Below are 69,199 nucleotides of genomic sequence, written 5' to 3'. Positions count from 1 at the left end.
GCCGATGAGCATCACGGCGTGCCTTCCCATGAGGCACTTTTCGGTTGAATAAAGAATAGTGTTTTTGCTTGTTATGCATTACTTTTAATTATCGCTCCGTGAAACCAGGCCCAGTCTTGACGCCGTCGATATAAGCCATGTGCATGACGTGCTTGTGGTCTTCCTTGCTCCAGCTCTGGCGGCGCTCAAAGACGGGCGTCCAGCTGTTTGTGCGGCGCATGGCGCGGGCGGCGTAGGCTTCGACGTGGGCGCTCATGCGGCGAGGGCGGTCTGATGCAATAGTTAGCTGACGGTATAGAGATGAGATGGAAGATGGGATGCGGACCTTTGGTGCCGAGAGGATCAAAGGGAATTTCGGGTTCGGAGGAGCATTCGTAGGAGGGAGGTTCTTCGGTGGTGGGCTCGTTTGTGATTTCGCCCTTGATTACTTTGTTCGTCATTGCCGATGTGATGATGAGTGTGTTAATTGGTTGATGATAGTGTGTATGTGTATGTTGTAGGTTTAGAGATGAGCTGTCTTGTTCTGTCAGTATCTCGTATTCAGCAGAAAGCAATCTCGACTTACTTGAGCGACGTCAATGGTTGTAAATGACAGCTTCCCTCTTCTGTACAAGGATCCTATATACAATGCTACGATATTCCCCCCTCCATCATGATATTGTACATTAGCAAAAGCACATGCTTGCCATCATTCCCGCTGCAAGTCTCAACTCTGAGTCACCCGACGCGCCCAATTACAGGCCCTACAACCACTTTCGCCACCTTGACCGCTGATGTGCAAACGATTATACTGGTTGAGCCAGGGGGGAGAGAAAAGCAACAGCTCCCCCGGAACCTTCCTTTTTACAGAGAGAGTACATGGCTTTATGCAGCGAGTCTCCTGTTCTTAGCCGTACATTTAAATGGCATGTTCTGGTTTAATCTATGAGAACTTAAAATTGTGCCACACCTCCGTGCGTGCTGTTGGGAGGAGTTGCGTGACGCAAGCGTCATAAGCGGGGGCTGCACGGCGGCGTCTTGCTAGTGCTATTGGATGGCAGAAACCATGTGAGCCAATGGCTTGCTTCTTGGAGGAGGTCGCCGAGCATCGGAAAGGAATGGCATGCATACGGGAGCATCGTGATCAATGTCGTGGGAGCATATCGGTCGGCACTTTACATCCGAGGGTTTCCTTCTTTCATCTTTAATAGTGCAAGATACCAATTGATTGATCAACAGGATTGATTCTATTGACTCCTCTCGACTCCTATATATGATCGCCTGCTGAAAACAGGAAGACCCAGCCTTTGCATCGCCATGAATATGCTCGCCTTTTGGAAAAGGAAAAACACTGCCATTCTAGTGGACAGTCCCAAATGCCACGCTTCACTCAGTCATCCCGCTACTTGACTCTGAGTGGGCGAAAACAGAAAAAGACTCTGGATACGCCCCAACCCCGCCGAATTGAAGAAAAACGAGAAATGAAAATGCGAGAAATCAAATAAATAACGGGCAAAAAAATGACACAAGACACCTCTGGCTATGCAGGGCATTCGTAGGAGAGGGGTTCTTCGGTGGTGGGCTAGTTTGCGATTTCACCCTTGATTACTTTGTCCATTGTGATCGGCTACCGAGGACGTATTGGCATTCTTGTGGCTAATAATGTTAGTACCAGCGAGAAAGACTAGCCCTGCCACAGCGAAGATGCACGCCAAAGTGTACGGAGAGATTGACCGTTGGCGAGCAGGGCGGACAAGTGGGAGAGGGCAAGCGACGGAAAGCGAGAGGCTAGAGTTACACACTCGAATCAAATAATGATGCTTATTGCGGGGAATGGAATATAAGCCCCTCAGATATTATATACCAATAGCCGGATAGCTAATAGGCGTATACTGACGGCGAGGTTTGCCTTGGAGTAAGGGTTATTCTGCCCTGAGCAACTAGGTGCAGTTTCCAGCTTTCTGGTTTTATTAGCGAAAAAGGACCGCAAGATCACTTGGGATGCCCTCAAACGCGAGTCGAGTAGTCCGGTAAGCACCCGTACCTTGCGTCGGGCTGTACACCGGCATTGGGCACGCAAATGGAGGTCTCTCAAGAGGCCGGGTATCACAAAAGGAGTAGCCAAAGCCAGGCGTCAATTTGCGTGTACTTGGTTGCCAAGGGTGCACGAATTGGTGGAGATATGCTGTATTGAAGTTACACCCTGAGACAAGCTTACACTCATCTAGATCATGTTTTCCGACGAGACTTCCGTGCAATCTAAATCAAGCAACCCCAATGAAAGGGTTCGGATATTACTGGGCTGGCTGGTCGGCGGTGTTCGCGCGATATCCGCGTACGATGCCTGCGGGCTGGCCTGCCCCATGTTGGTCTTGATGGTTTCCAGTTGCTCGCGAGCTTGTTTCAGCTCCTCCCTAGTGTCTCGGACTTCTCGTTGTGTCTCTTCGATCTGCTGGTGCAGGTGCCGGATTAAGTCTTGCTGCTTGTTGATCGTGATACTTTGTTCGAGGACAGCATCCTTTAGACTCTTCATCTCGCTGTTGGATCTGTCCAACAACTCCAGAACCCTCTGGAGCATCGCGTTTCCTGTTTCGCCATGGCCGCGGCCTTTCCTGCCCTCCTCCGCCCGTTCGGTTTCCGTTTCTGCAGGCGAAGTCCGTGCATCATTGTTGACGGTTCTTCTTGAGGCTGCAGTAGTGTTTTCGAAAGACCGAAGCGTATCTCGGACCTTCGTGCTGGGCTTCATGGTGCGGCTCAAGGGGCTGTTTTGCCCCACCACAATCGCGGCCACCACCCATCCCGGAGACTCCCCCACACACCTTAGATTGAAAACTAAGGAAAACAGCAGAGTGTACTTTCCTCTCGGACGAAATCTCCGTAGCAGACAACGGTCTCGGTTCCACGGACGAAAAGTGTGTATTACGACGCATTGCGTGGGAAATTGGGCGGACATCACGCGTGCACGGGGCCAATTTGTAGGTATTACGTCGTAATGCTCGCAGCAATCATTGGAGTAGGGATACATGCTTCGATAGTCCGTCTTGCATTATTAATAATAGTCTAGTTACATTGATTCATCATGACAACCTTTGTCCAGGCCCGATTTTGTCCTTTATCGTGTACTCTCACCAGAGATGTGCACTTCAAAAGCAACTATCTTGCTGATGCCAATCCGGTGGGGATCCATATCGTCCATATCGATGTCCGAGGAGTGGGTCGGGTGGCCTTTGCCATCGATGATGTGCTCTTGTGAGCTTGCTCGATCTCGGCTCCTTTTACCTCCTTGCACCTCCACGACGTGTTCTTGATTCGTGGTGAGAACTAGATCGTCTCTACCACTCATGAACTTCTGACGAGGGTAGCTTCTAGGGAGTCCTCGGCTGTGGGAGGATGACCCGTACACCTGGTTCGAAAAGACGAGTTTGGAAGCGAGAATGTCAATTCTGTGGGTTTGTTAGCGGTTGAAGTGGCTGAGAAATAAGTCCAACTCACATCATGATGATAGGAAACATGCATTCCATCGTGTAGGCAAACCGATCGACCTGAGTAGCCACATTCGTGGCACTCTGTGTAGCTGTTTGGAAAGAATATGTGATGGCTCGCATCACACCAAGGACTGCAAGAAGTGCAAGGCGGACCTCAGTGCTTCGGATTAGATAGCGGAATAATCCGGTCTGAAGGGCAGCCTTCAGTGACGTAGACTTAGCCGACCCAAAGACTCTGAGAAGGAAAAAGGCACTGAGGCACTCCAACATGGCTATTGACACAAAGTAGCCGATATGGAGGTGGTTGATGGTTATCTGCTCCCCCGTGGTCTCGTTCAAGATCCGTCTAGCTCTGACAGCCATAATACCCACGCGAAGGGCAGTAATCAGTATGATCATGAGCCAAAACAGACTGGCAAAGATATACCATTGTCGATTGCGCAGGACACGGCTCAGGATGATGTAACTGTAGAACGACAGCCCGGCTTCTTGGATCTGTACATGAAGTCAAGAGTCAGTTTACAGTACTCCGTCGTGCGGAGATTGTTGGCAGAGATTTGGCCAACTTACCAGCCACATTAAATCTGCAAAGATCGAGGCCACAGCCTGGCCCGTGATAGGGTTTGTTTCGTCGTAGAATGCATAGTAGCAAAGTCCGTTGGCTATCGCGCCCGCTGCAGAGGTAACGATCGGGACGATGGCAACCGGGGAGAGGCTGGTTATGCCAGCAACAAGAACACCGAAAATAACATTAGCGATTCCGATGGTGCTGAGAATAGACCAGCTCAGCTCGAAGTATACTGGCACGGTCGCGGTGGTCGACATGAGGATCGTCGGGTGTGCGGAGGTTTGTGGCTGAGTTGTGGATCGTCGGGAACAGACCACACGGCGTCCAAGCTTATTATACCAAATTGAAAACGCCTTGTGGAGCACACCTGGAGCCCCCAGGACCCCAAGTAAAGGCACAGCAGACGAGATTATCACGCCAACAAATCACCCGTTGTTAATCCCCCAAGTGCGGAGCCCTAGTCGCCACTTAGCATTGGAACCAGAGGTATTGACACACTGTAACCTGTTCGCAGCGACTTGTGGCGGCTCTAACATCAGAACTGGACGTGGCGCTGATCATGGTGCGGTTAACAGGTGCGCTAGAGCAGGGGAGGGGTCTCAGTGACCGAGCGAATAGAGCACGGGATCCGAATGGTCTGCTTGGTCCCCAGAAAGAGTCGAGCATCGTCACCTGCTTTAATATCCTGATGTTCTTACTAAATAAGAGAAATTACTTTCGCCTCCATGTCTGGACGGTTCTCTCCGTTACGCCAGTTCTCTCCTTTGTGGACAATGTCTGCATCCTCCTGATTCCATGACGGTTGAGTGCACCAGCCGTTTCAACACTTACTCTTTTTGTAGGGCCTTCGGGTAGGGCCTGAACAAAGCTCAAAGGACAGGGAGGTCTCGGCGTTCCGGAAGTCGGCTAACGTCAGTAGCTTTCATTGGGATGCTAGCCGAAGGCCACCCTTTAACTGTCACAGCCATCAAACCTTGTGCCTCCAAAGTTTCGGCAAATTCCGAATAAGTGTCGCGGAGTTCGCCATGAAGGCTCACCATTCGAGGTTGCTCGAAAGCATTAGGATTATATAGATATCTATATCTGGATCAAGTCATTAGCGATATTTCAGGCCGGCGATTATCTGTATGATCTGCGAAATAGGCGAAGAATTAGAGATGATACCCTGATTGCGTCATGTCGCATTGCCGACTACGGCAAAAGGGAATGATCACTCCGCTAATGCGTAGTGTTAGCTTATACTGAATGTGACACGTGAACTAAAGCTCCGGATTTGAGATTTTTCTTGCACGGTTCCGTAGCCCCGCAAACGGGCCAATCAGAAGTGTCCCCGGCTGTCACGACCCATGCACAGCCTGACACAGGCAGGGTCAACCCTGGCAGAACACGAGGAGACCCACAATTCTTGACCAATCTACGAAGGAGCGACACTTACAGGAGCGACCCTCCAGGACTCCTGAAAACCATCACTTGGCCAAAGATAGATCTTAGCTACCTCAGCTATCAATACAACTTGGTTACATCAAACACCCGTTTAACATATTACCAGACGTGAACTACTCTTGCTTAGTATAGCGCCCTGATCTTACTGCCAACATAAACCAATCACGGCCCGGTCTACTACGTTGGAAACCTCACCGTCACATAGACAGCGAAAATAATAATTGTTAGGGTCCCACATATGGACCAACTGGTAACCCTCTGTCGGAAATTTTGAGCTAATCAGCGACCCGGCCCAGCAGCAACCGATTCTGCAACAACGCACGGACCAGATTCGCCAAATCGTATGGGGGGTTTCTGGCAAACCCATCGACCAACTGCAGGTCCGGATCCCGCAACGACCCATCCTGGCGTAGCGGTGCGTTGGATGGAACGGCTCTCCTGAGCGAGGCCAGAATCCACACAGCACCCCCGTGCTGGCCACACACCCCTTATCTATCTAGGCAGTCCGCATCTAACATAGATATCCTGGCTATATATTTTCCTAGCTATATAATCCTAACTATATTTGCTTCTGATTATATATTTAGATGCCTTAATCTTAGCCTCCTTAGCTATATCTAGAGCTATAGGATAAGTTTCTATTTTATCTATATCTAAAGATATCTAAATTGTTAGATTATTATAAAAAAGCTATATAATAATTATAGAGTTATAAAAGAATTCTTTAGATAGAAAGTCTAGCTTAATATAAGTATTATTAATAGCCTGCTAAATAAGATTAAGTTATAAGTATAATTTAGTAAGTTTTAAATTTTATAGTAAAATATAAATAAATTTAAAGCTATTTTTAAACATAAAAAGTAAATAGTAATAAGCTTAATTTAAATAATATTAGTAGTAATTTAAAAAGAAATATATTAATATTTCTAATAATACTAATTAAATTATATTAATAGATTTAAAGCTTATATTATAAGTTTTATAAGTAGAAATAATAGTAATATTATATTTTTTATTTAATTTAAATTTTACTAAATAATAACTATAATTTTTTTTTTAATATATAATAAATTAATTTAGAGAAATTAAAATAGCTATCATAGGCTGAGAGCCTGGGGTAGTGGACCCAGCGGTGCCGGGTCCTGGGTCCAGCAGATAGGTGCAGCTAGATGACTTAACCCGCGGTTAAGTCATTACTTTCCCTTTTGCCTTAGCGGCGAAGGGAACTGCTGCCCTGCAGGAAGGTCGCTACGCTAGCTGCTGTAGGAGCTCCCGCAGGGGGCCAATCTCTTATAATAGCTAATAAATATATATTTTTATAAAAGATTTTAAATATATTTAAAATAGTTTTAAAAATTAATCTCTTATTTAATATCTTTAAAATATTCTTATAGAATTTCTTAAATTTATTTAAAATCTTATAATAATATTCTTAAATAGTAGTTAAATATATCTTACTATTTAATTCTAATTTCTTAATTAAAAAGATAATCTATAAACTTCTATAGTAGGTACTAATTATATTCTAATATATAATACTAAGAAGATTCTACTTCTTAAAACTAAACTTACTACTAACTTTTATAATCTTATTTATATAAGTAACTATCTTATTATAATATCCAGTCTGCTTATAGAGGTAAGTAAAAAAGACTTACCTATAGCTTTAAAATCAGTCTTAAGATTCTAGTATAGTTACCGATATTAGTTTTATAAATAAACTTCTTACGCTAAGTAGAGATATAAAGTCAGCCAAACAAGCCAGTACCAATTAAAAGCAACCTAGAGAGGGGGAAGAGTAGCAAGACTCCGCTGAGAAATCTAGAAAAGGTGAATAGTGGGACTGTTATGAGATGCAACTTGCATGGCCATTATCGGAGAGTGGGAAAAAGCAAGACAGGCAATAACACAAAGCGATGGCAGAGAGGAAGAGCGCCAACTAATCCTTTAAATATTAAGAGCTCAATTCAACGAAGAGCATCGGCCAGCGTCGCCGACTCCCCTGCGCGAAACCGTGCCGGATCGCTGTGATGAGTCGACGAAGTCTTTTCTGTACTGAAGACAACCAAAAGCGTCTTAGCTCGCTCAAAGCTTAACCTTGCTGCTGGTCGCCGTCCGGGCGTTTACGAATAAGATTGTGACGACCGCTCAAGATGATCATGATATTGCATGGACCCAGCCCCATAGCGCTCCCAATGCTATGTCTCTTTCGGTATGGTGCAACAGAAAACTTGGTTGGAGACCCATGGCTAAAACTTTTTCCGGGCTCTGCCTTTGCTGGGACTAATGTTTGGTTCTGCATTTTGTGATTCTGAACGTTCTCTTGCTGGAGGTGGCCGGAATTTGAGTTTGACCATGACTCCTAAGTCACCAATCTGGATGGCCGAACGAGAAAGGATAATACTTCCCAACCTCCTTTACGCCTTAAAATATCACGGGACGGTTTAGGATGAGCCTATTTTGTTCATAGTGGCGTGATGCTGATGCCCAATCCCTACGACGATCTAGAACTTCGGGTTCGGAGGGGGGAAGTCTCGGTATGTGGGTGGGCTAATCAGCTACACAATGGCCTTCTCTGAACTGTGAACAGGAGCGACTTCAAGTGGCAAGAATAGAAGATGCAACTGATGGTACTGGAACAAGGAGTGCAAGATGAGGCTCCGATGGCTCGGCAGAAAAGGGAGGATGCTGCCGATAGTTCGAGTTAATGCCGCGTGGATAAAGCAGCAAGAAGCAAGTGAATATAAAGAGTCGAATATCGGTACTCGGTACTAATAGTGAAGTAGCGGAATCAATATAGTTTTCCGAAACGTCATCATCTCGTTCTCCGCCAATGCCATCACGAATCCTGGATGTTTCTCAAGTTCTGCTGGTACAGGTGGCGTGATCCTTCACCAGCTGTTTTAAGCCACCGTCGCCTCACTTGGAGACGGGATTTCAGGAGGCTGGCAATATGACGTGACGGTGGGGCGTAACCTGCGCATCCGTGCCTCTGGGATAAGACTGAAGAGAATTTGAACCGTTTGAGGATTGGCCTACCCGACTGTCTTCACTAGCGTTGTCTGTACATTGATGAGCGGCTTCGGTGGAATAGACTTTTTCCGTAGAGTAATACATGCTAGTGTCCGCTGGCAACTATGGGTACAGTAGAATGGCGAGAATGTTAATTCGAGAGGTCTGAAAATTTGACGTCACCATACCGGTATCATGAACCGATTTGATATTCTCTCCCTCCTGCTCCTCGCTGGATACCAAAATAAGCCCTGCAAACTGACGACACTGAGGTACAGGCCGATGGGCCCCACAATCTTGATACACAAGCGCCTGATGCAGACGCGTAGTCATTGACTTGGGAAGCGATCACGAGCTGGACCGTGGTTGCCTGGCTCAAACCTAACCGCACGGCGACGGTAGCATGGCCATACTACCAGCGGCTTTGCGATTAGGGTTTGAGCGGTGCGGCTTTCGTCCAGCACGCCGCCTTTTCCCAGGTCGCTTGTAGATCTTCGAGCTTATTTGGGCTTTTTGGGCTTGTCAACGAATCTCGAGGGCCATGGAATGTCATTGTTGACTTCGCTTTTTGTCAAACAAGACGAAGTCTAGCTAGAAGATTCCCCATCTCGTCGTCCAGTGTAACTTGTCGCTGATCTTCACCCAGGTCTACAGCGTAAAAGTCGCATATGCCCAATTTGCACACATAATGCAAACCACCAGGATTGCCACTTTCTCGACCTGCCACTTGGGCTTTGCTGGAGACACCACAGCCACATGGTGGGTTATTAGGGTTGTTGCCTCTATCATCTGCAAAGCCAAGGAACTTTTTGTAAACTATGCACTTATGGAACGGACGCCCTGCATTTCCGTTGCGATTTGACATGCGATTGATAAACCTCCTGCTGGGCATATGGCATCTGAAACAGTCCGGGGGCTCCACTGGTGCAGGAGCAAGAGGGAGGATAAAAGCGTCCAAAATTGGATGTGCCTGATACAATTAGCTAGACTAACCAAGAAAACAAGGTAATTAAACAACGCCTACTTACCGTCATATCTGTCATGTACCACAATTTTATGGGCTGTGTCATAGGGATAAAAGCTCTTAACTACCGTCCATTCAGTAAGTGATTAGAAGCTCTAATTGTATCCATATCCAATGATTTATTTGCTGACTGACCGACTCAGGGTCTGGCGGTTTCAGTTAGCTGAAGGCATAGTAACTGAATTTCTTCGCCTCATCGTAGGTTTCCGGCAGGTTGGATGTGACGGTATAGATTACGCCTTTTTAGTTGTCCATGATGTAAAATTCCGACGACCGACAATGACCCCAGGACAGTGCTCCTAATAGTGTAACCAGTCCGTGTGAAGGCCTCAAACTCGGAAGAGATGATACTGTGAACCGTCTCAACCGGTATATCGCCACCGTAACAGTAGAAACTAGTAGTACAATCGCCCCATCTTCCTCATTTGCCTCCTCTCTCCTCTGTTCCTGCCCGTCTTTCATCTCAGACCGGGTCCGGCCGGAAGATCCCTCAGCCGGCGGCTAACCTGCCGGGTGATCTTGGAAGTGCCGCGGTCATCGCATTGGACTGTTGTAATCCCTTTGATCCAGGCCCCTGTGACTTTGTTAACTAGCCTTTCTAGGGCTTGAGGCCCCGGATGACCAAGCCGCAGATGCCATCGGCGGGCATCCTGTTTAGTTGCCTTAGGTCGGGTTGATGAGTTGAACCGGCTGTGCCGGGCAGGGAAGGCAGCCTCCTGCTGATCAAGTGGAATGTCTTCAATGACGAATTGGTCATATCGATCAGCTAGATAACAAAGGATCAATCCAGCTGTTGCCCGAAGACAGTTGTTTTCTGGGCGTATGTCCCACCAATAGCCCTGCCGTTGCAGACGTCGTAGGGATACGAGGTTGCAAGGGAAGTCAGGGCAATATGCCACATCAAACAGAGGAATAGCCCTAGGGCCCTTAGTCCCTTTAGTCAGGATATCGACCTGACCGTAGCCTAGGACTAGGACTTCGTGTTCTCCGGCAATAAGGACGTCATCAGCCCCTGCAGGCTGATATCCTTTGAACCGGTTGATCTGGTTGAAGATGTGGATTGTGGCCCCGGAGTCTAGGATAGCTGACCTTCGTAGGGGGTACCGGGCAGCAGGAAAAGCGGCCTTGACTGCAGTTATCAGGTCAGAACAACGCCCTATATCCCGGCATAGTCAATCTGGCTCAGCCAGTCCGGCCGACCCCTTGAGGGCCTTGACTTTATCCTTCAAGTCTTGACAGGAAAGTCGGTATTTGACTGCATCCTTCATCACAGGATTGGGTTCAAACCAGTCAGGAGCCCTTGAAGGAAAGACATAAAAGCAGCTGGCCAAGCGGTGGAAGCCACCGCAGGCCTCGCAGCTAGATCTGCTATTTCCTTGATCCCGGGCTTCCTTAGACTTCGTCTTCTTTGACTGAGAGACCGGTTGGTGGGATTTGCGTTTCTTAGAGGTCCGTTTCGGCTGGGAGGGCCCGGCAGATCCAGAAGATCCAGCCGGCTGTTGACCTTCCTGATCGGGATCCTGTTCCTGATCCGGGTCCTGACCATAGGTCGGGCCAAAGGCCCCTCTTTTGACCCGGGCTGCGGGAGTCCTAGCTGGCTGCTGCAAGCCCTGCTCGATGAATTCCTCTCACAGGGACTTAGCGATCTCTCGGATGGATAGAGACCTCGATTCTAGCTCCTTCCGATAGATACCACGATAGGTAGAGACCCAGCTTCCCATAGCTGGCTGAATAGCTTTGCAGGGGTCACTAAACCAGACATTTGAATCCTCTAGGCCTCCTATCCCTTGTGCTTGGGCTTGATGTGTGGCTTGTTCCCAGTCTGTAAGCCAGCGAGGGAAGCTTAGCCTCTCCCTAGTATAAGAGAATATACCTTAGACTCTAAAGGTGTGTGAGACGCCTTTACTACCATACCATTATCTAGAGACTGCCGCGAGGCGGCTTTAGCTGTCTGGGTCTCCAAGGTCGAGAATGATTATTATATGGGACTATTCAATTAAAAGTAAGCTAGTAAAAGTATATATAAGTAACTAGAATATTATTACTAAAATCCCCTTATAATTAGATTAACCTTAAAAGAAGATTTAGATAGGCCCTCTATACCCTCTATTATTTTAAAGTAAGATTCTCTTATTTTTATAGACTTTTATTTTATATTCTTACTATTATCTTTCTTTTATTTAATATAATATACTATAATTTTTATACTTTTTATAATTCTATTATTTAAGCTTTATTTTTCTATCTTTTTATATTTAATATTATTATACTTACTGCTATAGATATAAACTTAATATATAATATTTCTACTAAATTTATTACTATTAAATATATTTATTTATATAGTTATTATAATATTAATTTTAAAATTTTAACTAAGTAAGCTAGAGGTATTATTATTATATAATATCTTAAAAAGGTAATTTAAAATATTAAATTCTAGCTTAAGCTTGATATTATAAATAAGAGTTATATAAATAGTCTAGAAGTTATAGAAGTTAGTATATTTAAGAATAAAAATTAAAATATTAAAAAGAATAATAATTATATTAACTAATAGTAAGTATTTATATATCTTATAAATTCTATTTCTATATAAAGTAACTTAGATATTAAAAAAGAAAAAATAAATCTTAATATAAATAGTTAAAATAATAAGTTTTTAAAGAAAAAATATAATAATTTATATTTTCTTATAGATTATATAAGAGTAAATATAGAAATTTAAATAAAGATTATTAAAACTATATATAAAAATAATAATAAAATTATATAAGATAATAGTATTAGTAATTATTATAATAAAAATAAGCTTTTAATAAAATAAATTCTAGAAAATAAAATAAAATTATAAATATAAAATAAGTAATTAGCTAGTAATTATTATTATCTAGCTAATTACTATAAAAATAATATATAATATAAAATTATCTAAAAGTAATATATTCTTAAATAAGAATTTAAATAAAATAAGATATAATTTTATTAATAATAATAAGAAAGTTTTAAAAATAACAGCTATTATATTTTTAAAAATTATAAAAATAAAAATATTAAGCTTAATAATATTATATATAAAAATACTTATAAAAGTAATAATAAAATTAGAAATTTAAAGCTTATAGCTAATTAAATTACTAGTTCTAGAGTTTTTTAAATATTTTATTATATTAAATAAATTATAATATAAATTTAATAGCTAATATAATATTAAATCTATACGAGTAGCTTTAGCTTTACTATTAGAAAATAATATAAATTTAAAAGCTTAGAAATATAATAAAGTCCTAAAGTATTAAGTATAAAATAAAGCTAGAATTAAAATAAGAATATATAATATTTTCTAATTTACTTAACTTATAATAAAAAAATAGAAGTAATAACTAAAATAAAATAATAGCTAGAATAAAATAATAACTAGAAATTAAAATAAAAGCTCTTATTTATACAATATAAATATTAAATCTAGAAATTATATAGCTATATTATAAATTGTAGCTTAATTATAGAAGTAATTAAGTTATAATATAATTAAGTTTGCTACTTATATAATAGCTCTAAATAAGTACTAGCAGTTTTATAATAAATTTAAGAATCTTTAAATAATCTAGTAGATATATATATATATTACTATTTATAAATTATATTAATATTAAAGAAACCTTTATTTATAAAGTATAATATTAATTCTAGTAAATATCTAATTTATTTAAGTTAAAGTAGTATTATATCCAGTTTTCTAGCTTAATAATATTATTACTTTATAAAAAAACTAAGCTATAATATTATAGACTAAGCCTAAAGTAAAGGTCTAAATATAAGCTTAGGCTAGAAGTATAATAACTTGGAAATACTACTAGTAAGCAGAGTTTTTACTGTAACTTCTTAATAAGATTTCTTTTCTTTTTTTTCCCTTTTTCTTTAATTTAAGATACTTCTAAATATAAGAATCCTATTATTAAATAAATTCAGAACTTGCCTCTTATATATAATAGTAATAATTTTAAGATATCTTATTAAATATTTCTATACTTATAATTTATAATTTTATAAATAATTTCTAGTTTATAATAACTTAAGATTATTTAAGATTTATTTGCTATATTTTAAACTTAATTTATACTTTTATTTTAATATTAAATTTATTCTAATTTCTTAAGTAATATACTAATAGCTAGCTAATAAAATCTAAAGTAATTACTACTTATTATTTTAAGAATTAGCTTTAAGTAGTTATATTTAAGTAAGTAGCTAGTTAGCTAATTCTTAGATATTAATATTTATATAATAATAATAATATAAATACTTAATATAATAAATATCTTTATAATTAATTAACTAGCTAATTATTTAATCTTCTCTTTTTAATATAACTAGCTATTGCAATATATAATAAAAAAACTCCCTACTTTATAAGTATCTTTTTTATAACTTAACTTTAATTTTATTACTGCTTTTAGTTAATATATATTAAACTTATACTTTATAATTAATAATTTAATATACAACCTAGATATTAATAAAGCATTTAGATTCTACTATTATACTATACTACTTATAAAAGATATTCTCTAGATTATACTTATACTTAAGCTTATACAGCCTTTAAATATAATTACTAAAAGTATCTTTAAGTAATAAAAACTTATATTCTAAGTTAAGATAAAATAGTATAGAATTACCTAGAGCTTACTTATTATAGTAACTATAAGTAGTAATAATATAATTAAATAACTTATACTTAAAAATATAAATTTTAATATTATAAGATATATTATTATATATAAGTTTTATAATAGCTAGATAGTACTTACTGTAATTAGTAAAAGTAGTTATCTTATATAGAGTAACTTAAATAGTAGTTATAAAAAAGAATTTAAAAATAAGAATTAATTTTATTATATTATTATAAGAGGTAATAAAATTAAGAAATTATTACCCAGCCTCAGTAATAATATTAGCATTAAGTAGTATTAATATACTATAGTAATCTATTAGCTTATATCTCAGTTCTTTAAATCTTAAGTTAAAGAGTATATTAGTTATTAAATATAGTATTATACCAGTTAAATTAGTAATAGGGCTGAGTGCTAGCAAGAGTATAAAGAATTGCTCTGCCTCAGCTGCAGGACTGTTATAGAAGACACCTACAATAACGACGGGTATTGTATATTCCGGCGGTGCATATGTGAAGACGATAATGCAGTTGTGGTTAATCTTGCTGCAGTTGTGGAACTTGTTTGCAAAAGCCACGAGTTCTAGCATCTTGTCTAATATGAATAATAGAGGCCCGCCCCAAACATCGCCTTATGGGTGTGCCCGTGATATAAATCATATAACGATGCTAAACTGGGCTCCTACGCCTCGCACTCCCTAAAATAGATCGGGCTTTTAGGTCTCGGACACCTCGGCAATAGACCCGTCGGCTAGAACCATCTCGACTGAGATGAGGTTATTAATAGCAAGCCCGTAACACGCAGACAAGAAGCCATAGCCGCCGCCGAGAACCAATCCGCCCATGCCTGTTTGGTTATAGAGCCCGCCGACAGTGGCAAGTCTATAGACAGCAAGCGCCGAGTCGACATCCCTAAATATACAGCCTCCCTCGTAGATTACTATTCAAGCTTCTGCATCTATACTGATTTTCTATATATATATATCAGGTCTATCACCATCCCGCCAGCCGATAATAAAGCCCCAATAGTCGAATATCCACCGCTACAAGCCGTCAATAGGATCTTGTGGGCAGTCGCAAACCGGATCGCAGCTGATACCTCTTCCGCGCTGGTCACCCTTACTACGACCGCCTGGATATGCTTATCATCAGCGCCCCCTTCTACACCCTGGGCAACTGACATCTGATTCTTACCGCTGGCTTCTCAGAGCTGTCGCTCTATCGCTTCAGACTTTCTTGGTAACCTGCATCGCCTGGCAAGAGCATATTACCCGCTGTGATTTGTTCTTGAAGCTGGCTAAAAATGCCGCTCATTTTGGTCAACCGAGTTTCCTCCCTGTGCATTTATCGACAGGGCTATCAGAGCGTGGAAACGTCGCCTAATGGACACGAAGAAACGACCTCATTTAAAGAGCTGAAATTGCCTTCTGTGGCTAGAGCGCATTTTGGTCCAGTTGTGTCAGGTGGTTGCAGACTTTTGGCCGCTAATTGAACGCGAAATAAGTGGCGTCCCAACTGCATGTCATCATGACCATCCATCAGCTCGTCAATGTCATAATGACCTATTTGTGACATAGGCCGGTCAGCTCAGCTGCAGAGGATCCCTCGCCTGTCATCATATATTTCGATTTTTGAAGGCTGGGTACATCGATTTTCACGGCTGGGTGTGACTGAGCGGGGTTGTATTCGTCAATTACCTTCGCTGGCTTTGCCAACTTAAGCATTATTTTCACATGCAGTTAATCTAAGAATTAGCCTCTTCTCAGCTGCCGAGTTAATGGACAATTCAGCTGTCCTCCCTCTGACCTAGTGTTAGATGGAACAAGACGAGACTGCGTATTGGTAACTCCTCTCCGAGTGAAAACGCCTAAATCGTAGAGCACTTACTATCCGCTGTCTTTGCTACCTTCTCCAGCTGCTCGACATTTCGACTACCATATGGTAGGCTTTATTGAGTGTGAAGAACTGCAACTTCTACCTCCAAGGATCTGGTCTCGGAGCCGCTTTTACTCAGGCAGATGGAAATTCTTTACCATCAAACATGTGAATAAAGTGCCTTCCCGGCGGGCCTCGGGGGATGCCGCTAGGTGGCGTTCGGCGTGGTCTAGCTGAAGTTTGAAGCCAATCTTTAATGCAACATTAGTGAAACGACTCAGGAAGTCCGACACCATTTGTAAGACCAGCCCGATCACCCATACGACTCCGACCCCAGGGCTCCTTAAGGTAATGTAATTTAGGCGCGGAACTTGCCGATATGTTGACAATGTGGCGAACATTTGCTGCGCCATTGCACTACCCATTTGGCAGATATTTAATATGCCGTCTTTCACTGGGTGGGTAATACTACACAACCATCCTCAATCAACTCTATTTCTTCATTTTCAGTAGGATAATGGACACCGAAACAACAACCCAAGACCAGTCTGCTGCCGGCTCATCCTGCCCAACATTCTCCTCTCTCAACATCAATAACGTGAACATCAATAAGCCTCCCTGGGTCACTCTTTCGCCTCACGAAAAGCTCCTCGTAGGCAGCCTTCTCGATGTTTACATTGCGAGTAAATCGGGTGATCTCAGTGGAATGCCTGGGAGGTTTAGGCTTCTGGGCTGGACTGGTTCCCTCACACTTGCCGTGGGTTGGTGGCTTGAGCGAATGATCTACTAATTACGTCGACTATCTTACTTCCTTTTAAGTTTAGCTCTTTGAGTTCACGGGCGCTCTAGGGGATATTTACTAGATGGGCGACGAGAAATGATCTGATCAGAGGCATGTGATCGGTCTCTTTTGTCATATATTGTGCGCATGATCTCACCAATCTCACAAAGTTCTCATTTTCCCGACTCTTCTGCGTTGAGAAATCTATCGCTCAGGAACGAATAAGCTTTCCCTTCCCTATCAGCAGCAAAGCCAGTCCTAGTCGTCGCCATGTCTTACCCAACTAAGCCTTGTTTTGTCGGTTCTTTTAAGGGCTGGGACAACGAGGCCCTGAAACACCCTGCCATGAAATACTTCAGCGACCTCAACATTGACTTCTGCGAGACCAAGGCTGCGCATTCGGTGCCGCATACCAAGTGGAGCACCCAGGACTGGGAGTTCCAAGCCCAAAGCGGGCAGGTTCTTAGAGGAGAGGAGGCTTGGAAGAGGCTCATTCATACGACTCGGTTCTATCATAAGTTTTCAATGGAGCCCCTCTCCGCTTTTATCCAGGATACGGCAGACGGGTATGATGGCATATTGTTCGGGAATCTATACACCAACTTCGTGGAGCCGGGAGAGAAGAAGCATTCGGACAGCAAGGGAATTGAGTGGGAGTTGCGGGTCAGTATATTGCTTCAGATGTGGGAGTCCGCCGGTCAATTACTGAACGTGATTCAGATTCCAAGAGCCTATCGTCTTACCTTGGTGAAGGATTCTAGCGGGCCACACGGCCTGAAACTCAGCAAGCTGACTATCGTCGGGGATATCATGGGCACTATGGCAGCAGCGGTTCGCAAGGGGCTGGTTTCACAAGAGGAGGCGTTTGGATTCTAGGTGAACTGAATGGACCGCCAGTTGGTATCAGATTGTGGTGTATCGATTACACTGGATAGGCCGTCCTAAGAACGATTGAGCCAGGACGACGCAAGCGAGCTGTCATAATTATCTCATCTGCCAAATTGCAGTATATTCCACTTTGCTGACCACGGCTACACCGATACCACCGACCCTTCACGGAGCCATATGATCCTAGAGGATTGGGAGGGACCGGATAACTGTGGCGACTCTTCTGGGGATGGCCGACTACCGAGAGATGTTCTGTGTGACGACGAAGGGACACAGCCATTACACTGGGCTCCCTATATTCAGTTTGGTGTATGATTGATTACCTATTCAACCGTTTCAAACTATTCAGAGATAGCATAGCACACGCATAATTTGATGCACCCCTTTTCTCAGCTCAGGTGGGACCTGTGTTTTCAACTTCCACCGCTCCTCGTCCGTTCCTGTAGATCCTGGGCTATTCCATCGTGGCAGAATAACTTCGCGATTCCCCGCCCAGAATATTTTCGATTTGCCAGGGGACAGGACGTTACAGAGCTCCTCGACCTCGTTTTCTATCTCCATATCCACTGTTCAAGCCCCGCTGGCATCTACTAACATATTCAAGAGGTCCATGTTGAATTCGTTACATAGTCGTGGGGGATAGGGAATAAGACATGGAAATAGAGGTAGAGTTAAGTGTGTTTGGTGGGTTGGAGACGGATGACCCAGGGAATGCTTCTGCCTCAGCAACCATCGACAACGTCTCGAATGCTGTAAAATTTGTATCAATGGAAAGCCCAATAATCCCAGATTCTATATTTATCGTCGAACTTTTCTTGCAGCACTCTCAACAAATTTTATCCTCGCTTTTGATGTTAAGGTGACCAAAAGCACGAAGGAAATGGTCCGTGCTCGAGGACTCCGATAAGCGAGTGGGTTTTGGCTGAGCCCCTCTTTTTTCCCCGCGCCCATCCTCTAAGACCCTTTCGTTCCTCAAGGCTCAAGGCATACATCCAAAGTTAAGACGGCTAGGAAAAGATCTGGCCGGAATACCGGTACTGGTATGGATGGATTAGATGGATACCTGCTGGCTCAGATTCTAGCCTGGAATGCAGGAACTAGCCCACTTTCAGCTACCAGCAGCGGCTCGTACAGGCATGATCTGGCAGAGTGTGCTCCGCCCAAGTTCGAACATGCGTTCAGCTGAAGTGACTCGTCAGCGTCTGGTGATCAAGCCCAACTCATATTGAGTACTGTGGAAGATTAAGAACTTAAAACTGTTCTTATAATTGTATACCTTGCGGCGGCCATTTTGAGAGCGTTCCTCGTTTACTCCTGCTTTGCTCGCTTGACGGTTGAATTACCATACAAGGCAACATCTGGAGCTGTCTTCCGCTTTGATGCCCTGAGGGAAATATTATCAAGGCGCTGAACTCAACAGCCGTCCCCAACTTCTCCTGTTGTCGGGGTCGAGCCAGAACGGATCGAAGTTCATTTTCTCCGACATTGAAGTTCGAAACCTGCTTCAAGATTCCGAGGCATAGACATGGTCGTGGTCACCCATTTGCCATTGCATAAAACCTGTATCTAGCTCGGCTTATATTTCCATCCATCGCTCAAATAATATGAAACCAACGTAGACAAATGCCCCCCAGGAAATCTAGCAACAATTACGACTTATGTAAATACACCTCAAGGCCTGTGCACATCCAGGAATCCCTTCGCAGCAAATGGACGAGGAGAAGGCAGAAACCTCAGGGGAAAAAAACACCCATTGATAAAATTGAGGCTTTGAAGGACATAATCGAATCAGCGGACTCCATGAAATATCTCCGTTGTCAAGGCCCTCGCTTTCTCCAGCCCACATTCCAAATAAAATATGCCATGTCCCTGGCTGTGTTGACGGTGTCAATAAAGCGGCCAAGTATCGCATCCTTCGACGATGATTCTCCCTCCTCATATGGCATAAACATGCCGGAAGGGGTGCGACGCATGCCAGTTGGCTCGGCGGTTATGTTGTCTGTAGAGGCCCGGCAGTACAAACCAGGGTTTTCGAAACTCTTAGCACCGTACCAGGCTGAGTCTCCATCAACATCGACATCCGTCATACCATAATCCTCCTCTTCTTCACAGAACTTGCCCAAGGGTTTCGGGGTTTCGGACACGTCTCTTGTGACAAGGATGGCGAGAGCGTAGGATTGCGGATACTGTTGCTATGCTTCATTGCCTCTTCCGTGGGTTCTAGAATATCTCCTCGGTGATTAAGTGTTGTCGGAAGCATCGTAAGCGTCTTTCCGTCAGAGATAAATGAGTTCTTATCATTCGTTGATTTCCTCCTCACCAATGGAGCCTGGTTTCGTAGCCGAAGCCGCTTCATCCTTAGACCGTCCTCGGAATCACTATGGCTATATGGATCAAAGTTTATGCCATTGTCATCACCACAATAACCATTGAAGATAATACATTGCTAGACTTTGTCATTGAAGCGGACGTATTTTCGCTCGATGCCTGGTGATGAGACCCCAGAGGCTGAAGACGACAGCATACTAGAGGCATTGCGGCTCATTTGTCTCGAAGACATAACATAACCCGTCACTGCTGCTTGATTAAGAGCAGGCCTTGTTAATCCCTGGCCGTTTGTTTCCTATGCTCGGACCACTGGTGCTGTCTGCTTGAGTAACAATGAAGGCGATAACGGCCTCTGCAGCATGATCTCCGGGACCGTTCTCTTTAATATGGACTTCTTGTTAATGCTGACCTGTGAATTGGACTTGGGAGATGGGATACTGGAAAGTTCAGTATCTGTACAACAGATCTTGGTCGGATCTTGCTAAAGGGGCCCATATAGCCAAGTCACATCACAATCCTTGAACCTACACTGGGTTAGCTTGATATTCGCGCGAATTCCACCGTCCCTTACCAGTTGAGCGTCTCGGGAGACACAGTCTTCAGTTTGTATTTGCATTTTATCCATGCTCTCCAAGACGCATTCTCTAGACGAGAATTATTTGGATACTCTCTTCGGCGAGTGGTGATATATTTCCATGATGACCAGATATCTTCCTCCTTCCAGTCGTGAGAAAGGTAGTCGACATGCCTCCACGGGTTGGCCGGCCTTCGTAGTACTGTCGTCTTCGGCGTGCTCAAGGAGCTCTGGTAGCTCTGACTTCTCCGACCTTGATACTTAGATGCTGAGATTATCGCCATTTGTCAGGTTTTACGCTCTTGGTACCGTGCTGGCCTTATCAAGGACCTGGATCAATTGCTTAAGTCACACCTTGAAAGTAAGTTGGATGCCGGTTGTGGGACTCTAAGCGACGACAAGCTGGCGCTTCCTGAGTCAAAATGGCTACGGGAGGGCGAGGACAGCATCAGCGAGGTTGACGATTCATCACAGCAGCAACAGGCTGAAGAGTTAGTATCAACCTCTGAAAGTGAGGCTGAATAGGCATCGATAAGGTTGTAAATAGCCTTAAAAGTCCACTTATTCAGCCCGAAGGGCGTTTTACTCAGTCAGAAAGAATTAAGCATAAAACCTCCTCTGATTGGCTAATTGGCCTGGCCTTGCTCAACTTGTGTGCGAATTGGTCGGCTATTAACGCCACCAAATGAAGGCCTCGCCAGAAACCACCCCCTGAGCGTTGACTAGGTAATAAGAACTAGCTAGCTTGGCAAACTCTCCAAGAGCTTTCAGTTCTTCCTTTCTTCCATGCAATTAATTTGTTGGGTTGCTAAGTACAATCCTAACTAAATAACCCCCGTGCCCCTTACTCCTTCTACTAACCTATATAGTAGCTACTTCCCTTTTCTATTAAATCTATTAAACCCATTAAGTTGCTAATAGTATCTAGGTTGATATATTACCTCTGTAGCCAGCCTACCTCTTAAGATTCCCCGGTTACCCTGCCTCTAGGAAGTAGTATAGTTTCCTTTCTAATTATTTAGATCTAATCTAACTACCTTAAAGATAACCTCTCTATAGTACTAGATATAAGTTGTCACAAAGCCTCCTTGCCCGAGCGATATCTAGTAGTCTAAGTGGGTAAGAAGTGGATATATATACAGCTAGATAGAGGACGATATACCCCAGGCAGTTTGAAACTGCTACACCTATAAGTAAGACCTGCTTGAAGTTGAATTTCAAAGCGTTAAGGACTCTATGAAGTTTATAGGAGACTGTGCTAGCTATAGGACATGCTGAAGGAAATATATAGCTGAATCCCAAGCCGCCGTTGCCGCTATATAGAATATTATCTTGAGGCTATTGCTACGTAGAGCTATGAAAAGGACTGATTCTATAGCTAACCTAATGCCTCTAAGGCAGACTGCACTAACGCCTACATCTATGCATGGCTCACAACCTTCTGCCACGCCTACTTTATTCTGTAGCCTAGCGCCCACACTCCAGGGACTGCCTAGACCTTTGCTAGGGCTATCTACTCTAAGTGTAGTAGAGGGACCTTCCCCTATTCCTGCTACCCTTAGCCTGCTAATAGTAGTTCTGGGCACGCCTATTCCTCAAATGCCTATTCCTCAAATGCCAATTCCTTAAGATACTCTTCCAACGGCTCCTATTGTGCTAGGCATGCCTATACTATAGGAATTATTTCCTATCACACCTTTATTACTACTATAGGGTTATCGCTGCAGCTGCTATATACATTAAGGTACCTTTAACCTATAGTTACAGCTATAGCCTTAAGAGCAACAATTTGATTAAATAGTTAATTTACCTTTAATAGCAGACCTTAACTTGCCTGCCCTTAATAAGGAGGATCGGGCCCTTATATAGAAATTCTATACTGCCCTAAATAATAATAAGATATATAGTTATATTTGCTGCCAGAAGTATTAATTTAATATAAAGCAAAATAGCGTGAAAGTTTACAGCTGCTATATTAGTCGAGATAGAAAGAAAACCCCTAATAAGCCCTACTTCTTTAGCATTATAAATAACCTTAACTTTAGGAAAGTCTCTAATAATCTACCTGACCTAATAATAGTTAAGGAGATGCTAATTGCTAAAGTTTACATATACATAAAGATCCTATAGGTATATAGCTCTTAATATAAATACTGCGGTCATATTGTCTACTTCCTTTACAATATTAATAGGCTATTTAAAGAGCTTCCAGCCCTACCTAAAGAGCTAGATATTATACTCCTACAGCCTCCTGATATAGAGGGCAACTCTCGCTTCTAGTAGTAATTTGCTTGCAATTTCCAGGTATATTACTCATGCCTATTAATTTAGCTCTATTACCTATAGCACTACCATCTAGGCTATTGCAATATTGTTATAAGGTAGGATTGCTTGTAATAGCTTCCTCTTGATAGTAGTATAGTTACTTTTATTGCTAGCTAAGTAGCTAACATACCTAATAGTAAGGTCCCCCAAGGCTCTATTAAGGAGGCTGTAAAAGAGGATCCTAGCAATACCAATATATTAGCAATCCCGAATTTATAGGTTACCAATACCAAATTAAACACCCTACAATTCCAATTTCTTAATAATACCCCTAACTCTAAGTATATAGCTAATCTTAAGTATATACTACCTAGTATATAAACTTAATATTATATACTACTACCTTCTATTTGCAGGACTTCTATTAACAAATTTAACTATTTCTAGCTGCTATTAATACTTACATTCCCTACTCTCTATTTTAATAGTAAGGCAGACTTTGTAGAGCCTTGCCTATAGAGTATTATATACTAGAATTACCTTGCCTATATAATAAGATAGTAAGATAGATATTTTACCCGCTATAAGACATAGCTTTTCGTCGCTCTTAACACACTATTATATATATAGGTTAGAAAGCAAAGTAACTATTTTATTAAGTAATATAAAGGCTACTATTAACCTCTTATACATACTAACCTAGAGGAAGTAATAACTAAGCCTAATAAGCTAGAGGCTTAGGCTCTAATTTAGTTAATTACATATTAAGCTGCTATAATTAAGAGTACTTAGCTATATTAATATAAGTAAAGAAAGAAATTAAAGATATATACCCACAATCTAGGCAGGCCTAGCCTTTTTATTACTATAAGTATAGCTAATTACTACTAGAAGTCCCTATATTATTATATGCCTTAATTCTAAAAGTAGAAAGTAGCTTCTAAGGTACTGTAAATAGCTCTATTCCAGTAATTACTATAAGATAATACCTATATTACTACTTATTACTTCCATAAGTATTATATATTTTTTAGGATTATTATTCTAAAGTAGAAGTTTAACTTAATAGACTTTTAGGGTTGCTACAAGTAGTAAGGCAGGGGGTCTAGTTACTACTATAGCCTATATTAGTTAAGTAGCCACTTAGATTTAGATTCTAATAATAATCAGTTCCAGAAATAATTCGCCTATATTTAGAGATATTATATATCTACAATTAACCCAGAGCCTTAGCAAATATAGGCTTCTAGAGAAGAAAACCCCCTAATTATCAATTTATTATAGCAGCTTCTTACTGTTAGATTCCTATTAATAGTAGTTAACTATATGTAATAATACTGCTATAATAACTATTATATATAGCTTAATAAATATATTAAGTAGGTTAAGTATTACTTTAAATTTCCTTATAAGTAATACCTACTAGCCTCTTTAAATAAGATTCCTCATTCTAAGTATTAGAACTTTAAGAGTAAGTAGAATAATAGCTAGATTAATTACTATAACTACTTACTTATAATTATATAGCTGGCTAATATAGATATCTCCCCCTATATAAGCTTATAGCAGGTAATTAATTATATAGCTAAATATTACTTTAAGTTAGAAAAAAAAAGTAAATTTTTTACTTAGATTAGGAAAGCCCTAATACTCTAGATTAAGAATTATAACTCTTTTATTTTCTTTATATTAAAGCTTCTAAATTAGCTAGTTACTAAATAAAATTACTTAAAGTAAGAAGTTTGCTACTTACTCCTCAGCCTACCATTATAAAAGAGCTTACAAACCTACTTATATATTAACTGCTATTATTCTAATAGGCATTCCCACTTTCTATATATAGATAGCAATAAGGTTAATAAGACTCTTAATATTTATAAAAAGTATAGTTAATATCTAGAAATCCTAGAAAACCTAACTTATATTTCCTTTTTTAAATATTGGAATTTCCACTCTAGAGACTCTTTTAAGTAGAAGTAATAGTAGCTAGAAAATATTAATAATAGGCCTTATATATTAATTTACTTCCCTTACTATTATACTAATCCAAAAGGTTAATAGTAGCTAGATTACTACTATATAAAGCTTATATTAAACTACCTATATTACTAAGTTAATAAGCTTCTAATATTTAACAGTTAACTTTTTAGTTTCTATATTAAGGCTTTCTTATATTATTAGCAATACTATAATTATAATAATAACTATTACAGCTAGCTAAAAGAGGCTTAATTACAGCCTTAAGAGGATTAATATAAGACTCTATCTATAAAGAAAGAATTTAATAATAAAGATTAAATTTATCTTGCTACTCTTTTATTTAATAACCCCCTTATTTAAAAAGATCTTAACCTACTTAGCTGTTATAATATTAATATTAATTACAACTAGATATAGCATATAGATACTTATTTAGAACTTTAAGATAGCTACTAAAAAGACCTTATTACTAGCTACTCTATAGCTAATAATATAAAGATTCTTAATTCTTATTAGTATAATTAGCTAAACCTATAATAATAGCTTATATATAATATCTTTATAAGCTACTTTTAGGTATAAAGTTTTATTTAAATTCTTTTTTATATTAATAACAGTAATAATATAAGCAAGTTCTTTCTTATTAAGATATTATTCTTCTATCTTTAGATAGCTACCTTATTAAATTCTAGCTCTATTTACTATATAATATTAATAGGTATTATAAGTAACTAGATATAAGGCAGTATTATTTATTTGTTACTATATCTTCTAGTAGGTAGTACTTTTACTAACCTTCTTCTAGCTAATATAATTACTTTTTAATTCTGCTTATAGTATATTAAATACCTTATTATTAATAAAAAGAGTATACTAGAGCTTAAGTAGCTAGTGCAAATTAATTTCTATCTATAGCAGGCCTTTTTATAGTATAGCCTTAAGTTCTTTAGTAATATAAGTATCTTACTAGTAGGCAATTTCTTCTAGTTACTACTTATCTAGTAAAAGCTGCTATATTTAACTAGTACTAGTCTATCTTTACTAAAAAAAAGAGGGTAGGTAGCCTACTAGTTATTTAACTATATTATCTTCTTAATTATAATATAGCGCTAAATTAGTAATAATCAGGCCCAGTTCTATTAGGTATTGCAGAAATTACATAAAGTTAAGTTATTTATATTATTATGGAACCTCCTTAGTAATTAGATATAGGCTAAGTTAATACAAAGTAAGATTAATAGCTTTAGGGCTACTTTACGAGTATATTTTATAAAGGCCCGGGTTAATAAGTATAATTATAAGTATATAGTATACCTTAATAACCTGGTAGTATAGATAGAGGTAAAGAATTAAACTAATAGTATAGGGCAGGCACTAAATAATAACGCTAGTAATCTATCTAATAGATTCCCTATTACTAAAAGCATTAAAATAATACTTATAATTAATTTATGGTAGCTAGCTGGCCTAGTTAATAGTGCCTAGGATACTATATATAATATTGCTTGGAATATAAGCACTAACTTATAGGAAGAACCTCTAGTAGTTATTATAGTGGATTTTAATAGCTATAATAGGCTGCTATATCTAATAATAAATAAGAGCAGGAAAATCTTATTTATCCTTCTAGTTACATATAATTTCCTTATAGGCAATAAGATTTATATTTATACGCAGTTTCCCCTAATTATAGTATTTGCTATTACTATTTACAAATACCAGAGCCTAATAAAAGATTAAATAGTTATTAACCTTACTATATAGAACTTCCAGGCTGGCATTAGCTATATTGCTATCTTATAGGTAACCTCACTATAAAGCTTACTCCTTAAGGCGCCTTTTAATTATCAGAGCCTCTATAACTACATGCCCATAGAAGGTTTATATATCTATATTTTCTATATGCTGTATTTACGCTAACTATAAGGCAGGAATAAAGATGCGCCTCGTTAACTAACAACGCCGTCAGGCTCAACAGCTAACCGAGCCACCGTATCCACCACTCTACCTTAACTAGACAACGTCTTCCTATAAGCTACATAGAAAGGGGAGGTTCGATATATAGTATAGAGTTAGATTCGGCCTCTCAGGAAGCGGTAGAGGAACCCCTGACTATCAGCCAACTCCCCCACTGTAGGTTTGACGCGGTTTTAACAGCTAGTTGCCGCTGCAGGCGAAAGGGGGGGTTCTAGAAATCCCCCCTATGAGAATTAAATTGCAGGTATATGGTATTACCCTTTAGGCTGGATATTCAGCTGTTAAGCCTCTTGCCTTAGCAACTTAACAGGTGTTCGAAGTATTTTAAATTAACTTATAAATCTATATATATATATCTATTTTATTCCGGTTGAATATATATTATATCTACTATATTATTACCTAAAAAATTATATATCCACTCTATTTAGTCTAAAGTGGAGTAGATATAGTAGTTCCAAGCCTTGCCCCCCGCTCTAATAGATACTGTAGGTACTAGTCTAAAGTCTTCCTTCTCTAATCCGTCAGCTAAGAAAATATAGTAGGAATGTACTTCCCTACTAGCCTGTCTATAGTCAATTCGGAATTAGAGGAGTAACCTTCCTATTCTTAGCTAGAAAGACCTCTCCTCCACTAGTTAGAGCTTTTTATTAAGCAGCCTAACGAAATATATCTGCTGTTGCAGGGGCCTGCAGGGACTGGGTATAATCCCGTTTGCTCCTTCTCTCGGGATATACTCATAGTGGGAGAAAATATCTAATTACTTATACATTCGTCTCGATATGTTGTAAGACAATCTCGGTTTTTTGGTTCTGCACAGAAAGTCCTCGGTCTATTAAGAGAGGTTTCCAGACGATAGCACGATCAGTTAACGTCGACGGACTATCTTATTATCCCCCAACAAAGCGGCTATTTAAAGACTGGCTTTCTAGTAATTACTATGGTCTATGGGTTGCTATTTTTAACAATGCCTATTCAGGACTTGACTTAGTATACCCAAGTCGACTAGAAGTCTATATTAAAAAGAGCAGCTATAAAGCTACTAAGGTAATTATAAAAAAGATAAAGAAGGTAGGTTATAGTATTAATTACTATAAATTTATATATAAACCTCTAATAGCTTTTTTATAATTTAAAAAAAGCTAAGATTAAAAGATAGATAAATATATATTATATAATTTAAATAAGATTAATAATAAATTTATTAATATAAATTTAATAATAATAATAAGTTTTTTAAGATAATAAAGTAAAATTATAATAAGGTTTTTATTTTATAATTAAATAATTAAAAGATTTTTGTTTTTTAAATTAATTAAAAAAAATTTATAAATTTAAATATAGATAAAATAATATATATTAAATAAATAAATAAATATATTATTTTAAATTATTTTAAAAAATTTAAAAAATAAAAATAAAAATTATTTTTTTATTTAATTATAATATATTTAATAAATAAAAAATAATTAATTAAATAAATAAAAATTAAGATTTTTTTTAAATTTATTTATATTTTTAATTTACTTATTATATATATTAAGTTAATTATTAAATTATAAAATAATTTAATTTAATATTTATTTCTTTTAATAATATTTTAAATTATTAAAAATTATAATTAACTTAATTTTTAATATTAATTATACTTAATAATTAATAAATTTAAAATATCTACAATCTTAATTAAAAACCTATATTAAGCTATTTTTAGTATAGCCCTACTAATTCCTAAAATCTTATAGAAGTTAGGCTATATAAATAAATCTTTTAAGAATATACTAATTATAGCTAATAAGGTACTTTTAGCTAACTTTATTACTTAGCTATTTAATGCGGGTATAATTCAAGGTCTTAAAAGAAGTTAGAGGGGAGGGAATAGCTTAATTAATATTAGAGGACTCTTATTCTTTACTCTTTAAGATAAAAAGTATAGAGATAGAGATATAAAGATAAAAAGGCCCGGAGGCAATATAGAAAATAATATAAGAATTTATTTACTATATAAAAGAAATAGATAGAATACTTTAATTAAAAGATATATAGACTTTTATAGTACTAATAGTTTAGTAAGCTTAACTATATATAGAAGATTCTACTTAGCTCTATATTCTTCTATTTATAATTTACTCTTTATATCCCCTAAGCTTTAAAATAGCTATTTAGTAAATTATAATAAGATAAAAAAATATATAAGAAAATACTAAAAAAACTCATTTAAAAGTATATTATAATAAGAGAAAATAGTAGATAAATAAAGATAATTAACCTCTAGATTAGTATTAATTATACTTTAGCAGCAGGAAGGGACGGAAAACAACACCCAACTTATTAACCTACCCTAGGGGAAATACACAAAGAGTCGTCACACAGGCATCTTAGCCGGTCAGCCCGAAGCTGCACCAGATTACGCATATGAGGTCGGATTAACCTGAGGCTTATATCTCCTGATAGAGAAGCATCTTATGAGATAGAATATCGGGTCGGTCGCAGGAAAGTTCGCTGGCAAGGCATCAATAGGGCCTGCGGCAGCCCGATATCTGAGGGATGTCGAAGACGGAAGTTGGACAAGGAACGTAGTGACAGCAAGAATGCTTAAATAAATCTCTTAAAAATGAAGGCAATTAATTAATAGACTCCCTAGCAGCCTCGAGTCCTTCCGGCCTCTCTGACTTCTGGGAAGAATCTCTGATGAAAAGAAAAACGATGATTTTTCCCAGTGACGGCACTGACCTCCTCTTTTAATTCTATCTGGGTCACTCTAGAGATATCCCTGCTAGCGACCAGCTAGCCTAAGTGTCCCTAACCGCCTGTCACAATGCAATCTTTAATATTAATAGTAGATAAGAAATAGAAGAGTAAATAATGAGATGGAATAGAGATAATAAATAAGATAGTAGAAGAAAGAGAGAGCTACTAAGCTTATTTAGTATATTAATAAAGTAATAAAATAAATATAACTTTTATTATTAATCTTTATATAAAAAGCCTATTAAAATAAATAAAATACTGCTTCTAAGTAGAGTAGGCCTTAGAGTAAATTATTACTCTAGATAGAGCAGTACTTCTAAGTAGAATAATACTTCTAGATGCAACTACCTTATAATAAGTACTTCTAGAGCAGACTAATATGCCTTAGTATATTATATCCCCGGCTTATAAGCTATATCTCTCTGTAGAGTATTGGCTATAAGTAAGTAGGTAAGAAAAATTAAAGAGGCGGCTTTTAAGATAAAAAAGCAAACTCATAGCGAGACACGGCCCCTTTAATCAATGACAATGCCGTCGGGCTCATTGTAGCCGACTTAGATGCTAGATTATTTTGATGGCGTTCTCTAAACGCCACAGTGCAATAGTATGAGCATCGCGCTTTCAACACGACTTAAGCCACTAATACAACCTCATTCATCTCTTTTGTATATTGCTTTTTCTCATCATTATTGTCATTGGGGGACTTTTCCCCTGATTTTTGGGGGAGTTTTACGTCCCCCGTGGGCGAGTTTCCTGGTTCCCTTCTATCATACAAGTGAGACCCAAGACACAATCCAAGACCTGCAGCAAGGCCCCACTAACGATACCAAAGACTAAGAGCCACAACAATTGCACCCGTACCTCAGCCCTAGCCCTGAAGGGCGAGGGATACACTAGGGATGAGATCTTCAAGATTACAGGCATCTTACCAAGTCAATTGACCTGCCTATTCCGAAAGGCCAGGGAGAAAGGATGGGTAGAAGGGCAGCTAGTGCTTGAGGCGTACGTTATTGACCGTCCCCGATCTGGAAGACCGCTGCTGCTCGTAGGGGACATCGCTGCCCAGGCGATGGCTATTATCACTAAGAATAGCACTACGAGGGAATATTCAAGTCATGACATTGCTCTTCAGCCAGGCAAGCCGCCTCCGACGCCAAAGACAAGAATTCAGCGCTCAAGAGTTGGATATTGGACGTCAGCATGCAGTGTGGCCCCTACCAGCCGACCTGAATCGAACCTTATATCGTAACACTGTTACATAATACCATCATGGAAAATGCATGATTAACGCTCGCTGACGTTTCCGTGACGCTTACCTCCCTGTGTCTTTATGGGCTAGTTTCATCTGTGTAACCCACAAATTCAGAAGAATAAAGAGATTGGCTCTATAATGATTGGAGGAAGCCGGAAATATTTACATGATAATAAGCGAGTCTATCTGCAGGTTACGATATTTTTGTATCTGCAAAGTCTACACCCCTTCTCGACTGTTCATTACTGGGCAGTACAGACGACGAGATGGCTGATTTGGAAGAGGGGGGTGAAGTCATGGTTACGTATATTCGCTCAAATTAGAGACCTGCCGAAAATCGTTATTGGTTACCAATGGCTAGTCAGCAGTAATCAAGGAGAGAATTGGATACTTTTCTTATGGATATATATAATCATCTTCTTCTCGTCTTAAGTCTAATTATTTACCACATTTGTCTCCCGCCTTCTCCCTCTTAAGAGTTGATAGGCTTGCACGCAACCACTCATCACTCGTCTACTTATAAAATTTAGCTACCATGAAGCTAAACTTTGGAGTTGCTGGGAGCGTTTTCCTTGGCCTTGTGACTGCTTCCCCCCTTCAAAACCCTGATGATGCTGCCGGCCTCCAAGGTCTGTCTGCTTTCTCAAAATCAAATGCATAAACTGCTAACATCTTCAGTTCGGGACGATTGCCAATGCAAGTGGGAAAATGGGCGTTACCGTCATCTATGGATGAAGGATAATGGGTGTGTTGGGATGGAAAATTGGCGTTGCCAACAACTGGACAAGGACAAGGAACACAAGGGCAAGGACCATGAAGCCAGTAAGGAATGCCATGATGACAAGGACTGCCGCACCATACACGTCCAGCCTGGCCAGCTCATTCAGGACGCGATTAACGCGGCTTCTCGGGGGGATCGAATCCTCGTTGAAGCCGGCACCTACGCCGAGCAGCTGACAATCGAGAAAGACGGCATTGCCCTGGTCGGGTTGGGCGCCATCCTCGTTCCCCCTACCACTGCTGTTACAAATCACTGTTCTAACCTGACCGGCCCCGGTACGGAGGCGGGCATCTGCGTAATGGGGTCTGAGATTGACTTGGCCCCGTTCCTGGTCGAACACCGGAAGGTCCTCTCAGTAGGAGAGCCGGTACAGGACGTGTTAATTACCGGCTTCCAAGTCAGCAACTTCTCCGGCGCGAACATAGCCGTGGTCGGTGCCCAGAACGCTCGGGTGACGGGAAACAGGCTCACCAACGGCCAACTGTACGGGTTCCTCACGGCTGGCTCGACCAACACCCAAGTCGTCGACAACACCGTGGTCTCATCGACGAAGCTGGGGTTCATCGGCATCTGCATGGACGACATGGCCGGTGTCCAGGCCTCAAACAACCACATTTCGGAGTACAACGTCGCACTCTGTGTCCAGACCCCGGGCGCAAACGTGCAATATAATGATGTCAGCGACAGCTGCATCGGCGTCTTTGTCGATCCTAGCGTCGCTGGCGTCATGGTCTCACATAACCATATCAGCGCGACGAATCCTAGCTGTCGACAGCTGCCGACAGATGTTGCCTTTGGCACCTATGGAATCATCCTCGACGGCGCCATCAATGCTGAGGTCTGGGACAACCTCATCGAGCGACAGACCAATGGCGGCCTCGCTGCAGGCCTGGCTATTATCGACGATTCATGCATTAATCCTGATCTTTCCCTCTCATGCAGTCGTCTTCGCACCAAAGCTGTAGCCTCAGCTAACGTGGTTGTCCAAAACATCTTGCGCGATAACGACCTCGACCTGTTTGTTAATACCACAGGCACTAGCAACACGATTGCCTGTAACAAATGCCTAACACCAAAAGAGCTCTGCTTGAAAATGAGGGTAAATTATGCGTATAAGCCGAGTATGTAGTAAGATTGTGTTGAAGCTGAAAGGGATTTCCGGACTTGGAAGGGGCAAATAGGTTCTAAGTTTTGATTGCTTGCCTTAGCTCTCAGAGAGGGGCTGAGCAGTATGTCCAGCTGTCCCAACACACTGGATAGAGTAAGCAAGTTATACTGAATTTATTGATCTTTGGCCAGTTTTGATGGCATTGTGCCTTGGTCATTTCGCACTTTATTTGTCGTCACAGGCTTGCATGGAAACTCACAGAACCCGACAGATACGTGCAAAGCCAGGTAGGAATCGTCGCTTCTGCGGGGTGACCAGCAAATCACACAGATAGAGCCTTGCTCCGTAGCAAATGTAGGACGAATTTTCTAAGAGAAGAGACTCATAGTATACCGTCACGAGTACTTCGCATCACAATCATTGCCACAAGCCAGGCACCGCATTGGCTACAGTTACAGAGATAGCGGCGTCTTGGGAAGCAAAGGTAGGGCTGCGTGCCGCGTCAAAGAATAAGACCGTTTAGACAACTCAAGAGCATCACGAGTTACATACTTTACGGAATTACGGATGGAATCAGAAACGGCGAGAGAAGTGTGTATCGATTCATCAGTTTAGCTGCATTAATACATAAAAGCGTCAAGATCCGTCCCAGAAGGCCTAAATGACCCTACCTCCCTAACTCATAACCACGCTCAACGGGTAGCGGGAATGGTATTTCCTGCCTCAAGGTTACCGTTCGAGTTGATCGAGGATTGTCGATCTTTAACAGACTTTGGCCAGGTATTGGTGAAAACAAGATACTTGATGCTTGATTCAGCGTCATGAAAAATGGTGGTATCGAAGCCATCAGACATGTCACCCCAGTAGAAGGCCTTGTCTCCAATGGCGTCCGTCTCGTTGATCGATCCGGTCATGATACCGGCCTCGGAACCGTGACATGACCCAGAAGACGACTTGGCCTTGCTGATCATTTCAAAGGAGTCGAAGGGCGTAGCGGGATCAACCTCGTGCTTCTCGCCATAGAGAATGCGGGCGGACGATCCGAACCCAAATTTCAATAACTTTCCCGCTGAACAAGCTACCAGTCTGATGATATCTTTTTCCACCAGGTGAGTCGAGGTTGTCACCCAGTGAATAGACTAAATCGTAGCTTCAACGGTAGCTGCGCAATCAAGTACCTGTCCCGCCTATACCTTTCATGAGGCCCGCCTCCCTCCGTTCTCAACTCAGAGGTCGACAGATCTAGCAGCAGAAACGAGGCAGATATTTAAAAGTCAGCAAAGCTATGTGTAGGACAGCGTGAGATACCATCCAAAAGATCGCCCGACGGCGGGACACAATGTTTCTGTTTTTCAGGACACACGCCTAGGGCAAATTAAGACTTCTATATCTCATAAGGCGATCTCACCGCCCGCCAATCATCCGTATCCTTCTCGCCTTCGTTACCGAGCTGGAACTCCTTCTGTTCCTCACAGTAATCGTTCTACCACTCTTCGAAGGCCTGTCTGTTGTACAGACTTCTCGGCGTGCCTTCTCCATCTCCGAAGAGGTCCAGAATGCGATCACAGTACACCCACAAGCCCTCAAGATGGTGCGGTACCTCCGCCAACACCTTCTCCGACCCCCTCTGCCGGCCCGGAAACCTCGTCGCTGAGCCTCCAAGAGCGACTTTGGAACCAGGCGTACGACGAGCGTAAAGCAGCTAGTGGATCTCCTAAGATTCTCGCAAGCCTTAGGGATTTCCGCCTCAACTGTCCCAAATCGCACCATATGCAGGCACACCCCGAGTCTCAAGACCATAAACAACCTTCTTGGTAATATTCTCGTTTGCAATAATAATCACAGCCTCCGCCTTGAAACTTTTCACAAGGTTGTACCCCATCTTGACCAGATCTGGGCGACCAAATCTCTTGACGTCATAGATAACTGCGTCGGGGATCTGGGCCTTGATAACATTGCACAGATCCTCTCCAAACGTTTGCTCTGGTCGAGATGTTGACCAAATCAGCTGTGTTGGGCAAGGAGGACTTTGAATGTGGCCCAACACGGGTCCGATACCAGATCCAGTTGCGATCAGGACGACGCGGTTGAAGAGATTAGCGATACGCATAACGCCGCAAGTGGGAACTCCGCGGGTCCAAATATGAGTCGGTGCCTCTTTTATCGTTGCCTTTGTCCAGTCACCTGCGTTCGAAACGAGAAGGGAGTAGCCCTTCGGGCGGCCATTTGCAGGCTCTGGAGCTGGGATGGTGGCAAAGGAATGCCACTCGAGCAGAGGACGCTTGGACAAACGAGTGAATGATCCATTAACTGGGACCGTGCAGTTAAAATGAAGTCTGACAGTATGGTCAGAAAGGACTTCTACTTGAACAGGCACCTTTCGAAGGAAAGCCCAGGACAGGGTTATGCTGGCAGTGGCAATGGCGAGGAGCCAGAATGAGGCCGATCGTACGCAAGCGCTGCCCAATGATGTGCTTGCGCCCTTGGCGTCGTTGCAGGTGAGAACCACTTGAGCCCAAAAGAGTCCAAGCATCGTCCAGCCGACAAAGCGATGCGTTTTCTCGAACAAATCATGATGGGCCTTTCGGATTGATGGATGTGCCATCACGAACATGATGAAGAAGAGAACCGACAGTATCCAAGAGATGATCCTTGCGGCCAGCGACTGACGGCCCCAGTTCGAGCATGTTGAGGTCATGCATACAACTTCGCCGACATTAGAAGCGAGAAGCGAGGCGCCAGCGCTGATTGCGGCGCCAGAGTGAATGCCACCGAGGTGATAAATCTTAGCACACCGAGATCTGATGGCAAGTGGCCAAGACTTTGGCACACTACACGTTATCGTGTATAGGGCATTAATAACGAAGTCCTGTCGAATAAGAACGGCAAGGGCGAGGTTGATAGCTGTAACTGTACCCAGCCATTTTATTTGGATACCAGAGAGAATGACTGCGAGAGCAGCTGCGATATTGAAGATACCAACCAGAGTAAATAAGCGGCGATACACAATAAGGATGCAATGCCGGAGACCTCGCATACATTTACTTTGCCTCTTTTCAGGAAGCGCCGCTTCGAGGTCGATGCTCTCTTCAACAACAGTTGCTTCCGACTTTTCGGAGGTATTGCTGACTTGTGTGAGGCTTGAGCTTGCCTTCTTCTTATCGCTCCTCCGGATCTCGTCTAGATAAGCCGATACCAACATGCACGATCTTCTTCGCTTGATGTAAGCGACAGCCTGGATTATTGCAAGTGGCTTGTAGTTTAGATCATCGACTAGATCTGTCATTACCACATCATCCTCGGCGCACTCCTCCACGAGCCTGTTCCGGAGAAGCTGCAGGGCTTGGCCTTTCTCTATCATCGATACCTCGTAGATAGCATCCAGGCCGACCAGCCTCTCCGCCGCATCTGTGTTGCGAGATGTGATGACGATCGATCCGCGGCCGCTCTTTGGTAGGAATGATGCCAGCGGCTGGTCGCGTGAGTCATGCGCGCCCCGTCTCGGAAAGAACACCTCAACGGAATCGGCGTTATCGAGCACCATCATCCATGGTCCATTCTCTTCGTCACACAGCCAGGCATGCACCAGCCAGAGCACGTTGCGCTTCGGATCATCTCGTCCCGAAAGCTGCAGCGTATCGGGGGATGTTTCGGTATGCCTCCTCGAAACGGGCCCTGGAGCTCGCATGCACCCAGAAAACCCAGGTATCTGGTGACGCCTGTCGGACTTCGTGCGTGTAATGGATCGCGACCTCTGATTTGCGGCTGCCCAGTTGCCCAGTTGCGCGGTTTGATCACGCAACCAGAGTAAGATATCAGTCCGCTCAACGAACTTCGGATTCGGCGGGAAAGGGACGGTCGAGAAGGGTCGGATAGATGGCGGCGGGGCATGGCCGCCAAAATTGAAGTTGATCGTCTCCCCGCTGGACACATGCGCGCCGGCGATCACGTTTTCGTCGCGAAGTGGCCCTGGAAAGCTGGTATGACTCATGGAAGCAACACGTCGCGTGCCTCTTTATCTCTTGCAAGCACGCTGCGAGCGTTTTACTGGGTCTATGGTCGGATCTTTGCAAGAGGGTGGATCAAACCAGCCCGGTACGCACGGGCCCGTTTACATGAATTTTGTCGAAATACAAGGGGGGACCGGTTGAGTTTGCGACCGGCCCTGAGCCGCGTCCCCGAGGGCATTAGGTTGGTTGTCCTGCGGGAGGTTGTTTTGCGGGAAGACGCCCCAGTCCGCGCCTCATTTTGAATACCCCACATGGGTTGCTCAGCCAGAACAACCAAAAGAATACTTGTACAGTAGAGCACGGACACTTGGACTATGCCGCCGAGAATCGAAGATGTGCCTCCCCGACCAAGGAGAAAGCGAACCGCGAGGCTGCAGACCTGGCTGGAGGCGTTGGGTCTCGCACAGTGTGCACAAAACTGCTTCAGCTAGGCTAGAGTACTTGGATTTGGCATTTGAACCCCCTGAGCCCCAAGCATGAGCCGGGGTGCACGGAACTTTCCATATGCACGATTGGTCAGCAGGCTGTCACTCATATTGGTTTGTAACGGCACTTTCCGAAGCAAGCGCCTACCACGGAAATTAGCTGAATATTGAGGATTGGTTCAGCATCTTGGCTCGGGCGTTGACAACTCGTTCCCAACCATCGGGCTGCCTGGGGCCAGGATTGTCACTGTAACCGCTCTATGCAGCAAAAATACAGTCCTCGTCTGGGTTCTCTGGAAAGCTCCACTTTGCCAATGTTTGAGTCGCTCAAGTCTAAAGGGCAAACCGCTGCTGTCACAAACGTCATTGTTTTGAATAACAGCATGTATGTATATCCCGATTGAGGGCAGATTGTGTCAATATAATGCTAAGGCACACTTGCCCATAAAAATCGTGCTATTCCATTGTAGTAGCCTTTTCATCGCATGCAAGTAGCAGGGGGAACTGACAATCATTGTCTTTGCTGGGATATTTCTACGATGATGACAGTCAATCCCTTGAATGTGATATCTCCGGCGTGTGCACGAGGGCGCATGGAGAAGGTAGAGTCACCTACGTGGTCGCCTTCGCACTTGTCTCGATTCGGGACTCGCGGCACACCCGCCTAGCCAGCTTTGGTGGCTCGAATACTCGAGTTCAGCGGCGACCCTCTTGGCACAGAGTTTGCTGGACGAGGTTTCCAAAGCAAATCCTATTTCAATCCTCGATTCATAACTCAGATATCAAAGATCCGAAGATGTGTTACAACTAGGAGTATTGAATTAGCAGCGCTTATTGACTTCTCCATAAGAGGACATACTTCTTGAAGTCTAAAATTGGCTGCTTGTACAGAGTAATTGCGCAATGACTGGGACTGTGTAAGCCACAAAAAGACCCAAAGGGTCCGTGCGCAGAGACTCTGAGAGTGTGACAAAGAGGGCAACCCATTTCGGTTTATTCAGACTCGAAATAGCCATAGCTTCAATTATCTCATCTTCCTTAACACTGCCTTTTGATGGCCATTTTGCAAAGTTAGCGATGCTAATCTTAGGGGCAGTGGGAGACAATTTCTAGGATATTATCTACCAGGTACAAATGGCTTTTGATAAGACACAGGGACTATGCTTCTATAACTTGAGGTTATTCTAGTGTCATTCTGTCAGACGTGCGAAATTTTCAGGTATTATGTCACGCCAGGGATCCGTACGTCGAGGATCCGCAAGGAACAATATCCCTGACGGAGTAACATAGTGACTCGGGATCGAGCCATAGACCTTTGCACTAGATTCGGGACTTTCCGACATGAGATGTAACAGAGCGAGCGACGGAGAATCCACATCAAGGCAGACCTGGTTAACCACTAGCATGGATATAAATACGGGCTAGAGAATACAGCAATAATAATCCCTGCCTAGTGTCTTTAGGGGCAGTAAGCCTCTTTGGCGGTAGTCTTAACCGTGCTTGCCCACATCCAAAGTGAAGCTCGGGCCAAGTTTACCCCATTCAGCCATATGAATCAGGATCCGGGGTTGGATATAAGGTACCGACAACATAATATAATTTATGCATCTCATTCAAAATTATCAACTCTCACTGAACATCACCATTACCACCGGTAGCCGCCCGCTGCCATTAGCTGGGGTACGACTTGCTCGTGTTGTGTCCCGCCCCAGGGGCCGGCCAATCGACGGCCGCGGGGATGATGAGCGGCGCTGCCACTGTCACCGCACCATGCCGTCAGCGCGCTGTCACTCCAGCACGGCCCTCCAACGGATGACACTGCAACGACGAATCATCCGAAGGCTCCGCCTCCAATCCGAGTTTAGCTGGGCGTCGAGAGGGCAGTCTAGAATCTTTGTTGGGATATTGGGCGACCTGGATCCCCCGCCGGCAGACGGAGACCGGGCTAAGACTAGCTTCACCACCGCAATCGTCTGATATGCCCCCAACTCGCTCACGCTATCTGCCATTTTCTTGGTGACCCCCCCCCCCCTTCGTCACCAGTGGCGTCCTCTGGGAAGAGACCGACATTAAGATCTGAACCGACTACCCTCCTGTTGCCGGCACTCAGCGTTATCATGTCGCCGTCCGTGATAGGCAGACAGCCCAGTCACTCAGTGACCTGAGCAGGCCTGAGGCGTGAGACTGAGAGTTAGCCTTCGTTGCAATCTGGAGGCGTCCCCATCCCAGGCTGGCAAGCTTCTCCTTCAACGCCTGTTTGCGTCGCAGAGCATGGCTGCATGGCGCCCAAGGATCATCCTGTCTTGGCCACCTCACCTCGGGCTTGACCAAAGCGCAACGCACAATACAATGTAGCAAATGAGGCCTGAAAGCCTTGTTTTCTCTTCTCGTCCAAGAACCCTCCACCATGTCTCGGTGCATTGCAGTGTAGTGTGGCCCTGGGCCCCTGGGGTCTGAGCATCTCTCATCCACCAGGGCCGACTTCATCCCCCTCGTCGTACTCCACCGTCATGGGCGAGGTTGGTGCTTAGTCGGTGTTGGAACGGCGCCATTTGAAGCTCAAAGAATTTGTTCTTGCCCGATCTACGGCCGTCGCTGCTTCCGCGTCTATGGATGCAGAGGAAGCCAAAGCGTCTGTATTTTTTCCCGTCATCATGGGCAAACACGGAGGTATCACGTCGAGGAAGTAGAGGAGGCTGATGAAGTGGAGGAAGTAGAGGAGGCTGATGAAGTGGAGGAAGTAGAGGAAGCTGATGAAGTGGAGGAAGTTGAAGGGGCTCAAGTTTGGTTGCTTTTTGAAGACTGGTGGCCGACTTCTTGGTAAACACCGGAGGTTCCGAGTCAGGCATAGGAAGGTAGGTTGCGGATTGACTCGCCGTTGAGATAATAGAGACTGGCCTCTTACGAGATGACGTCTCGGGGCTGGTCTCTGAAGTTGCTATTGGTCGACTTTCAAGGGAGCTAGTCTTAGTACCGGACTCAAGAGATGCTCCTGTCGGTCGACGGCCACGAGTGGTGGGCTTAGGGCGGGTCTCTTGAGATGCCGTAGTAGGTCGCCGGTCATGATCGCGAGCAGTCTTAGGGCGGGCCTCTGTAGCTGCTATAGTAGGTCGACGGGGAGGAGCAGCGGCCTCAGGGGAGGTCTCTGATGATGCTTCAGGTCGAAGGTCCTTTGGTGAGGATGGCCGAGAGAGGATGGGAGTATTTTTATCCCAGTCGTACTCCACCGGGGGCAATAAAAGAGCCGAACCTGGAGGGCTTCTAGGCGAAGACTGGGTAACCTCGACTTCGGTAGGCATGACGACCTCGTCGAAGGAACGGATGAAATTTCGGCCACGAGAGCCTGTAATCGATTTTTGAATTGGAGAGTTCCTGACGACCCGTCCGAGGAGGTCATGAATAGCTTCCTCACGGAGCTCCTGAACTGTCTTCTCATTCTCATTAGCTGGGTCGTGATAGAGCTCAGCGATATGTCGATGAGCATGCTTAGTTGCGTTGGCGCCGGGATGAAGTGGTCGCTGGGGCTTGTGCGTCTCCTGAAGGGACCGCCACGAAGGTGTGATGGCTGTAGTCCTTGGAGGCAAAGCGACAGGCTTTGGGAAGAGCGAGTAGGCTACCCCGGCCTTTTGGGCCTTGGGTCGAGTGTTCTGGGGGCTCCAAGCGGGGACTCGACGATCCTCCGTCACTCGGGGCACCCGTTGTGGTGCTATTAGGGGTCGAACTTGTGTGGGGATGTCAGGAAGCGGTTTGTTTGGGGTTGGTGATGGTTGTTCCAGTAATCGAAGCTCGGCAGAGGACAGCAAGGCTGGGTATTGCTTCTTTTGGAGGAGGGGCTCGACGTCATCTTTTGTTTCTCCGGAGCCATGCTTAAAGAAGATGTCCCAGATCTCGTCGTAAGTTTGGTGGTGCTGGTAGTCGTCCTCGTGAGAAGTCTCTGATTCGGTTTGGTCGTCAACGAGTCCAGGTGAAGAACAATTTGATCCAACTGATCCCTTGCCCTTGGGTCTGGAGCGTTGACCGGGGCTGCTTTGCGAGCTTCTCTCGGCACGTGGGCCTGTAGCTTTGTCCTTAGGGAAGTATCTGTGGATCAGCTTGAGATTGAACAGCCGGCTTGGCTGCTTGGTGAAGCTACTCATGGTGGGAGGAGGTTGAAGAGAGTGCAGGTGTAGATTGAGATGAGGCAGCAACTGAGATAAATGTGCGCGGTAGTTTGGTTTGAAGGGATCAGTTCACAATCAGGAAGAGCGGGCGGTATGATATACTGTTACTCGAGTGCTGGACAGAGAGATATCTTACCGAGTACTTCTGAGACATAACTGGTCTGGTGGGGTTGTATACATTCAGGGTGTTGATGTATGTGTGTTGTGTTTAAGTTGATTAAGAGAGCTCCCTCCTTAAGCGAGAGAGTAATATGGAGAGGGGCGTCCTCTTTGGAGGGGCTGATGAATTCCCAACCATTGCTCCTGCCAGAAACGCAGCTATAATCCATTGTTTGCCTGCCCAAGACGGTTGGGTTAGGAGTCTAGAAATTGGCTTGCAGGCCCCGAAGTTGTAGCTGTATTATCCAGATGTGCAAGGGACGTTTGCACTTGTTGCTTGAGTGATGCACATCTCACTGATCAGTCACCCAGTCTTGCAGGACAGGTTGTCTGAGCACGAGCACTGGCTTGAACCACGATATGCTTCTTGAGCGTAATTGATCTAGCTCCGATGCGCCACTTAGACAAGCGGCTTAGCAAGGGTTGTGAAAATAAAAGAAAGGAAATTACGGCCCAAAGTGCACCCAAAAGCGGAGGAGGGAGGGAGGGAAAGGGTTTAGAAAAAGCAAGCATGCGGCACAGAAACAGGCGAGGCGCAGTCCAGCAAAGTAACAGACGCAAGAAGCGCATCACACAAGTGACTATTGATCAAGTCTTGGCTCGTCTCTGTCATTCAACTGTCATTCAGCTGTCATTCAGCTGTCAAACCCCAGCAGTAACGAGGAGCTTTCCGTGCATATTAAAAAGGCTACCAATCAATAGGCTCTGTAGCGGGAGGTTGAGATATAGTTGGACGGGGCACGGACCACTGGGGAATCCCGTACAGCGGAGGCAGTGATCAGCGAGGGGCCGAAGTACAAGAACTCCCAAAATGGTGCTAATTCACTCTCGAGTCGTTGTTTAGGGTACGGTCTGTAGTATCCCCGGGACCGATTTCTGTTGAGGGGTTGGTTTGTCCTCAGATTCGGATATCAGCAATTACTACACTATGACGCTCAGGGTCCATTGGCTGCTCGGTCAGCTCAAGACCATGGCGACTAGGATGTGATGAAATGGGGTAAGCCAGCTCAACTATCTCTGTGCTCTGCGGCCGAAGCGTTGCCTCCTTGCTTTGCACATTGGCGCAGCGAGATATCTTGATGGCTTGCTGCTGAGGGAGAGTTACTTTCCGGGGCGATTAATACCAGGAATAGTTAGCAGATAACTTATATTCCTACATTGCAATCTTTCTTTCTTTCTTTCTTTCTTCCTTTTTTTTTTTTTTTTTTTTGGGGGGGGCGGGGGTAGAACAGGCGTGGCATTCAAGTGTAGACAGATTTCAGAGGGTCCGTGCTTTGCCAGGATGAACGATTTAGTTGCCTCACTGGCTCAAACTCGGAAAAACAATGCGCACGGGCTTCGGACAGCAAAGAGCAATGTAACCGCTCGAAGCGGGAAGATCGAACAGGCAGTTGCCTTAGCTCATGCGCCATCCATGTTGAGCTCGAGTTTCCCTGCATCCAACGTCCAACCAAGAGCTTTGATCTATCACGTGTTACAATTGATAGTCTCAGCCTTCCCCCTCTCTTGCTCTCTCTGTGTCACTTGTTCTGGACCTATGCATGTGTGTGTCCGTGCGTATGCCCGTCTCTCAATCCGCCCACATCTAGCTTTCGATCCCGCAAAAGTCGTACGTAAAACGCCAACAGAGATAAGGGAAAAATAGAAGAGGAGGAAAAGGCCGACGTCTGAGGGGTCCTAGCAATAGCCTAGAGAGTGGGGGAATGTGTATGTGGTTGATAAGCAGGGAGAGCGTTTGATCATGATTATGATGGTTGGTGAGTGAAATTGCGTCTCGTAGGTGTTACCTTGAACAACGACAATTTGTATTCGCAGGCTACCAAACATAACCGCACCACAGAGCGATCATAATGTTTACAGGTTACTTTTATTAGGCTCCTTGAATTGCATGAAAATGGCCACTGTAGCTTGGAATGAGATCGTCCTATGAGCAACCTATGCAGGATCGTTGCGGGCGTGTGATGCGTGTAAAGTGACTGCTCACCAGACTGCCCCTCCTATACGTCCGTAAACTCACCGACATTGACCAGTTCTTTCCATCTGGAGAGAAACATACCAAGGTGTAATTAAGCCGTACAATCCAAAGAAGTTAGGACGAAGCAGCAACACCCCTATAGGTCGAAGGCAGATTAGCCCGTCAATCACAACGCATGTCTGACCCTAACACAGCGGACCTGCTTTGACCTGCAGTAGTTGAGGAGCAAGCTGCTGAATCGGATTTGCTGCCTTCTGTTCTCCTCGGCAATGGAGTACCCTCCATGGCGGACTAGGGCCTAATATTGGTGGAAATTCGCAATTTGGCAGAGACCGGAAACAGACAAAGATAAGCAGGGCTAATAAGCACAGTTTCAGGTTTGGCCCAACAACAGCAAGATTAATCCTATCAATTTGATAACCTGGGGAACATACAGAATGGCACAACCATCAGACCAATGTAAGATCAACAGAAAAACATACGACGCCGCCAAACACTGGGCGGAGACTATAGGTACATAGACATCACGAAGGGCCCGCGGGCCGCATAAGCTATAGCATCTTTGTACATTAGCAGAGACCCTCTATCATATGCCTAGCCCACATATGAAGATGGAGGCTGGAGAAACAAGCGGAGGTGAAGGGACGGTGGGTCAAAATTCCAATGGAAGACGAAAGTGGGGCCGTGGAAAAGCGGATTCGGGTCCTCGTTGAAGAAAAGCGAGGAAAGCATTAGCCTCGTTTCCTCCCAATTATCCATAGTTACAACAATACCAACAGGTAGATCACACCAAAAAGATCGACAGAAATATGAAATCAGACACGTTTAACACCGCCTTCTAGGACAAAGGTCAATGTACAGCTAGCCAGGCCGAGTCTGCGTCGGTCGTGAGCAGAATAAGAATGGAGACGAAGATGGCGAAGGACGACTCGACAACGGCCACACGCCCCCCTAACCGGCGGTTAACAGCCGCGGGTACACGGTCGACACACAATATTCCTCAATATTTTGCTCAATATAAAACTGCGATTTTATCAGCACACCCACACGGCGTCGATTATCCTACGGCCAGGGTGCGTCTCAGGAGATTGAGGGACCGCAATTAATGAAATGAGCGGGCACTGATAAGGACACCAAATGGCTAAAACTTGTGTTTTTAGCGTGCCGCACCAGTTGGGGAATCACCATCCTAGTCCACCCACTACAGTTTGTGACAGGGGTGGGGAGCTGGTGAGCGTTTCACAGCTAATTCTTGATCGCTGAGTCCGTGCGCCCTGGGAGAGAGGAGGATGGCGTGGGTCGTGTATGATAAATTATGATGTAAAGGACCAAGTACGAGGACCTCGTGTGGAAAAGAGAACCTCGCGGGCCTGCTTCCCCCGTGAGCTAGAATCATCGCAGAGCTATAGATGTATGGTACCATCCGCAACGAGAACATCTGTTATGATTTGCTGGCTAGCCCCTTCTGATCCAAGCGGAGTAGATCCAACTCACGGCCATGATACTAAATGCTCCAACAGACTGACTAGTGTTACACTTCTGAGCCTGGCTTAGAAGAGGACACTCACCAGGCAGATAACTACGATGATAGTGGTTCCCCGTACGAGCACAAAATGGCGCTGTTTCCAGATGACGACCGTGTCCAGCTGCGTATACCGCCTCCGCATGCTATCCTACACCGCCGTCGTTGTAGGCTAACCGGCAAACATCATGAGGTCTTGGTTGCGGCGGAAGATCAAGCCCAAGGATAACAGCCCACGATCGAGCTCTCCTCGTCGCACCACCTCCCCAGCAAACCCTCCGCGGCCCGCTGTCGTTTCCGAGCCTCCCTTGACCAGCCACCAAGAGCGGCTCTGGAACCAGGCGTACACGGGCTCCAAGCGGACGAACTCAAATAGTCGAAGCCTATGAGAAGTTTCTGTCCACCGAACTCCACAATAACAATAGGATATCCACGGCGGCCTCTGGGACCCAATAGAGCCACGGGTACCCGTGGCTCTAATTCCCACGGGACGCCCAATACAGAGGCGCCCGGGCGCGCATTTAATTTTGCGCGCCCTGCTGACTAACATTTGCGCGCCCCCCTTCCACACACGCAACTGCAGTTATCAGGGGCTGCCACGCGCAGCGTTCAAATCTGTGATGAATTCCTAGTTACCTACCTACCTGAATAGAAAGCCTCCTATGCCTCACAATACGCCGTGGCTGCCTCCCAGATCTCACGTATACCTCTTCTATTAGAAAAAAGGTTGCCTTCTATCTTGTGACGGTCGGGTCTAACCTAAGGGTATAGGGTAGGTCCGAGGCGTGTGGTATATGATTGAGTGGATCAGGATGTCGTAGTGAGCAATGTAGGTTACAGTCTGGTAATAGTAGAATAGTAGATTCAATATAACTAAGTGTGTTAATAGCTGGTGAGGCTATCCTTCTATGAAAGTGCTAAATGAGTGTTTATATACTAGTAGTGCTTATATGGGCTTACTGGGTAAGAGTGAGTCCAGTCTTGTGGCTCATCCTGGAGAAGCGAGTCAAGCGTCCGGGCTTACTTATACGGGGTGAGTTTAGGATCTGTATTAGGTGAAAAAGTAGGTATATTATGGTTCTGCTAGTTATGACTACCTGGTCCCAACCTGAGCTGTAATATATCTTAGCTGCTACTCGAGTCTTAGCTCTATTCTCTTCTATCTTACTCTAATTTAGATATATTATTATCTTTTTTTTAATCCAGTTTCTTAAGTCTTTTTATATTTTATATTACTTATTTATTTGCTTTTAGTTAAGATACTACTTATAGCTTATTTTATTATATTATTAAGGTAAATTTATTATCTTTTAATATTATTAATTAATTTTAATATTATTATAAAGCTGTATCTTATATTAAGCTTTTCTTATTTTAATATATCTCTTATAGATAGCCTATAGGTTATTATATCTAAGTTCTAATATTAATATTACTACTCTTATCTCTACTGCTGCTACCTAAACTACTACTATCTACTCTGCTACTATATATACTACTACTATCTAGTTAACTACTATATAGTTTGTAAATTCCTAAACTGTATCTAACTTACTGCTATATAATCTGCTAATTTCTAGTCTGTTATTATCTAGTTTATTACTATATAGCCTGCTAGTACTTAAATTACTACTATTAGACCTACCTCTATCTAACCTACTACTACCTAAACTGCTATTATCTCTATAGCTACTAGTATTATTATTGCTACTATTATCTCTTTAGTTATTTATATTGCTGCTATTATTACTAATTTTAATAACTAGAAGAGTTCTTTATATTATAGAGGGTATATCTTTAAAGTTATTATATAATTTAATATATAATATCTACTATATTTAAGCTATACTTTTAGCTATACTGCTACTTTAACTGCTTTAAATATACTAGGCTCTTATCTAGCACTTATTATCAGCTAATTTTATCTTTAGTTAAGCTATCTTAGAGCTGCTTTAAACTCTAGAATTAGCTATAGTTAAGCTATATCTTGCTTTAAATATTAATAGAAATAAAAATACTCTAGTAAAATAGCCTACTCTTTCTTTTTAAGCTTTTTTAAGATATAAATATATAGCAGTCTATATAAGAATATAAAGATTCTAGTATAAAATACTTTAAGTAGCTTTAAAAGTAATTACTATTATTCTTATACTTTATAAAAAATCTTATATAAAACCCAGTTTTATATTATTTTAAATAATATTCTAGAGATATTTAATAGTATTAATACTTATTAAAAAGCCTATAAATACTTTAATTCTTTTAGTTATTTAATAATAGTAGGTTTTATAGCTTATTAAATATTAAAAAGATTTAAGATAGATAATATATATTTTTATTAATAAATAAATTCTTTTAGCTTTAAAAGATTTATTAGTATTTATCTTCTATAATATTATAAGCTATTTATCTTAAGATAGTTATATTATTAAAGTATAAGTATTTATTAACTTATACTTTAATAATTCTCTTTTTAAATAAATTAAGCTAGATTACTCTAATATATCTAACTACTTTAATATATTTCTTAGTATATTTATACTTAAAGTAAGTTAAATACTCTTAAAATATTATTTTAGTTAGTAAGATTATAATTAAATACCAGAATACATAGAATTAATCCTATATCTTTTCTCTCTGGCCCCTATTAGCTAGAAAGACTGGCTGGGAATACTATAAAACTGCCTTATTAACGTACCAGATGCACAGCAGTCTCTTAGATAAAGGGAACCAGGTTGCAGCAGTATTTATCACTGCTAGACATTGGTCTGTCAAGACAACAAAAGGAAGATCTCGTTGACAGAGGGATTTGAGATTTTGTAAGGCTCATGAGTAGTCCTCTTCTGTCTCTGGAGAGAGAAATGCAAAAGCAATACAGAAAGAGCGCTCGCAAGCATCAACGCCGACTATATCAGGGAGTGGCATCCCGTACTTGTTTGTCTTATAGGTACAGTCTAGTAGCAAGATATCAGGGTTGCATTTGTAACGGGTTGTGCCCGTAGGTGGCCTCGGAAACCCTCGGCCTTTCATAGCCCACCTTTTACCTTTAAGCCACCATGACGAGTATATTTATGGATGGAGCTCCTCTACTCTCTTTCTCTTCTTCTTCTTTCCTTAAGTTTGGTATACTCTGTAAAAGTAGCCTAGCTAGTTGCAATACACTACCTTGAGACTGTTACAATACTGAATAGATACTAATACTATATACTAAGGTTACATAAAGTATAGTTATATATATAGGCCGGTAAGTATCTTTACTTACTCTCAATTAATAGGCTACTAATTAAGCTATATCTCTAGGTTCCTATTAGTACTCTTACTGCTGTATATATCTTCTGGAAGTTAAATTGGCAGCTTATATATATAAATACCGATCTAGATAATATCTGTGAACGGCCTCTAGTAACTGTATTCTAGCTATCTAGTCCAGGATGCTATTTACATCAAAGATGAAGAAGAAAGAAAGAAGTTCCCAAATGCCCCTGAGCTGTGGAACGATTTCCCGTTTCTAGTGCGCACAAGCCTTGTACGTCTTGCGGCACAGCCGCAAGGATATGGGCCCTGGCCCGTGACAATATCTAGCGTACTGCTATACAGTATATAGTGCAACAGCTATAAGCTTACAGTAGTAGTACAGCTCCTGCTGCTGCTCTAAAACTAGCTTCTGCTTTAGCTTTATATAGTGAAATAGCTGAGAAGAGCCTTAAGGAGCAAATAATTATAGCGCTAGAGACTATTACTAAAGCTGCTTAGCTCTGAATTATAAGTAGGATTAAATCGTTAACTAGGTATATTTACACTACTAACTTAATACTTAGCAGCTTAATAAGCTAGATAAGAAGGATAAGAATGAGAATAAGGATAATTAAGCGTTAGTATTATCAAACTCAACTGCTATAGTAGCGGCTGATATTAGAAGTAATAGAAATACACTCTGCTAGTCTGCTGCAGTCCCGCTCTTGTAATTGTACCTTCCGTAACGCCAAAAAGTACAGGAAATTTACGCTGGGGTACGTGGAGCAATATACTGCTGGGCACTATGGCCATACCGCTAACCCTTTTCGCCTCTCGCGCAGTGACTTTTGGGGTTTTGCAACAGTGACCCCTATAGGCTGCCGTAGTAGTCCGGACCAGCTTGCGCCACGTTGCAGAGCCAGCCCCGCAGTGGTGAATCTTCGAGCTTGGGCATTAGTGAAAAGCCCAGGCGCAACAAAGGGACGTGATGGATAAAGCAAGAGAATGCATAATGAAAACGCAAAAGCGAATATTTGGCAATTCGCGACATAAACGAAACGAATAAACCCGACATACCAAACCATCAGCAAGGCGCGCCCCTTACATGAGGCATGGCTACTCCTACGCCGTCCCCAACCTTGATCCAGTGGCTACACGAATATGTTCGGAATATCGTACTGTTTCGGCCCTAACATGCTGTCGGCTCAGCCTCAGCCTCCGGAGCTATAGCTTCTGCCTCGGGAACTGCACCAGCATCCGGGTCCTCTTGTCCATCGCCGTCGGTTCCCGACTTCGGAGCGATAGCTTCAGCCTCTGGAGTCACAGCGTTGAGGGCGTCGTCTTGACCATCACCGTCAGCGTTCGCCCCAGGTTCAGACTCCGGAGCTGTAGCTTCAGCCTCGGGAGATGTATCGCCGGGGGCGCTGTCTTGTCCATCGCCGTTCGTGTTCGCCGCAGCTTTAGCCTCCAGAGCTACAGCGGCGTCTGAGTCATCTCCTCTAGAATAGGCTACTATTTTGGGAAGTTTACATATCGTTGAGCCGCAAGACGCAGTAAGCCGAAGCCATGCATTGTCATCCACATACCCTGTCAGCCCTACGACTGGTAACATATCTTTTAACCACATGCTATGCTTAAGCCTACGCCTAACCCTGCGAGACCACGACACAGTCAGATTATAGCGCCCACTGGTCCGGGCCAACATGGTTATTTGAGAGGGCGGTTCGGCAAGTTCCGTTACTGGCTACATAGGCATAGGTACCTACATAGGTGGGCAGTGTTAGCGACAAGTAGGTGTGGTATTGGCCTGTGTTCCAATCTGTTGGGTCTCGATATTCGGCCATTCTCGGCCCTCCATACACCATGCGAGATCATTCGGCAATGCCAATGGCGGAGCCTGAATGTAACGTGACTGTGGCGTCAGCAAATCGTAATTGTATTACACTGAAGAATTCCGGGCTGGTTATATTACCTCGGCCTGTTTTTGGGGCCATATCCATTTGACGCTGACTACCATGTTTCCGAAAAAAAACAGATGTCACTTGTGGCGAGATATTGCTGGATGCTCCGTCCGAGCCCATCTTCGGGTTTGTATAATTAGACGCCCCATTCCAAGTCTCATAGTCTGATTATTATATATCATTTTCACATGTTTAACGAAGCCACAATGGCGGCTGAGGGAAGAAGCGGTCTATTTCCTCGCCTCTATGCCAGCAACCCTTCCACGCAAAATGTGGTAGCCGGGTTCGATGTCGCCTTTTCCTCCGGCGTCTTTGCCTCGCTCACCCTTCTCGGAGCAGGCGGCGGCCGGCCGGAGTCAGCACCCGTTATACAGACCGCCAATGCCATTTTGTCCTCGGTATGATTTTTCTCGGCATGCATCGGTGGTGGGTCTGTTTCTCCTGCTGGCCGGCATTGTCGACGATACTGTCAATAGCCTGCGCTAGCTGTTTGATCCCTTTGACGAAGGTGCCAAGTTCGGAGATGAGGGGGTCTAGGGGCCCTTGTTCCGGGGGCCCCTTTTCCCTCTGCTGGGACCTACCCGGGGCAGCTAGAGCCGGCGGCTTGGGGTATTCGGGCTGCGCTGTACGTCTTCGCTTTGTGGGCGAAGAGGGCATTGGTTCTTCGAAAAAGGTCTGAGGGCTGCTATCCAGTATCATCTGGTGTGCTAGAATGTTCCTGTGTGGGGTGCCCGGCACGGCAGCCATAGCGGGCCCGGGTGCGGTCGGGTGGGCGGCCGGGTCTCTCGGAAGCCTTGTTAGGGAAATTGCAGTAATTACGTGAGGGCACTAACACTAGGTGCCAAGAAAAATAAATCAAGGGGAAGGTGGAAAGATGATGGAGAAAGAGAGAGAGAGAGAGAGATGTATTTAACGCCAAGGGAGCGCAAGGCGCTCCAGCCTCCTAAGGGGCATGTGGCGTGCGAGAGTCTACCTAGTTGTTCCAGCTACTGGTAAGTACGAGGCAACGAGGCCCTCCGGGATGCTAGGTCAACCGAAGCATACATCCTTCCAGTCTCATTGTGCCGTAATCTATCAGCCGCCTTTAAACACTAGATATCCCGCACATCAAGCCTCCTCATCGGAAGACCCTCTAGGGATGAAAAACCAACAAGTCCAAGCGGCAGAAGGTTCAAGTACGTTCCTCTCCTTCGTTCGAGGGCTCCGTAACTCCAGCCCGTTATTCACTTCCAGATCCTTTCTCAATCCCAGGTCCCTAGTCCCGCGGTGTTGCAGTTCGTCTTGAGGTTCCCGTCATTGACTTTGGAGCTCTCTCAGAGACTATTGATAGAGGGTCTAGCTTGGCCAAAGGGCCAAAGGCTAGGCCGCCGTCGAAAATCGTGCGCAAGGTGGTTCTTGCGAGCCTGTAGGATCCGCTAGGCTCTACGGCGGTACAGGCACGACATATCGTGGTCCGCGTACGGCTGCCAACGCCTTCCCAGGCGTTCCGAGGGGGACCCCGTTGGTGCGCATTGCGGTATTGTCGTGTCGTGGTGACGGTCGTGGTCGTGGTCGTGAAGGCAGAACCGCCTGCTTGACCGACTGTAAGGGCCGTGATAGTCGCATGGTCGATTTTGTAAGGGCTTGGCCTATAACAGGGCCCCCCTGTTACACCAAAGCACTAACGGCTCGCGCCAAGAAAAGATTTTTTGAGGGGAAGGTGAGACGACGAAGAGTGTTTTTAGAGAGGAGCATCCGGAGGCAGTGCATACGAAGCAGGAGGTGAAGGTGCAAGCCAGGAGTGCACATATGCAAGGGGGAAGGCATATTAGCTCTATGCTCGATTCATGTGTTGAGCTCCCTCAATTTTAGTCTCATCATATTGGCTATCCTTGAATGCTCACCTCTTAGCCATGCATCTAAACTTTGATACAGTCTATTAATGCTGCCAAGATTGGATTCATCCGTCTGACATTGGCCGCCGGAGTTGAGTGAAGTAAATTGATCAATCAGGCGGCCGGCCCTTCCCATCTCGCCTGACAACAACTGGATCTTCAAAGCCGTCTGTATACGTAGGTCGTCGACGTTGAAACTCCCGATGGCCATCTTGGCGGGCGCAACAGCCAACCCCGTCGCGTACGGAGCGGTTGTAGCTGTACTTTTTGCGCCGCCCATACTAAGCGAGCAGTCTGGCGTGGCATGGCTCCATGTAGCGCTCTGTGTGTAGGCAGTCGCTTGCTGGTACCATAGTAGGACCCGGGATATGATTGATGCATATAGAAACGCAAGATGCGGCGACCGAGCACAAGAGCAGGTCAAAAGAGGACTGAGCCGCTCGCTGGCCTCGGCATTGAGGCGTAGGACGTGGTCCAAGGGTACTTGATTGCCAACGCCGCTTGTCGCCGAGGCTGGTGTTCCTAATGATGTGGTAGAGTGAATTTTGTTGGGATTGGGAAAAGATAGGTTTCGTAGGATGTCGTATGCTTCCCGAGGACAGTCGTGGCCGCTAATGCCCGCAGGCGGCATTGCAGTTCTGTCAGAGTGTGAATTGGCGTCGGATGGGGAGTGATGTGCGGTGGGCTGGGTCGTAGAAGCCTCTGTTGGTAGGTAACTCCTGCAGTCAGTCGATTCCGGGGTGGGAAATGGCCCGGGTTGCAAGTTAGGAGATAAGTGGTTGTTGAAATGATCTGTAAAGGCTATTTCACCAAAATTGAGAGAAGGGGAATTGGGTATAAGTTGGCCGTTTATGTCGTTGAACAAGCCATCCAATGCGTTCAGGTCCGTGAACAAGCCGTCCAACGCGTCCAAGTCTATGCAGTTGGTGTTCTTATCCGTGGCATCCCAGGCTGTGATTACGTCAGTAATGTTGGAGAGCGGATCGAGCGTCATAATTATACCATCGCTGCAACTACTACTATCGAGCTTGTGCACCTCTGTAACGCCGGCTCCAGCTCCGGCGTGGGCTCCAGCTTGATCGCCTGGGGTCCGATATAAGCTTGGTCGAAATTTCACTCGCGGCGGCTTCCCCATTTTCCGTGAAACCCCATAGATGCATGTCCTGCCGTGAGAGACACAGCGTCCGCACTCGGGCTGGCTTCGGTCGCATTTCACCTTGGCCGCACCGCATTGATCGCAGCTGGTTCGCAGTTTCGGTTGCCCTGGTCGCTTCGGCGGATTAGCAGCCATGGCGGAAGTATAGCGAGCGACTGGGATGACGCAAGACTGCCGGAGCGTATCTATTCAATATATATCCTCTTCCAGATCCCATTATGCAACCGCTTCTGCACAGCATAACGTCAGGTGTCATGTTCTTTCCAACGGACCAATCTGGTGCGCCGCTGACTCTGACGTACCATTAGGCCAGTGCCGCTTACTCCGGTTTCCATAGGCCTACGCCTTAATCGCACTCGTCTCCATCATGGCTTGTCTAGTGCATGGCAGCCTATAGGGGTCACTGTTGCAAAACCCAAAACGCACGCTCTAACATGTGAAATGGATCTGCACGGACATCTTGTGAGCCCCTCAGTACATTGGGCGATGTATCTTACGAACGTGATTCATTCAATTCTCGTTGCTGCGGTAGATGCGGCAATAGCAGCGGGACCGCAGCGGACCAGTCTTCGGCGCTGCTAACTCTGTGTTCTAGCAGTAGCCCTGTGTGCTGCCAGTGGTTAGGAAACCTATGGCAAGGTCGACAATTTAGAAAGTAATGCAGATGGTTTGCCTTGAAATGTCTTGAATTTATTCTATCGTGCTTCTATGCTATGTCTAGCGATTGCTCACAAATCTGACAAGTGGATCTAACTCTCGTCCCGTACCTTCTTGGCTGCTCCCTCTGTCTTAACGAAGATGAACCTCTTTGCGATGTGCAGAGGGCTTTCGGCTGGAGGATCGCTGGTATTCGCACGTCGGCTTGGCTCGGCTGAGGAAATGTTCGTGCGGCTGGCTGCTCATGCTCGGCATTATTCTCGTCACCGCCTTGTGATAACAGCACCACAAGCTTGGGCCATGCTTACGGCGTATGCATTATATTTATCACCTTGTTCGACACCCTCATAGTCATGCTGGTCGCAATCCTCATCTGGCGTCTTCCATTATAGGTCGTGTTCTTACCAGCCGAAGTCTTTGTTATTGTCGACGGTTTGTATCTTTCGTCGGCCATCAAAAAGATGCCAGATGGCGTATGGTTTATACTGTTTATTTCGGCGCTTATAGCTGGCATGTTCTTGCTGTAGAGGTTTAGCAAGGAGAACCAGTGTCATACTGAGGCAGACGACTGTTTCCAGCCCTATACTCTCGTTATAAAGAATAGGGGGTAAGTTGGCGCTGATACTTCGGTGGGGCGGTGACCTACTCTCTTCCGTCAGTGGCTTCGGCATCTTCTTTAACAAGACTGGCGTTCTTACCCCGAGTGTCTGCACTTACTTCGCCTCCAAACTTGGCGCCTAGACCGATGTCTCCGTGTTCTTCCACCTCCACCCCGCCAAGACTCCATCCGTCTCCGACGAAGAGCGCTACCACATCTCCCGGCTCGCCAGCATCCCCGGCTGCTACCGTTTCGTTGTCCGCCACGGCTTTTATGGACGAGGTCGTCAGCCCGGATTTGGGTGTGCTGATTTACGAGTAGGTGCGCAAGTTCGTCGCGCACCAGGTCGCTGCAAAGTCCGTCGAGGCGGGCTTACGTTCGCAGCAAAAAGCCCCAATCAGAAGTCACCACAGGTCCGCGCTTACGGGAAGGGAGGAAAAGTCGTGAACCTTTAAAGTCCTGCTTTCCAGGTTGTCATCACATGGGCTTGCATTTTATCTACCTAATACTTCTACATATCCTTTGATTGTTCATTTCAGAAGACAAAAAATATCGCACCTCACCTTGGTACTTCCACTCCAGTTAATGCCTCTGTCTTTTGCATTATTCCACAGATTGTTCTCGCCCGCTGCATCGTCGATTCTCTATTAACACTACACTTTCCCCTCCAGTGTTCCACCCTTTAATTATGGACGCCAGAGAACCCGAAGCTAGGGAGCCCAGAAACAAGCTGATTCTCCTATGCGATGGAACATGGTGCGGTAAAGAGGCCGGCACAGAAACTAATATCCATCTACTCGCCGAAATGGTCGGCATCCGCGTGGACTCGGAGCTCTCTATACGGAGTACCGATACTGTCAAAGCCCGCTATGCTGACGGAGTGGGCTTGGGCAGCACATTTCTGCACAATCTCTTCGAGTGCGCGGCCGCCGTTCAAGTTAATGAGGAGTGCGAAGCGGCGTATCAATACATTGTCGAGAACTATACGCTACAATTCGAAATTTGGATGTTTGGTCTGAGTAGAGGAGCTTACATTATCCGGTCTGTCGCGGGCATGATCAACAACTGCGGTATTATAAAGCCTACGCTTGATAGACATGGAAACATTAACCGTACCATTACGACTATGAGATGCAAACGAGTGTATAAGATATACCGCTGCCCAGAGGAATGGGCCCATCCTCAATCTGACGACATAAGAAAACTTCGTATAAGGAACAGCCATAATGTTAGAACACCCGTCAAGTTCATAGGCCTTTTTAACACAGTAGGAACCCTAGGTATTCCGGAACTGATTGGCGGCGAAGGCCTCGTATGGCGAGATAGCTTCCACGACCAGAGTGTATCCGGTATTATGGAGAAAGTATACCATGCCATATCTCATCACGACAGGCTATCCGCATTTCGACCTTGTTTGGTGAATCGAAGCGTCAGATCTAAGACAGATCCCAAATTTGAAATCCACCAGAAGTGGTTTCCTAGGACGCATTACGACCTAGGTCGGCAGAAGTTTAAGTTCTTTCGAGCGGGCACTAGTCTACCTCAAGCAGCGGTTACAGTACCACTAAACCTACTTTCTGGGACGGTCCAACCGAATACTGTACTATCCGACCTAGTATTGAAGTGGATGTTGGAGAGCATTCAGCACGAAGACCCCGACGGCTTAGTAATTCCTGATATCAACGAACAAATTCAAGCAGTCATCGACAGAATACGACGAGGCAAGGATGTCGGAAGCGGCGACGTGTACGATCACCTACTTCAATACATTCCTTTTGGCTATGTTATCCGCAGCAGTTACTTTATAGTGGGCGGTTTCTTGCCCTCAGTTGCGCGGAAGTTCAGAGAAACGGTTCAGGGGCTTGTTGGGGTCAAATATATCAAAGATATTCTCGTGGGGTGCAAGCCAAGGTGCATTCTTAGAGGAACTGAGGACGTCTACCATTACAAGGACCCTGATCCTTCTCTCGGTGGCTTGAGTATCAGAGACTTGGCACAGTTGACCGGTGGTAGATATCCGTCGACAACGTACGAGGAATTTGTGGTCAATCAACTCGACACGGCCTTGATAAGAGGTGGGGTAGAATTCGAAGCCCGATTCCAAGCGGAGGGACTTTGGACTATTTTTCTGGAGCCACAGCCATGACTCTTGGGGTATCTGGATGTATTCTGCCCAACTTGTTGAAACCTGAAAGGTTCCAGCAGTCGGGAGAGCAAGCGGTAGCCCGTTAAGCAGCCGTGCGAGTCCAACAGCGGCCGGATCTACGAAGAATTGTCAGTGTATTTCTTAGACTAGTCGCGTAACTTTCTTACCACTGTCGAGATTTTGTCGCTGCGAGGTGGACATTAAAATGTCTAAGCTGTCCCCTATGTCTTCAAGCTTCGTCAGGAGGGTCAATTCGCCAATAGCATGTTGGTAGACCTTGTGGTTATAAGGTGTCACACTGAGTGGATAGGATCAGGATGATGATGATGAAAGCTCTTGATTTTCTATCTAACGAAGGGCTAGGGATCGGTCTTATAGATGAAGATGAGGGCGGCCTCCGGCGGCCTCCGGCAGCCTCCGGGCCCGAGGTCCGGAGGTCTGAGACCGGAGGACCCACCTGCCGAGGGTCTGAGACCCGGTCCGGATCGGATTCCTAGCAGCCGGTCTGGAAGCTGTTCCAGGCATCGTACGATGATCCCAAAATGTGACATAAGGAGAGCTCCCTTATAGTTATTAGGAAGGAAAGGGCGAATACCAAAGGCCTTAAAAGAAGTCGTCCCCGCCCGGCATACAGACTTTCCATCAAGCCCCTTTCCTAGCCTTCTTACAGTCTTCGTGTAATATAACGGTGATCCAGCGGCTAGCTAAAGCGCTTTCCTTTCCAGAACATGAGAACAAGGGAGTGTGGATGCAGTACTTGTCACATGCGCAGACTGAATTACTGTCTCGAGAATACTCTCCAGGCGAGCACGCTGTCAGACGAATAGGTCTTAGGAAGGATATCACATTTCGGGGTCATCTCCTAGACAACGCGACTTTCCTCTCTTTCTCCTCTTATCTCAGACCACATCGCTGGCCCTATGACCACGAGAACCGTCCGCTTACCAACTGATCTTCTTCCCCTCGACCCTGCCGGTCGAGACCGCACCGGCGTCGTCGCCGGCCTCCTGCAGAGCCTCGCCGACACCGCACCCGACGACGTTGTCCTCGACTACATGCTATCGCGCCTCGGCACCGAGAGCGCGCGCGAGAAGCTCGGCGGCTTCGCCATGGCTAGCCTGGGCGTCTCGGACCCGGAGACGCCGGGCTTCTGGAATCTCGTCAGCTTGCGCCCGTCGTACTGGAACGCCTTCCTCGAGGGTCTACGGGACAAGTACGGCAGCTGGGAGGGCTATGTCACCAAGGGCCAGGGCTTCTTAGAGGTGGACCTAGAGATGATCAAGAAGAATCTGAGGTCGTAGGCGGACGGTCGATGTCGCCAGCGGCTTTCAGGAGAGGAGGGCTACATTTAGGACGTGAAACCGAGATAGACTAAGAGTTACTGACGTTGAAATGAGAAGATCAGGTTGCTTATTTCTCACTAAGTGTGCAGTAGGGAACTATTATTTATGTATTAGTTACAGGCACGATCTCTGTGGAATGTTCCATCGTCTTCCACACCTTGCTGCCCACTTGGTCGCCTCACACTTGTGATCTCCAACAAAACCATCTAACAACAAACAACTCCGACTTCACAAGTTTAATCAACCATCAAACCTACTCCTAAAAACAAAATCTATAGAAAGCATTTATATAATACAACCGATCGTTCTAAATCAGTAGAAAAGGGAGAATGCGGCTAACGCTCTTGCTATGTTGCTCTAGAGCAATAATAGCGGTCCTATGCAGCAGAGCGGATGATGCGACCGGCTTATAGAAATGAAACTTAGGCTGAAGAGGAAATGAGGAGCGATAGAAGGGGCAGAAGTTAAGAGTACAAGTTCACAAGGGTGGATCGACGTTGGGCGGTAGGGAGAATGTATATAAGAAAGGTCATGTGACGTGGCGCTGGTAGCGGGGGGCGAGGGCACCTTATTTAAATGGGCGTGCCGGTAAATCCAGCAGGTGCAACAGCAACTTTGCGCTTGAACGCCGCATTGAAGAGGATTTTATAAGGTTCGGCCCGCGCCGCATGCGGGGATTATTTGACTTTTGCTTAATAGACTATATAAGATGTTAGCACGACATCTGTTGAATGATGACCCTGTATGACGAAACCTCGGATAGATTGATATCCTGACCTTAGTCAGAAGGGGGGGTATGAAAACCCCTCTTCCGGCTGATCCGGATGACGAGATGGACTAATCATCAACATCATCATCACTGCATTGATCCTTATCCATCGATTGAATTGTCCGTAACGGATCCATCAACCTAGCTCAAAAGTGTCACGATCTGTGTCATGACCAGGGCAAGGCCAGGCGGTCAGGACGGGCAGAATCGGGAATGCGAACCAATGAGAGTGGATCACGCTCGACCACCGTGGGACTATAGAGATCCAATGGCGATCCACTGGGAGATCACAACGGATCACCAGTACGGCCTCATAAGCCATGGTGACCTTGCGGAATATATCCCTTTGACTGTGCTAAGGCTACACTTGCGCTAGTAGCAGGGATTCCAACCAACGAAAAGGAGAGTACGATGAGGTACAAGAGGTCCCACCTATTTTGTGAGGCGCTAGAAGTCGAGATCTATATCGAAATACATAGCCCTCCGCATAGCCACCTAGCCTTTTGAAGTCAACCAGCGTACCGCTGATCTTCCGAGCCTCTATGGGGACTATGGGTCAAGTGTAGCCTTACCACAGTTAAAGGGATAGTACCTTTAAAATTTCTTTTAGACCTGCGTACGCTCCTCAGTTATTAATACAACTTGATTACCTCAATCACGCATAACTGCTACGCATCACTATTGATTGACTATTATCAAATGTAATACTTTGTTACGGCTTGGTCCTCCGGACAGCGATAGGCTTAAAGGAGCAGCTAGTGTGCTCAGTAATTACGCAACAGCGATTATTAACCAATCTTTTGCCCTATAGTATAACGGTCTTGAGAAGTTGGCTGGGGTAATAAAGGGGCCTTTAAGAGATCCGGGAAGACCGAACTATCTAGATCCATCGTAAATGAATTGGGCACCTGTGGAGGGCCCATTACTCAGGGTTACCATATGGTACTCGTCCCAGCCGGCGCAGAGTGGTTTAAACCATCCGATATAACACCACTTATCCCGCTCTGGCTCGTTATACTGATAGCGGACGGACTAGATCTATCCACCACGTCCTCGTTTGCGAGAAAGGCCGTCTGATACTCAAATCCAGTCAACCGTTCAATAGTTCAAAACTATTATCGAGGGTTTAGCTCAAGGGCATCTCGTTCCAGGATGGCGCAAATAGTAAGGCGTATTCTAAGGCTATAGATTACGGCGAATTATTATAATAGAGGATATTGAGGTTTATTGTTAAGTCCGGCTCGCAGAGAAGGCCCTTAAAGTCGAATTCGATATTAAAGGCGGCCATTAATAGCGCTGTCTGCAGGCTGGTACTTAGCTCGAGGCCGCCTAAGGTGCGCGCCTTCGGCTGGACCAACCCGTGCTACACCCCTCCCTATCCCACGGCTAGTAATATACTACTAAAGTTATAATTTAAGCTGTAAATAGGCAAACCGGCTAGACTGGGGTATAGACTATAGATATAAATAGGGGGGATGTCTTATATAATAGGGGCATTCGCAGTAGCAATTATCTGTATTATACTGCTATTAATATAGATAATAGTATTTGCCAGCAGTCTCATAGAAGTAGCCAGCACGTTGAATATAGCTAGATTAGGTTCTATAATGCTATTCTTATAAGCTCGGCTCTGGTTAAGAATAATACTACTAGCAGACTCATAATAATTTTGAGAATATAACAATAGGGGTAAGGTCTGGTATAGCATCTACTTGTAATATAGTAGTATATTACCACAGACAAAGTATCGTATGCATTCGGGATACTCAAAAGGTTTCTCCTTGATGTAGAAGCACTTATGTCGCTTAAGATTGTAAAATCGGGCGAAGGAGTGCTTGCAGGTGCTACAAACATACAGGCAAGGCTTATCCGCCTTGATATTGGCAGTGATTGCAGACGCTAGCATAGTCAGTACGCAGTATCAGGGGCTATAAGAAGCAGTGCCGGTAATAGCAGGATTGCTTACCAGAGTTGTTGGGGGTGGAGGGCGTGCTGCCGACGGCCGCATTAGACGAAGGGGGATTGGATATTATAGTTGAAGAGCATGGACCCTGACGCCAGAATCCTTTATTTACTGTAGCAGGTATTGCAAACTCGCGCGAGTTTGCCCGGGAGTCGGGAGGGCTAGAGGCGGCGTGCCGTCGTTGGTCGGCGATGAGCGACATCAAGAGAGATTGGCGGGGAGAATAACGGGCTTATATATCGATAGACGTAGGGGCGGCTTTTGGGTGAAGGAGCAATAAATAATACCGGCCAAAACGTATCTTGACCACAGCGCGACGTTATTGTATCCGTATAATAATTTTGCTGTCGATGGTTTGCGTATATGGTCGAGGCTGCAGTCTGTCTGTAGACATGGTCCAGGCTCTTCCCGGAGCAGTCAGTGGCTCGTTTCGCCGCGACCACCTGGGTGCGAGACTTTATTTGGACACTAAAATCTTAGTCAGGTCTTTCGGCACGAGGTTAAGATTCGGGTTAGCGTTGCGGCTGACACCCATATCAGTCACGGCAAATATGACGTTGGCATTGCAGGTCTGTCGTGTTCGGGATTCTCGCTCCTGCACAATCTCGGAAAGTAAAGTCCAAGTCGAACTTCACCGTTCTGAGTGAAGTAGTAGCACTTAATTTTGCCGCCAGCGTGGTCCCTCCGCCCGAGTACCTAGGCCATTGCTATCTGTGTGACAGTTAAGACATTTCCAGCTTGTTCGGAGTCTGTGTTTTGTCCCATGATTCGCTGCCGACGAGGCGCAAGTATGGCAAAGGGCGCTTATGGACCGGGCGGGTGCCTGAGTTTGGTGTGTCTGAGTTTTTGGAGTCAAAAGGTGACGGGGCTCGTGCATGGGTGGCCCCAAGCCAAGCCATCGTGGGGGAGCGAGTGACCGCCGACGCAGACCCTCTTCCGAGCCCCACTAGCCGGCGAGAATGGATTTACAAAAGCAACTTAGAACTTATAGACTACAGTATGGACAGTAGAGATAATTACTTTCGTGCCTTCTAAACTACAGAGAATATGTTCCTAGTGCTCGTTTTGCACTTTGGCGTCGGGTGTAAGATGCGCAGTGATTGAAGATCTCTGTCCCGGAGGAACCGCCGATGTTGCTAGTGACCTTATAATACAATATAATACAATTTATTAATGCCCGGCGGCTTAAGCGGAAAGGGCACTAATTACTAATATACATGTATATTGCCCAAATTGTGTCCTGGTCTCCTTAAGCCAATACTGTGTCCTAACCGGTGTCCTTATTTCCTTAAGCCCATGCTGTGTCATGCATTGCTCAACTTGAGTCCTTGTCCCCTTAAGCCCATACTGCATCTGCTCCTCGCTTATGCTTTCTTGCCCGTTCTGTCTCTGCCTGTGGATTCCCGTGGTTTGGTAGTATTATTACGAACTAGCTTCAAGGCTATTCTTTAAGTGTTCAGTGTCCTATCTACGGCAGCTGAAGCGGCGGCCGCTGCTTATGGCACGGGGTGAAGGTTGGAGTTAGGTTGGAAATAGGGAGTTAGTGGGGACGGGGAGAATCTATGTTTAAGCTGGGCGAAGTTGTTGCGAGTCGCGCCCGTGAAAGGCTATCTACAGAGGACCTCTCTTTCTGCCTGAAGAAACGCAAACCAGTGTGCCGGATCCATTAAGCATTAGTGTTTATATCTTGAAAGAACTGATTATCCGGGAATAGAGGAATAAATGGGGCCCCCGACCAGCGAAGCCAGACTTTATCAAGCTTATATTCTTTAGTGAATTGCTAGACGGCCCAGTACCTTTGAGATATAGGTGGCTCCGGAGTTATATCTTAAGCAGCATTTATAAGCTGACAAGTGTCCTTAGATTACAATCTCAGCTTAGAAACCATAAATATAATTCATATGGCTTCTGCGTTAACATTCGAAGACGTCTAAGTATAGACCTGCTCTTAATACAGAAAGTGACCAGGTGCACACAATATCGCCAATGATGAGATTATCCCTTGCACAAGAGATAAATGCCCAATGGAATAGATGGAAACGATTTAACTCTACCAAAACAATATCGCCCAGTGGAAGTTAAAGAGCATGACGCGATAGCGCTCGGCGAGGGCGGGTTACACGGCGACGTGCGAGGAGCGAACATGCCTGAGACGACCGTCAAATACAGTAAATTTAAATACTAAATTCCCTTATTAAAAGTTAAAAGTAATTATAAGAAGAAAGTAAAGAAACTAGTAGAAAAGGTATTTTTTCTAGTAATAGAAGAAATTATAAGAGTATATTATTAGTATATCCTTTTAAAATTACAGTTCTACTAAAAGTAAAAGTAAATATAAATAGGTTAAGTTTCAGTCCCTTTTCTTTTATAATTATAATAGAGCTTAGAGAAATTAGCAGCTAAGTTTAGTTAGATTATAATAGCTTAAATAATATAGAAAGTCTATATTAAAATATAGACTCTCTATAATTAACTCTATATAGATACTAACCTGAATAAATTACTATAGAAGTTACCTTATTAGATAACTATATAAATATATATACTGCCTAATAATAGCTAGTTATTCTTTATATTCTATTATCTTTTCTACAAAGCTAGCCTACTATTATAGAATTATCTTTACTTTCTCTAATTCTATTAGATATTTAAAGAGACCTAAAAAGCAGTTAAATAATATATAGGCCTATTTAATTGCCAGTTCTGTTATATAATTAGAGATTATATTATAATTACTTTTAACAGTAGTTAGAGAAACAAGGTCGGCACCTATAATTACAAGAAGTCTTAGTACTAAGAAAAACTAATATTCTTCAAGATTCAGTTTTAGGCGCTGTACTTTTCGCTACCAGAGGATAATATATAAATTCCATAGCAGTCGATTTGTAACTATAGCGTCCGGCACCCAGATATCGCGCCAGATACTATATTAAAGGATATGACCGTGGAATTCTTCCACTACTTGGAAAGCCCCAGGTGATTTTAATGCCAGACACCGCACCTGGCAGACGGGACAGACTACGAACCGCAGCGGAGACAACGCATCCTGGGCCTCGGAAAACGACCTCTTCTTGCTGAATACACCAGATATCGCCACAAATCCCCATGGGAACACGATAGACCTCGCCTTTGCAAATATTCCACTAGCCGAAGCCACAGTCGAGGACTATTTAGCCACCAGCTCCGACCACTTCACGCTTAATCTCACACTCCCGCATATAAAGCCAGTACCCATACAACCGGGTAAGGACCGACTGACAACTGAAGACGAGCTGAAACGCTTTATAGAGATTGTAGAGCTCGGATCGATAGGAATCCCTACTGCCGTCTTAACTACCTTGGAACTGGATGAGCTTGCATTTGCGCTTGTTCATCTTCTACAATTAGCTATAAAAGCAGCCGGCCGGCCGACCGACACGGAAAGGAGGACGCAGCGCTCCATGGTGGACCGAGGAGTGTGCTGGCGCCGCGGCTGAGTACCGAGCCATCAGAAGACTCTACCCGCTCGGGTTCGGCAAGGAGGTCCAGCTTGCCAAGCGGGAGTTCCGTAGCGTAGTCCGTCGAGCCAAACGGCTCTTTTGGCGGAATCTCATCGACAGTTTTTCAGACAGCCGCTCTGTACTCAAGGCCGTCCGATGGCTGAGATCACCGGGGACCTTCCAGCCGCCTCCACTACAAGTCGGCGATGAGGTCTTCGAAACTCAGCTTGACAAGGCGAACGCACTCCGGCGTGCCACTCTGGAGCGCCGGACCGCAGAGGACGATATTTTGCATCGTATATAAGGCTTCCACCACCTGGTGACTATCCTGGCTTGGTACCTGCAGCATGCTGACCTCAATCTACATATTGCCCTGACTGTCATGTCATAGTTAGGCTCAATATGCGATCCGGTCTCCAAGTACAATGGCATGTGTTGTAGGATCTCGTCAGTTCAGCCCGAAGGAAGTTCGACTGGCGGGCCTGCATGACGCGGAACAGCCTGAGGTCGGGACTGGAAAGGTGCTGGACTTCGAGAGTACTGATGCGAACTATTGGAGGATTGTGGTGGGTGATGGTGGGAGTAAGACTGGGTTATGGGCCGATGGGATCCATGGGCCATCTTCCGTCGTCGATGTCGTCGGATGAGATAGAAGGCGCCAACAAGTACAGCATTGAGACTAACGAGACTGCCCACGGCGATGCCGGCGATGGCTCCGATTGACAACCCTTGCTTGGGACCAGGATCCTCCCCAGGAATGGCCCGTGTCGGTTTCCTCGAAGCGGCCGATGCCTTACGCGTCATTAGGGCTCGGAGATCCTGGTGGTCGAAGCCGTGCGTCGGGGCCGTCTTGTTCGCCCCACCATCTGCCGAGCCGCCAACGACCGAGATAGTATCTATCGGAACAACGTAGTGCGTCTTGGAAGGATTATATAAGGCCTAAGGTGAGTTATAGCTGGTCTTCTTGCCTATGTCGAGGTTGTGCAGACCCTACTGCTCTGGGGAGTCACAGTCGTTGTTCAATAAGAAGAAACCACCGCGGATGAGTATCTGGGCCTTGTTGACGATATTGCAGCTTAAGCTATGATGTGGGAAGTCGCCCATCTTGTTGGAATCCGTAGGGTATATCGGAATCCATGTAAAGGTAGGAATTGTTAGGACGTAGATGTCGTCGAATCCCGCGTTTCCCTTCGCCTTGCCAGCGCCGCCATAGAGGTAGCTGCAAGATATTAGTGTTCCTGTCCCGACAAGCTCTGGTCCGAGAGACTCACATGTTATAGGATGACTGGTCATCTGGCCGACGAACTTGCGCACCTGCTCGCAAATCAGCACACCCAAGTCCGGGCTGACGACCTCGTCCATAAAGTTGTGGCGGACAACGAGATGATAGCAGCCGGGGATGCTGGCGAAGCGAGAGACGTGATAGCGTTCTTCGTCGGGGACAGATGGAGATCGGGCAAGGCGCCAAGTTTGGAGGCGAAGTGGGTGAACATGTGTCGACTGCGTCGCCTATGGTTTCTTATGCTTGGTTGAATGAGATTGGGCCGGGTCCGGCAAATTGTCTACCGATCCCAGACTTCAAGCAAAACGTTAATAGGCATTAACAAGAGCAAAGGAATGGAAGCACAGTGATGAACAGTACACACGGGATGGCAGATTGCTAAAATATAAAATCCAAATATTAATAATAGCACTTACCCTGAACAATGACACCACTTCCCTGTTATTGGGCTGTCCAATAAGATGGCGAACATGGACCTCAGATAACAAACCGCGTTACTCTGGCTAGTGGTCAGTCTCAATCAGCCGGTCCCTCTAGGCCTCCATCTTCTAAGCCTCCTATCCTTCAAGCTACCAAGCCACCGCCAATCCAGTTCCGCCCCGCACAGCCATGATATCGCCCTCGTCAACATTAACTGTGTTCTTAGGCTTGATCTAACCATACTCCCTCTCTCGGATATCAAAGTACCAATTGACGGGCATTGGAGTAAAGGAATTGAACCTTGAGGCCTCCTGGCGTTTCCCTATCTTCGTTTTGATGATCGGATTACGTTTCATGAATTTGGCTATCCAATGCACACCGACAGACCTTTCCTGGCCTGGCTGTCGTAAGACGGCAGTCACCGTGGCACGAATTTGACTGTGAGAAGGATTATAGCCCAAGGTTTCTTGTCGAAGTATCCAGGTGACTAATCTCAGACTTGGATAACAACTGGGCAGGCTGGGTCAGGGTGGTCCGCAGGTCAACTGGTCGAGGCAGTCGGCGACTGAGATCGGTGATTGAGAGTCGATTCAATCGCAATTCGATTCGATTTTCCGCGATCCCAATTCGATTAAGCTTTCAGTCGATTAAGTTAAATCGGACTGATTGGGAACTAGGGGGTAAAATACCTATAACTAATTTAATATTTTATTAGCTCTATAAATCTCTTTACTAGATTCTCTAGCTTCTACTTTCTTAATAGATCTCTTAATAGCCTCTTGAGCTATACTTTTATTTACTTATTTTAATATTTTTAATTCTATTAAGATTTAATTTGTATTATATTTAATCTCTAACTATAACTTAAGTTTAATATTGTTTTCTTATTAGAAAGTAAAACTAGTAGATTAAATAGATTTTTTTTTAATAATTAAAATTAAATTAATTAGAAGCTTTTTTTTATATTATATTTATAAATTATATAGTAAGAAGAATTAGAGCTAGTAGTAAAATTATAATTTTAAAATTTATAATTTAAAAATAAAAAAAATTAATTTAGAGGTATTTTAATTTTACTTCTATTATATTTAGAAAAAAAAAGATAATTCTATTAAATTTCTATTTTATTACCTCTAAAAGTAGAAATATTAAAAAGCATCTTAATATTTATAAATCTAATAATTAAACTTTATATAAGAATTTCTTATTTTTTAATATTAATATAAACTTTATTAATTATAATTAAAAATACTAAAAGTTATTTTTATTACTAAATCTATTATTATTAAGATATTATAATAATAACCTAGCTAATAAGATAGCTAATATTCTATTATTTTAAAAAATTAAAAAGTAAATTAGCTATTTTACTCTTAATAATATTTTAAATAATAATATAACTATAGAGTTTCTTATAAAAAAATTTAATTTTAATAATAAGAAATAATACCTAAAATATACTCTATATATTTTTTATTAGATAATATATACTATACTATACAGTAATAAGATTAATATAGAAATAATTACAACTACCCCTAAGGAAATCAGCAATAACATCAGCAACGAGGACAAGGGGGTTGCTATTCGTCGCGCCTTGCAATCCATAGATCAACATACAACCACGGACGAGGATAAAGATGACAATAATAATAAAGACTATAGAAGCAGTAGAAGTAATAAAAGCAATAAGGTTGGCAACGAGCCTGTTGTTATTAATCCTTTCGAGCCCATCGAGGCGAACTACTCTGTCCTATTTAGCGCTACTGCCCCCGGACTACAAGACTTCAGGAAAAATGGCCCAATAGGGAAACTTCACAATATGGGAGTTGCACTTCACCGAAGTTCACAGCTTCATGATCTCTTTATTCAGGCCCAGGTAAGAAATTGGAAATGGCTACTAGGCTGGCAGATACCGCGACGATCACCAGCTTCCGCACGAACTTGCTTTCCGGCGCTCTCTACAAGATAGCAAAAATCCGGGACTATGTGCATTTAGCTAGATTTTTCTTGCTCTATATATCTCACTTTAGCTTAAATTCTAAGAGGTTTTGTCCCTTTGCGTCGTAGAGTGTCTGGAAGCGGCCACAAGTCGCGCGCGTCTGCGGCGACTCCTGGGTTGTTCGGAGACGGTAAGGCTCCCTTGTGGATGCGTTTGACTTTGGTCCCCCAGGACGCGATGGGATGCCATATGCCTGACGGGTGGGATGATGTTAGGGTGCGTTCTTCCCAGTCAAATTGAATTGGCCGAAGGTTGCCTTGTCGATTTGCGGACTATGGCTGGGCGAATAGTAAGGCTGGGAGGCGACACCATGGGGCAATGTCGGAGTTGATTCTGCTGCCAGCTCTATTGGAGGAAACTCTGAGATTCCATCATCTTGGAGTTCTGCCGGCATACTAGATCTGCCTTTCGACTCCGACATATGGAACTTGCTGTCCTCCATCATCCTGTGCAGAACAGCGGCATCAGCCTGCTCTGCCTTTTTAATGATTCGATCCACCAGAGCTTGGCCCTCTGCCCTCAGCGGCGTCTTGACATACTTGAGTATGGCAATGTTGCAAGTAACCTCAATGTCTTGGCGCAGGTATAAGCCATCTGTGGGTGCACCCAGAGACTCGAGGCCAAGCTCAAGGCGTTGCGCAGGCTCTATTCCCAGTTGGTTGCCGTCGATGGAATATCTAATCCATAACTCGACGTTCATTGGGGCTCTGATGTGAGTCTGCAAGCCCCAGGGCATGTTGTGGAAGCAACCCTTGGAGGAAACATCGCGAGAGATGCCGTTGAAGGTAATCATGCCAGAGCCAGGCTTTCCTTTGCCTGCGATGAGTTGTTTGCGCTCGACAATCTCGTACCAGCTGCTGTCGCATTCATCAACAGGGGCGTCGGCTGGCGCCTTGATGGGCTTGTGATCGACGACATGCGGATTAATGGTGATGACCTCCCCGTGCGAGTGGAGGACATTGATGGCGAACTGGCGCGGGATGAAGCCGGGGATGGGCGTTACCACCCTGAGCACTTCATGTTTTCGTAGCATTGTTGATACGTTAAGTTATGGGGTCATCCCAGGGCGCGTAAATCAAGGTATAACAAATGAAGGATGGATGATTCTCCACGCACGTGCTCCAGGATGCAACGCTTCGGTTAAATGTACAATTTTCTGCCTCAGGCACAAACACGATATCCTGTCAACACGGGTGATTAATCCGTAGACTATTCCCTATTCGAAAGGCCACGCTTTGTATTGGAATATTGGCATGGTTCGACGCCCAGTTGTCAATACGTAATTGGACGGGGGAATGGCATTTTTGAGCATGTCATT

The 69,199-nt window shown here is 44.2% G+C and overlaps 19 protein-coding genes across 19 annotated transcripts; 9 read left to right on the top strand and 10 right to left on the bottom strand.

The window, feature by feature from the left end:
- Nucleotides 1–88: 88 nt before the first annotated feature.
- Nucleotides 89–256, bottom strand: BGZ61DRAFT_374288 (uncharacterized protein; the record flags this gene model as incomplete). The annotated part of the gene is made up of 1 exon (XM_046242320.1): nucleotides 89–256. One exon carries the CDS (start codon nucleotides 254–256, stop codon nucleotides 89–91), a length of 168 nt encoding a protein of 55 aa, XP_046094018.1.
- A 2,088-nt stretch (nucleotides 257–2,344) lies between these two features.
- BGZ61DRAFT_320639 (uncharacterized protein) lies at nucleotides 2,345–2,758 on the bottom strand (the record flags this gene model as incomplete). Its single annotated transcript, XM_046238931.1, has 1 exon — nucleotides 2,345–2,758. A coding segment is annotated over one exon (414 nt), but the record flags the coding sequence as incomplete, so codon positions are not given.
- Nucleotides 2,759–3,091: 333 nt separating this feature from the next.
- Nucleotides 3,092–4,289, bottom strand: BGZ61DRAFT_541691 (uncharacterized protein; the record flags this gene model as incomplete). The annotated part of the gene is made up of 3 exons (XM_046255073.1): nucleotides 3,092–3,422; nucleotides 3,472–3,959; nucleotides 4,035–4,289. 3 exons carry the CDS (start codon nucleotides 4,287–4,289, stop codon nucleotides 3,092–3,094), a joined length of 1,074 nt encoding a protein of 357 aa, XP_046094016.1.
- Nucleotides 4,290–9,058: 4,769 nt separating this feature from the next.
- On the bottom strand, nucleotides 9,059–9,418 carry BGZ61DRAFT_374289 (uncharacterized protein; the record flags this gene model as incomplete). The annotated part of the gene is made up of 1 exon (XM_046242321.1): nucleotides 9,059–9,418. A coding segment is annotated over one exon (360 nt), but the record flags the coding sequence as incomplete, so codon positions are not given.
- A 7,694-nt stretch (nucleotides 9,419–17,112) lies between these two features.
- On the top strand, nucleotides 17,113–17,718 carry BGZ61DRAFT_374311 (uncharacterized protein; the record flags this gene model as incomplete). Its single annotated transcript, XM_046242323.1, has 2 exons — nucleotides 17,113–17,505; nucleotides 17,563–17,718. 2 exons carry the CDS (start codon nucleotides 17,113–17,115, stop codon nucleotides 17,716–17,718), a joined length of 549 nt encoding a protein of 182 aa, XP_046094014.1.
- A 1,829-nt stretch (nucleotides 17,719–19,547) lies between these two features.
- On the bottom strand, nucleotides 19,548–20,265 carry BGZ61DRAFT_487310 (uncharacterized protein; the record flags this gene model as incomplete). The annotated part of the gene is made up of 3 exons (XM_046249954.1): nucleotides 19,548–19,916; nucleotides 20,051–20,176; nucleotides 20,257–20,265. 3 exons carry the CDS (start codon nucleotides 20,263–20,265, stop codon nucleotides 19,548–19,550), a joined length of 504 nt encoding a protein of 167 aa, XP_046094013.1.
- A 10,196-nt stretch (nucleotides 20,266–30,461) lies between these two features.
- Nucleotides 30,462–30,731, top strand: BGZ61DRAFT_318899 (uncharacterized protein; the record flags this gene model as incomplete). The annotated part of the gene is made up of 1 exon (XM_046238908.1): nucleotides 30,462–30,731. A coding segment is annotated over one exon (270 nt), but the record flags the coding sequence as incomplete, so codon positions are not given.
- Nucleotides 30,732–31,708: 977 nt separating this feature from the next.
- Nucleotides 31,709–32,710, top strand: BGZ61DRAFT_279446 (pectin lyase fold/virulence factor; the record flags this gene model as incomplete). Its single annotated transcript, XM_046238437.1, has 1 exon — nucleotides 31,709–32,710. A coding segment is annotated over one exon (1,002 nt), but the record flags the coding sequence as incomplete, so codon positions are not given.
- Nucleotides 32,711–33,326: 616 nt separating this feature from the next.
- On the bottom strand, nucleotides 33,327–34,154 carry BGZ61DRAFT_468204 (uncharacterized protein). The gene has a single exon (XM_046247859.1). The coding sequence runs from the start codon at nucleotides 33,715–33,717 to the stop codon at nucleotides 33,439–33,441; it is 279 nt and encodes a 92-aa protein (XP_046094010.1). The 5' UTR covers nucleotides 33,718–34,154; the 3' UTR covers nucleotides 33,327–33,438.
- Nucleotides 34,155–34,493: 339 nt separating this feature from the next.
- BGZ61DRAFT_323129 (uncharacterized protein) lies at nucleotides 34,494–35,894 on the bottom strand (the record flags this gene model as incomplete). Its single annotated transcript, XM_046238963.1, has 1 exon — nucleotides 34,494–35,894. A coding segment is annotated over one exon (1,401 nt), but the record flags the coding sequence as incomplete, so codon positions are not given.
- A 3,770-nt stretch (nucleotides 35,895–39,664) lies between these two features.
- BGZ61DRAFT_541685 (uncharacterized protein) lies at nucleotides 39,665–41,317 on the bottom strand (the record flags this gene model as incomplete). The annotated part of the gene is made up of 1 exon (XM_046255072.1): nucleotides 39,665–41,317. One exon carries the CDS (start codon nucleotides 41,315–41,317, stop codon nucleotides 39,665–39,667), a length of 1,653 nt encoding a protein of 550 aa, XP_046094008.1.
- A 9,081-nt stretch (nucleotides 41,318–50,398) lies between these two features.
- On the top strand, nucleotides 50,399–50,596 carry BGZ61DRAFT_374285 (uncharacterized protein; the record flags this gene model as incomplete). Its single annotated transcript, XM_046242319.1, has 1 exon — nucleotides 50,399–50,596. One exon carries the CDS (start codon nucleotides 50,399–50,401, stop codon nucleotides 50,594–50,596), a length of 198 nt encoding a protein of 65 aa, XP_046094007.1.
- A 2,593-nt stretch (nucleotides 50,597–53,189) lies between these two features.
- On the bottom strand, nucleotides 53,190–53,357 carry BGZ61DRAFT_374317 (uncharacterized protein; the record flags this gene model as incomplete). Its single annotated transcript, XM_046242324.1, has 1 exon — nucleotides 53,190–53,357. A coding segment is annotated over one exon (168 nt), but the record flags the coding sequence as incomplete, so codon positions are not given.
- A 1,829-nt stretch (nucleotides 53,358–55,186) lies between these two features.
- On the top strand, nucleotides 55,187–56,512 carry BGZ61DRAFT_285851 (uncharacterized protein; the record flags this gene model as incomplete). Its single annotated transcript, XM_046238513.1, has 2 exons — nucleotides 55,187–56,273; nucleotides 56,325–56,512. Coding segments are annotated over 2 exons (1,275 nt in total), but the record flags the coding sequence as incomplete, so codon positions are not given.
- A 1,031-nt stretch (nucleotides 56,513–57,543) lies between these two features.
- BGZ61DRAFT_594861 (uncharacterized protein) lies at nucleotides 57,544–58,020 on the top strand (the record flags this gene model as incomplete). The annotated part of the gene is made up of 1 exon (XM_046256872.1): nucleotides 57,544–58,020. The coding sequence occupies one exon, from the start codon at nucleotides 57,544–57,546 to the stop codon at nucleotides 57,922–57,924; it is 381 nt and encodes a 126-aa protein (XP_046094004.1). The 3' UTR covers nucleotides 57,925–58,020.
- A 6,164-nt stretch (nucleotides 58,021–64,184) lies between these two features.
- On the top strand, nucleotides 64,185–64,481 carry BGZ61DRAFT_374295 (uncharacterized protein; the record flags this gene model as incomplete). The annotated part of the gene is made up of 1 exon (XM_046242322.1): nucleotides 64,185–64,481. A coding segment is annotated over one exon (297 nt), but the record flags the coding sequence as incomplete, so codon positions are not given.
- A 121-nt stretch (nucleotides 64,482–64,602) lies between these two features.
- On the top strand, nucleotides 64,603–65,710 carry BGZ61DRAFT_487301 (uncharacterized protein; the record flags this gene model as incomplete). The annotated part of the gene is made up of 4 exons (XM_046249953.1): nucleotides 64,603–64,743; nucleotides 64,985–65,089; nucleotides 65,274–65,299; nucleotides 65,458–65,710. The coding sequence occupies 4 exons, from the start codon at nucleotides 64,603–64,605 to the stop codon at nucleotides 65,708–65,710; spliced, it is 525 nt and encodes a 174-aa protein (XP_046094002.1).
- A 2,032-nt stretch (nucleotides 65,711–67,742) lies between these two features.
- BGZ61DRAFT_468201 (uncharacterized protein) lies at nucleotides 67,743–67,991 on the top strand. The gene has a single exon (XM_046247858.1). It carries the CDS (start codon nucleotides 67,773–67,775, stop codon nucleotides 67,947–67,949), a length of 177 nt encoding a protein of 58 aa, XP_046094001.1. The 5' UTR covers nucleotides 67,743–67,772; the 3' UTR covers nucleotides 67,950–67,991.
- On the bottom strand, nucleotides 67,973–68,977 carry BGZ61DRAFT_468200 (uncharacterized protein). Its single transcript, XM_046247857.1, has one exon. The coding sequence runs from the start codon at nucleotides 68,912–68,914 to the stop codon at nucleotides 68,093–68,095; it is 822 nt and encodes a 273-aa protein (XP_046094000.1). The 5' UTR covers nucleotides 68,915–68,977; the 3' UTR covers nucleotides 67,973–68,092.
- Between the last annotated feature and the right edge of the window lie 222 nt (nucleotides 68,978–69,199).

Source organism: Ilyonectria robusta (genome assembly GCF_021365365.1).
Source record: "Ilyonectria robusta strain PMI_751 chromosome Unknown BGZ61scaffold_70, whole genome shotgun sequence".
Lineage (NCBI taxonomy): Eukaryota > Fungi > Ascomycota > Sordariomycetes > Hypocreales > Nectriaceae > Ilyonectria > Ilyonectria robusta.
This window is presented reverse-complemented; position numbering and strand designations above follow the sequence as displayed.

What these genes read in the sequence shown, in the direction of transcription:
- BGZ61DRAFT_468204 (XM_046247859.1), bottom strand. Translation starts at nt 33,717, where the DNA reads ATGATCAGCAAGGCCAAGTCGTCTTCTGGGTCATGTCACGGTTCCGAG.
- BGZ61DRAFT_468200 (XM_046247857.1), bottom strand. Translation starts at nt 68,914, where the DNA reads ATGCTACGAAAACATGAAGTGCTCAGGGTGGTAACGCCCATCCCCGGC.
- BGZ61DRAFT_468201 (XM_046247858.1), top strand. Translation starts at nt 67,773, where the DNA reads ATGGCTACTAGGCTGGCAGATACCGCGACGATCACCAGCTTCCGCACG.